General features: G+C 45.0%; 1 protein-coding gene across 1 annotated transcript; it reads left to right on the top strand.

Moving 5' to 3' along the window:
* Nucleotides 1–18628: 18628 nt before the first annotated feature.
* On the top strand, nt 18629–69787 carry LOC144105725 (uncharacterized). Its single transcript, XM_077638829.1, has 10 exons — nt 18629–18783; nt 20658–20704; nt 26231–26269; nt 28843–28875; nt 39091–39190; nt 53220–53326; nt 55334–55372; nt 58134–58169; nt 63358–63502; nt 69614–69787. Exons 1-10 carry the CDS (start codon nt 18633–18635, stop codon nt 69619–69621), a joined length of 705 nt encoding a protein of 234 aa, XP_077494955.1. The 5' UTR covers nt 18629–18632; the 3' UTR covers nt 69622–69787.
* The last annotated feature ends 2302 nt before the right edge of the window (nt 69788–72089 follow it).

Below are 72089 nucleotides of genomic sequence, written 5' to 3'. Positions count from 1 at the left end.
TCCAGTGCAATCAGTGCACATGGTTTTACATGCTTGGGCAGTGTTTGCATCAATTGATTATTGGGAACGGAAGGGAAAAGAGGATGGGGAGAGGGTGAAGAGCCTGCCTCCGCATCGGGTGCAGCTGGCCCTAGTGACGCCATTGTATTGCATCTTAGGCAGAGAACTCTACACTGGCACTAAAAACTAAAAATATCTTTAACTTAGATACACTACAGCTGACAGTTTGTTCCTGGAAATATTTCACATTTCCAGCTACCTATGTTTAAAAATTTTAAATCTTTACGATATGAAATGAATATGAAAATTCTCGCTGAAGCACCCGGTACAAGCTGCCAACTCATTTTGATGGAGTTTAGAACCATACATTTGATAACCACAAATATAAAGCACTGTTCCATGTAAAAGGTTTACTTGCTTCCTCTTTGTCTGAAAACTTCAAAGCACAACGTCATAAAAAAAGATGCTACGGGCACTGCTAAAGTACAGATTCAAGCCTCCTGGTCATTCTGCAAATGTTTTTGTACGAATTAAAAATTTAAAGCTGAGAGTATAAATTACTACAAATTTCTTGTGGCAAAATAGAAATAAGTAACTAAACTGTTTTCCTACCAAAATGCCAGGTTCTCAAATTATGTCCACAACTCAACAGTAGGATACATACCCAGTGTTCAAAGTGCCATTCAGAAAGATAGCCGCACGTGACACCAAGTTGGAGTTTCGCCGCACTGTGTCTTGGACAGTGAACCAGTGTGAAGCCACTCCTTGGAAACGTTGATCCATAGCGATGCTGATGAGCGAGTAGTTGTCTCTGATGCCTACGGCCAAACGCCGAATAAATGAGCAAGGTTGGATGTTCAAATACAGCTTTCGAAAGTGCCCGCTAGAGTTGACCAAATCTGCCAAATGCTCAACATCTTCTGTACACATGCATGGTGTATCGAGGATCAGTTCTTTTATGCTTGTGTTCTTCGACAAAGATTCAACGACGACCCTGCAGAACTTGTTAGTGTCCGAGGCATGGTAGTTGGTACGCAGACTCAATTTGAGTTTTTTGAGTGTGACTGCCATGCAAATGTAGTTGCCTATAGCTGAATACAGTTGATCACCCAAACCGTCATCCCAGATGATGATGCTTGCTGTCGTGATGTGTGCTAATGAAGGTAACCAAGGCAGCATTAGCCAAAATGCAGGTCTAAATGTGTTGGACACCCATACACGGACTGTTGAAAATGCCTTGTACTCAAGCAATGCCTTCTACTCAAGAAAATCGAAGCCACCATCTATGTCGCAAGTTCGAAAACTAACGTTCTCCTCTGCACCACTCTGGCATACCCGTGCACAGGCTTCTGCCATTAGGTCATAATTATTTTCGCACATTCAAATAAACACCTTCTTCGGGCTTCTCTTGGCTGGCAGAGCTGTGAGGAGCACCTCCCACTGGTTCAAATTCCAGATACAAAATGGCACGACGACTTCTTGCAGCGTTTCCTGCTTCAAGAGTGCCACCAGCAAATGCTCCAGGTCTGCTACTTGTGGATATCCTACGCATTCCGCACTTCGTGCACGGTTATGTGCACCTGAAACAATCAAGGTGCGCAAAACTCCATTTACTTCCAAAAGTCTTGTTATTTGCACGATGCTACACTGATCCAGCAAAAATTTTGCGAGATGAATGCAGGAGACAGACTTGTTCTCCAAGAGACCCAAGATAACTAGAGCCAAGGATCCATGGCAAACTGTGTCACTTGCCTCAATCCTCACAAACTTTAGGGGAACATTCTTCAGGTGCACTGCTAATGACAAACGATACTGAACAGAAACTTTGTTCATGACAGACTCGTTCAACCAAAGCTCTTTTAGAGCTGTCTTTTCCAAAAGCACACTCACAAAACTGAAAGTGTGTTTGCTTTCCAGGCATAAAGAAGGAATCTTCAACACAGCCAGCGATGTGCACCTTTTCAGAAGAGCCACTAGGGTCGACTGCACTGTTACCGGACAACTTGAAAAATCCATGCATTCAAGTTCTTCCAAATGGCTCAGAGAAGAAAGGAGTATGCACATGTCACTGGGTGTCCGAAAGGTATCCCAATGAAATTTCAGTGACTTAATGTTTGAGCTTCCTCTGAGGGTACTGCTTAAAAGTTCTCCTGAAAGCCTCATGGCACTAGCACTGAAGTCAAGAGATTCTATACAGCTATGAGTTTTCAATATCTGCATTATGTTTATGAAAAAGCAATTCAAGATCCGCGCCAGATGAAAGTACGGAACAATAATTGGTTTTTTGGGGAAAGGAAATGGCGCAGTATCTGTCTCATATATCTTTGGACACCTGAACCGCGCCGTAAGGGAAGGGATAAAGCAGGGAGTGAAAGAAGAAAGGAAGAATAGGTGCCGTAGTGGAGGGCTCCGGAATAATTTCGACCACCTGGGGATCTTTAACGTGCACTGACATCGCACAGCACACGGGCGCCTTAACGTTTTTCCTCCATAAAACGCAGCCACCGCGGTCGGGTTCGAACCCGGGAACTCCGGATCAGTAGTCGAGCGCCCTAACCACTGAGCCACGGCGACGGAAGGACAATTCCGTTTCAAAACTTTTAGACCCGCCAAGATTATTGACCGATGAAAGAGGCAGCAACAGCCTCCTTCAGCACATCAGTCTGGGGGATTACTTTGGCGGGTTCCTTTCTTTGCTTCTTTTTGCGGAACAGATGACTTCGAGGGTGAGGAAGAATCTGGACGCTTCTGGGAAGGACAGAGCATTTCAACATCCTTGTTACAGATATCTATTTGAGAGACACTGCCAGCAGCTCTGTTGGCAGGCGGGACTTGGGACGTGTCAGGTGGCGACGTGGAGTCACTCTCGCTAGCAGCACGATTTGGGAGCGATGCAGGCGTCGCCGCCGAAACAGATGATTGAGAAGACATTGATTGGCCTGCAACAAGTTGATATAAAGCCTCGATGAAGTTGCACAGCATTCGTTCTACCACCACAGAAAGAGCCTGTTTTACTGAGGATACTATCGAAGTAGTCAAACTTGACTCTATATTTGCAACAGAGTTTCGCGCACGGCTGGCATATGTAGTATTCTACCGATCCAGAAGTGCATATGCATCTGCTCTCGAGCAACGCTTCACTTGAAATATATCTTGCAGGCTTTGTTTGTTAGCTCACTTCGAACAGTTGGCATCGTCAGCTGAGTGGATACACTTGCAGAGGCAACACTTAGGCTGATCGGAAGAGCAGCTGTCATCCGAATGCCCTTCTCCACAAACACGGCCGCCGGCCACCAATTTGCACAATTTACCACTGTGACCGAACCGCCAACAGTTGGTGCATTGAAGTGGAGGGGGTTGCAGTGGATACACACGATACACTATTGGCCAGACCTCGAGCTCGAAGGACAGGAGGAGCAGCAAAAGTACTTATAACTGATTTTGTCGCAACATGCACACCATTTAATTCTCTACCGCACCAGTAGACAGAAAGAACCCCCCCGCATCCTGAAACTCCTCCAGTATTTGCTGTGGGGAAGATGCTAGGTCCACTCCACGAACAATACCTTTGGAGCATGCGAGCTGTTCAGGGATGAATGCTTTCACCGCTAATGACTGAAAAATTTTGCACTGGAGCAGGTGTGTGACGCAAGCAATGCCAGAGGACTTGAAAAGAATGCCTCTACGGCCGAACGGTCGCACCTCAGAGATGAGGAGGTATTGGGTAGTGAGAGACCTTAACTCCTCCTGAAGAACCTTAGAGGTTTTCATCTTGATCATTCCTTCACCGATCGGCACAAGAGCCACAGGGATGACGTCAATTCCATTTTTCCTAAAAAGGTCCAGCGGCAAGCTTTGGGCGGGCCAACTGGAAAAATAGGCTGCCGGCCCTCCGCCCGGCGAGGTCAGTGACATACCTGAGCAAAATGCGCCCTCAAGTGCACATTAACAGCGCCTACAGACCTGGCCAAATCCCCCACGCAGAACGGCCTCACCAGAGATGAGCACGCAGGCACCACCAGGAAACCACAAGTACCACAGGCTCATAACTCGTAGGTAAATCTCACCCCGAAGGCTTACTCGATAAGGATCTCAAAAACCTGGTACCTGGTTTGAATTTTCTTGTTCCTTCTTCATCTTCGCACCCACTTGACACGGCGAATGCGCACAGCGGTGGCAGCTCGGTTTTGCCGGCGCACCGCGCAGTGGGTAGCAGCAGCTACTCCGCACCACGTGGCTGGTGACGTGACCAACCACGTGATCAGCCACGGCGCCGTGTCACCGGAGGCTGCTCCGCACCACGTGACCAGCCACGTGACAGCGTGGTGTCACAGCCACAGGGTGGCGGTGCCGCCGCCGCCACGGCGCAGCCACGCTGAATGCTGGAAATGCTACAGTAATGTAGCTATCGATACAAGAAATAAATACATAAATTGATGTGTGGTAATCGGGATCAAGTGGCGGTCATACAGTGTACCAAAGCTTACACAGCGTGTTTTTTTTTTAACTTTAAGAGATTTTTCATTTCTAATACTCTGAGATACCCATCGGTGCGGTGGGTTAAGCTGGATTGTGTAGCAAGGTGGCATAGAGTAGCTCATATGAATGGCTAATTAGACAATTAACCTAATCTACCATATAAACATTTTTGTTTTTTATTTTAAGGGAAATACTATATTTCGAAATTTATGGCCGTTAACAACTAAGGTGAGCTCTCTTTCCTTATTTTTTTGATCGTCAATATGGTTTGAAATATGAAACGTTGAAAAATGCGCACTCGAATGTTTGTTGAGTTAGATTTACGTATCACATCGTTACAAAAAGCTTTGCTCAGTGTGCTTTCGTCGTTGCAATGAGTTAACTTCTGCTTCGACATCATATACATCAACTGTGCCTGTAGTTATTCATAATCAGTGTGAAAAACTTCATTGGTATATAAACAATGCGGAAAAACTCTCAGCCAACTCTGAAATGGTTATGTTACACGTTCGATCTTTCGAACAAAATTTCTGATTAAGAAAATTTTAAAACACAGCTCACATTTCATGTTGACGCGCCTTCAGGTTCAAAATATAACCGTGCCCCCAAAAATTGCAACTGACAACTTCATAACTCGTAAGTAAATCTCACCCCGAAGGCTTACTCGGTCAGGATCTTGATGTTGATGACTGCTTTTGCATTTTAAACAAGCAGCACATTCACAGCTTCCTTGAACACCTGAATGCCGTAGAGCCATCTATAAATTTCACTTTGGAAGAGGAAGCGAATGGCATGATCCCGTTCTTGGATGTGCTCGTCAAACGTGATGCGCATCGGTTAGCCTTCAGCGTCTTCCGAAAAGCAACGCACACGGGGAGATACCTGGATTTTGATTCCGCTCATCCTACGGCTCACAAGCGTTCAGTGGTTGCGTCACTTTTCAACCGTGCTAAAAACATCTGTTCCGACCCGGTCAGCCTTGGCAACGAGATGAAGCTTATACAGCACGATCTTGAGCGAAACGGCTACCCCAGAAATTTTACCAGCAAAGTCACCAAGAAAGCCTCCTACACACGAGGAGCACAACAGCTGACAAAAAAGATAAAACGTGCTGCGATTCCCTACGTGCGTCAGATCAGCGAGGCCCTTTCTAGGATTTTCCGTAAACATGAAGTGCACATTGCACACGTGCCAACTAGCAAACTGCGAGCCGATGTGGTCAACGTGAAGGACCCGCTGCCACGTGCCAAGTTCCCTGGCGTTGTTTATAGGATCCCTTGCAGCGACTGCCCCTCCGTCTACATTGGGGAAACCGGGAACTTCCAGCGGCACATGAAGGAGCACCAGGGCGACGTCAGAAACAAGCGCGCAGCAAAAAATGCAGTTGCAGAGCATGTGCTGTCCACTGGCCACGAGATTGGCTGGGATGAGGTGGAAATCTTGGCGACGGAAAGAAACCTATCTGCAAGACTTCATCTAGAATCCCTAATCATCCAGACAACGGCCAACACGCTAAACAAGAATCAGGGCACGCTACATCCTATCTACGTGAAAAGATTGCAGAAGATTCTGAAGCGTATATAACCATTCCTTCTTCTGTGACAGCCTCATTGTGAGCAAGGGCCCCGTATGGGACCCGAAACGTCATTTTTCATCTTTCGACTTGGTCAGTGACCCAATTTTCATTCGTGAATAAATCGTTCCTCTCTTACACAAAAGCACTTCAAAAATTGCGTAATAATCTACATACGTAAAAAGATTGCCAGAGTAGGCCGTGTCAAGATGTTCTGGAAGGCGTTTGTCACAATATGATAAAAATATACCACTCAAAAAAGGGGCAATACATGAGCAATATTGGGGCAATATATGTAGCCAGCAACTTGGCACGCAGAAATAACCTGATACTATTAATATAGTATAATTCTAACACACAACTTTATAGCTTTTTATACTGCAGTGTTTGTGCATTCTTCAAAGCTGCCGGCACGCCACTTTATCGCTTTTTTTTGCGATGCAAGACGCGACCGGATTTATCTCGATTGATCGAATCCAGGCAGAGCTCATTCTACGTTGTTCCAGAATGTTCTAGTAACTTTACACGCTTTGTCTCGAAAGTTCGCTATCAGCTTTAAATCGAGCACGGCCGACAGCGGCAGGCATTTGTGTTCGACGACAGCTGAGCACGCTTGTCGCTGCGCCGCCGCCGAGTGATTCAGTCCATTGTGGCCGCAAGTCAGCCCAAATAATGTTTTATTTAGACACCATTTTCGCAACCTTTCTGATCTCCGGACTGCAGTCACCACTTCGTGACAGTATGTTCGCTGATGGCTATAATGAACCGCAGTAACAGACCTCTCACTTCCACCAACTCTCCACAATAGACTTAATTGTGGAGAGGACTGGCGTAACCAACGGCTGATGGAAGTTATCCCTTATAAAAAGTGAAACTATAGTTATTTAACCACTAACGTAATCATCTCAAGTATCCTTACAGAATCTCACATGTTGTGCACGTAACTATGTCCTTTATACACCTGGGTGAAACTTTGTGCAGTGATCTCAACTGGACGAGTGTGTCACTAGAGGCATATAATCCACATTACACATACATACACATATTCTTTATTTCTCTAAAAGAGGAAAAGGCCCCTGGTCAAAAAGCAAAATCAGAGTACCTTGACTAGGCCCGGGGCATATTACAAGGCAGCACAGAGCATACAGAAATTCACGAACATAATAAAGGACTGGGTAAATTCGTATAAGCCATGCACTTTCGAAGCGCAATAGAGAGGAAACGTAATTTTTTTACCAATTAAATAAAGTTGACATGGCACAATATGACAGGCAAGAAGAACAATCCATTAAATTATGATCATACATCGAGAACACAACGCTACTGAGTAGTTTTAAGTAATAGACATCAGTACAAGATAAGATGTTCACTATGAGATAATAGACATAGAGGGGCGACATTTTCTGCTTATAAGGGGACACAGTGAGGATGTACAAGCATGTACATCTAACGATATTTGAGAGAAAAACTGCCATCCTCCATACGACTGAGAAAGTTTCTCATAAAAACATTTCCTTTCTAGGCGGCATTTTCGCATTACAATCCATTTTTAATAAGTGTGTTAGGAACTAAGAATTGCAGCATTTGCTTCCCATAGTTGGTGCGAACCTGAGGTACCGTACATTTCTTGCTTTGATGTGTATTTCTGGGTGGGTCCACTTTTGTAAGGATGCAAGTTTGAGAAGGAATTTACTACAGTGGGAGGCCATAGATTTCATAAGAAGCACGACGTTGTACTTTAGCATTTTGTTTACTGGTAGAATATTGTGTTGGATAAAAAACGTACCACGTAATCGGTGGAGGAAATAATACGGATGACCTTTCTCTGCATGATGCTAACATCATGCAGCTACATGGTGATCATCCTCTAACAAAATCCCTGGATTTTTAAAACGTCACACATGGCATGCGCAACGAAAGCAAAATCTGCCTGCATACAAATCACTTGTCCGATCTAAGGCAGAATATCCCTCTGCTAACCTGAAGTCTAATACGTCTATATAAACAATACCCTGCAGTCACTATAGAATTGAGCCACTGGATTCAGTTGTCATTGCTATTCATAAAATATCTCCTTGGTATTGTTAATAGAAAAGCCTGACCTAAAAAACCTGGCCCGTAATTCATGTTTTTTTTTCTACAGTGAACTTTGTCATCCTGTCTAGGCCAGTCCTCCGGCACGCATTTCAGTCCGGATTGGTCCTCTCATTCAATGTGCTCGGTCAGCTGCGCACATCAAAATGTTTTCCACTTCATTGCTTTCCTGCTGTACATTGTCCTGGAACGAATTTCCACATATCACGGCAATAACTTGCCCTTCCATATTTGTGAACTATATAGAGCTTATGTTTACCAGTAACAAACATTTATATAATGTTTTATTTATCTGCTTAATTTATTTTACTTACGTTACTGGCCCTTTGTTGATTACGCCAAATGCTGGGGGCTTTTAAGGAGATATAGTAAAGTATAGAAAAATGTGTTTACTTCAGGGGCCCATTTGGGTCCTTTGGCGAAGGCGGTTCACTTTTTTGCCTTGTTTTTTTTGCTAAATACATTAATTGGCTATTTGAGAATTTTATACGTTAAATGATATAAAACACTTTAAAAACTACGATGGGATTAGAGAATGAATGAAGGTGAATATCTACTGGATTTTACTTACAGGCTGAAGCTACATTTGTAGCACAGTTCTCCCCATAATGGATGCGCCCGTTGAGGCAACTGTCGCAGCAGCACAACAGCTCTCCAATGCCGTATGCAATAACAGTCGCTGCTTGTGTGTTGTACAATGCCATGACTGCGTTATAAAATTTCTTCTTTGAGGTGAAGAGTCGTCCTACGAACCACATCTTTATCGCAGGAAGCAGCACAAGTAACTTCGTTCCAAAGAGGACTCAGAGGAGGTGCACAAGCTGGTCTTTCCTGAAACAATGACGAGGTTTTGCGTGCCGTAGGAGTATGCGGCCAACTGTGGGCATAAAGTAGAACTGCATACAGCACCCCATTAAGGCATGCATCCTGCTTTTTTTTTCTTAGAAGATTGCCACAGGGGAATCAATCAGCAGATACTGTTCCAAAATTCTAATCAGAGTCAGTGCTTGAAAATATGAATTAAGAATATTTTCGAAGTGTACTTTGCATTCACTGCAATTTTTTACAAAGTTTTGTATTTACCGTCTTCTAAAATGATTTGCTCTCAATGTTTCAGCCCTCCACCCTTCTACGACTTTTCCTTGCTAAAAGAATTCTAAAGATGTAAATAACAAACTTTCTGAACTTATGTGTTCTATTATCTTGCTTTGTGTTGTTTTTATAAATAATTTCCTACCGTGGCCGTGCTAGGAGCTATATTTATTTATTTATTCATTTATTAAAAGAAAAGATTAACGCCTTCGCAGGAGATCATTACATAAAAGTAGGGGGAAATACGTGAAACGCACTGTGCAAAAATATACTTAATACATGAACAGAACTATGAAAACACAAACGAACACGGTAGCAATGGCAAAATATTGTGAAAGGAAGTGAACGCAATGAAGAGGAGAAAAGGTGTTAAGGTCAGAAGTTAAAATGAGAAAAAAAAGAAGGGTAGGTATACACTAGCAAGCATAAATAAAATTTAAAGAGGACCAGCAAGAAATGTAGGCATCACATAAAGGCAGTGAGATAAAATATATGCATCAAGGTGCGATATATACTGCAATACGAAAAGTTCAACACAAAAAATGGAAAGGTAATAAATACCAGTATCTGAGCGGATGAGTTCTTGAATTTAGATACGTTTAATTCGGTGAAAACACTTGACGGCACATAATTGCAATCGGTTATTGTGCCTATAATGGACGATTTTGAGAAAAGCGATGAGCGGTATGCGATCCTCTTTACTTTAAGCGGATAAATAAATAACGTTTTCTGTGTAAATTACATTTTTCACAATATTACGACACATAAGGTTGATGATGGCAGACAGGCCGCGCTCCTGTCTTACTTCTAGCGTCCTCGCCCTCCGAATTAAACGGCCCCGGTATCCAAAAAAAATTGGCAGCGGCTTAACTGGGCTATGCCAGGATATACGTACCGAGAGGTACATTTCTTTGGCTGAGCTTGTTGTGGTCACTGTTTGTTTAGCAATGAGAGGCATTGGGTATATATATCTTTTGTTCATTCTGCTTGACAGAGACGAAGACCGCCCGATGATCTGCGAAGTAGCATGCAGCGTTCTAAGTTTTGTCGATACAGCGTTTCGATTTGGTAGAACCTCTTTAGTATACAATCTGTATAGTGGTTCCCCATTCTGTAGCCTGGACGTGAGGGTCCGAAGCTAAATTAAAGTAAAGCCTTTCTTTCATACATTGACTAAAAGAGTATTGTTTTCTGTTGAAATTACTCAGTCACACACAACTGTGAACCCGTGCCGTAGGCTGGTATACACGTGGCAACCACATCAATCGTCTGCTTGACAGAGATTCCCGATGCCACGTACACCTCTTGGATGATAATGCCCCTCTCCAGAAGCCGAACACAACAGGCTTCACCATTATTCACCATTATTCAAGGGAGCTGTCTGACAGCGGGTATACTTGTTTCACGTACAAACAGACTCCAGCGTTCTTATTTGGTTCAAACCAACTGCCAGGCGACAACCTCAGGATCGGAAGAGTTTATCTTCTCTTGTCTATATCACCGTTTAGCAGCGGTTGGACTCTCCTTCTGTGCATGCATGTCAAACTTTGTGATGCAGACGCCCACTACATCTCCGCCTTTTATACGCAATCCTGCGCATGCGACGCGGGGTTCGGGTGCTAGAGCAGCGTGCGGCGAGGCGGCGACAAAGAACGCGGCGCAGCTGTGGGGCCTCTCTGGTTACCATGGTACCGGCTCATGCGCAAAACTGCTAATCCGCGTGACGTCACGCACGACTCCGACGGTGGAGCGGGCGCGCGGCCGCGGCGACGGCGAAGCGCACGCCGCACTTGGCTCCTCTTCGGTTGCCGTGGTAACAGCGCATGCGCACAACTGTCCTCTCCCATGTACCGCGAAATGCTCGACTGGTAGCCCAGTGTAGCTATCGCTACAAAAGCTCGTTGCGGCCTCAGCCAACACGCTTTCTATTTCCTTCTTTGCGGCCCTGTGATCACCGATGTCGATGGGAGCCACGAGGGGTCCTTTGATGGAGGAGTAGTTAGCGTTCGGTCAGCACAGGCCGGATTCATCACAGAGGTCTTTCTTATGCGGGAGCTTACGACTTTGCAGCAACTCGCTCGACAGGAGACGATCATCTGATCTCTCTAGGGACCAGAGCTCAACTTCCCCAGTACCTACAGCTAGGGTTTTCTTCTCCTCTCGTCTAGTCCCGCCACTCTCTTCTCTCCCACCCGTGCGAACGTCCTCCAAGACTTACCTTCTGTTGCATAGCCATGGCGTGATCGCAGTAACGCCAGACCAAGGAAGCAGCAGCGTAGTCAGTAGAACCGAAAACAAGCCTTTATTCACAGGTGTAGGACGTGTTTATAAGTAGCCTAGTGGCAGGAAGATAGGAAGGACCACGTGTTAGCCGTGATAGTCCGAAGCTCAGAAGGATCGCCAGATAAGGCTATAAAAGCTGCGCGCGCTTCAAAAACACACATGAAGTTGCAACACCTTTTCCCTGCCGAGGCGACTGCACACCTGGGGCGTCGCTATCCCACGCCCTTGAAATGGCTGCTTCGTCAAACGTGTTGTCGCTGCCTGTTTCCTCGAAAGTGGCCCCCTCCCGGGACGCCACTTCCTTTCATCACGGAGCGGAGGCTCCTCGCTGTCGACGTAGTGTTGGCCCCTGCGTGATGCCATGTGGATGACACGCGCTCCTGGAAAACGACGGCGGCCGAGGCCTCAACGAGCCACGTTATCTTCGGACCGTTGAACACGCACGCTGTACGGCAGTTCGAAGGTCGAGATGAACAGATGCGACAAGATGGCCGGAATACAGACGTGCTGCCCATCTGGTATTAACAATCACATGGGTCGTCACAACAGTAATGTTTGCAGTAACTTTCTATTTTACATAATTAGTCATGAGACAGGCCTTAGATTTTTCAGTGATGTGCTGCAACCCCAAATAAAGATTTTTATGACCCTTGCAATGAAGGTTAAAGAACCCGAGTAGACCGAATTTATTCGGAGCCAGCCACCACTGTATCCCTCACAGCCTGAGTCGCATTGGGGCGTTAACCCGATAAAAGCAAGCCTACTTCCTATACCTATTTTCAAAAGCAGCGAAAAAGAAAACAGACCGAATGAACACAGGAAGCACATACAACTGTTGTTCTGCAGACAACAGTCGCACGCCTACTTGTATTTAGTGCGACTGCCGCTGTGTTGCAGACACCAGTTTTGAGTTTTATGTGTGTCCAGTAACCCCGATGCGAGCGCCAGCCAGTGTTGTGTGTGTGTGTGTGTGCGTGTGCATAGACATCACCCGTGAAACTCATTGTATTATGCCATCATCAGCCTTCATTCACACTTTCCTTTTCCTCCTCTTCCCTTTCCCCTGTGTGGAGTAGCAGGCCAGGGCCCTGTTACCACCGGCCGACCTCTCCGCCTTTCTTTCATTAAAATTCTCCTTCCTGCCTGCCGCCAAGGAAATGACCCCATAGACACGATGGTGACTAACAACCCAGTTTTATTGCTGTGTGGAAAGAAATATACAGGCAGAAACGGGGAAGCGGAAGACAATATCATACATGAGGAGTAGATTCCTCAAAGTAAAAAAGGATACATGCTAATACGACTAGAAACTTGGAGGCGTAAAAGTGCCCTTACTGAAAGGAAAACAAGAGACTGCAGTAGAACCTAAAGGGTAAGTGTACAAAGAGAACCAGGGCAAAATGAACACTGATACAGCAAAACAACGTGAAGTCATCATTACAAAAATACAAGTACAATACAGTTACTCTTCTGGGTGAAATGCACGTACTGTTTCACATGTTACAACTGTGCATTTGCTGAGGGCAGTTCTGCAGCCACGTATTGTTTATCATTAGAGTGTCCAAGCACAGGCGCTCAAGATATGTCTCGGATTACCACGTTGTGCCTCGAACAATGGCACGATTGAGGAATCTCGTGCGTGCCCAATATCGGTCTACCTGTCACACGAACCACTTCGTGTATATTTACGTGCGCTTACACGGCACCGCTGTCACCCGCTGACGAAGATTTTTGATGAGCGACCGGACAGGAGTTTTGCACGCGCATTGCGCTTCCATCGCTCCGAATTGCCATCAGACTATGCCCTGCCGCACCATTCCTTGCAGCCCCCATGGGTAATGGCTCAGCCTTCAGTCTGCCTGCATGTCCCTGGCATAATCAAGAAGTCTGTGATGCCGGTTAGCGGACTGAAGCAACTCGCACTTGCCTACATCTGGTCAGAATACCACAAATGTGTGCACGTCTACACGGATGGATCTGCGCCTCCAAATGCACCAACAGCAGCTTTCGCAATCCCTGCACAACAGACGACCCGCAGATTCATTTTGGGACACAAGTCTACTTCAACCGCTGCAGAGCTTGTGGGCCTTCGGGAATCGATTCGCCACATCTGCGGAGAACCACCTCAGGAGTGGTGCATTTTCACCTACTGTAAACCTGCACTACACATTTTAGGATGGTTCCTACGCCACACAGCGTACCAAGCTCTGGTTCTTGATATCATTAGTCTCGTATCATTTGCTCAGGGAAACGGCCACCGTATTGTGTTTCAGTGGATCCCCGGACACTGCGGACTCGATGGAAATGAGACCGCCGACGCTGAAGCAAGGAGCTCCTTCAGCAGTGGCCTGCGTACAGCTGTACCGTTCTCTATAGTGGACACAACTTGTCTCCTTTCGGAATTGATGAGAAGGGCGACGGCTAGGTACTGGGCCCTGCCAGACACCCGCCACATCCGCCTTCAACGGCTAAATCCGACGATGACCTTTTCAGTTCCTCGCGGAAAACCTCGCCCTATTGCATGCGTTATCCGTAGACTACGTTTAAATGTGGCATTCACGCGCATATACTTGCACTTAATAGGACAAGCGGACTCCCCGGAATGTACCAAATGTGGCGTGCTTGAGACTATAGAACATGTTTTAGTGGCGTGTCCAGCGTATGCACGTGAAAGACTCATACTCGCATCTGCTCTGACGCCTATGGACACATCGTTCCTCTCTGAGGATTTGATCCTCGGCGCTTGGCCAGATAGTTTTAGAACTGTAAAGGCAACGCGAGCGCTCTCACGCTTTTTGAGCGACACGGACCTTGTCTCGCGTTTGTGATGTCAGAAAGTGTGCCTTTGTTTTTGTTTCTTAGGTAATTTTTCTGCCTCCTCCCATCATCATCGTCCCCCATCGTGACCTTCTTTTATCTCCACTTCCCGTCCCCAAGAGCAGAGTAGCAGGCCAGATATTTATTTTTCAGGCCAACCTCTCCGCCTTTCTTATCAATAAACCCCCTCTCTCTCTATTGTTTATCACGCCCAGATTCAACATCTTACAAGAGCCCAATGGGATCGCCTTGAAGCCGTGAACCGAGAGGCTATGAGGACCATTACGTGCCTTCCACGCATCACACCGGTCATAGCTTTACAAGATAATGCGCAGCTCAATACCAATGATGAGCTGGTGCAGCAGCGCCGTGAAGCGCGCAGCCTTATGGCGAGTCTATCGCACTCCACGCATGCACTGAGGACTTATGCAATGTCACACTCCATTCTTCAGCCACCAACGCCCGTTCTTCCCCCATGGAAGTTTGTACAGCTCAGCGACAACAAGCGAACAGATAATCACCGGCCAACATCTGCTCATTCGACATCGTTGCTTCGCCAGAAATTTGACGAACAAGATGCTTGCCTGCCTGAAGGATCCATTGTTGGCTACGTGGACACAAACATACTGGACTGCAAAGCAACAACAGCTTTCTACTGTCCGTGCAGACCTGCCCTGAATCAAACCTCTTGGTTTCAGCTTACGGAACCCCCTTCGTCCTTTTGTGCTGAGGTCGTTGCAGTTCAAGAAACACTCTGCTCTGTGGCCGACATAACTATGGTCCCTGCGGCCCGCGTTGTCATCCGCACAGACGTCTTTCAAGTTGTCCGGTTGCTACGACGTTTAGCCGCTACGATATGTCAGGACATCCAACGGCTCGCGGCACGCATCCCGCAGCCAGTACGTATTGAGTGGGTCCCACGTTATCTGCTGACCTATCAAAGCTAGGCAGATTTAGCGACCCGCCTTGCGAATACAAACTCATCACCGCATCGGCTCCTTCATTTGGACACTTTTACCCTCCTTTCATCAAGAAAGGAACTCCTCCGGCGCCGCACACGTGCCCTCATCCCTCCAAGTGCGGTAACCCCCCCCCCCCCCCCCCCCGCGGTCCTACCCGTGCAGAGGAGGTTGCGCTTAGGAGGATCCTTGTCGCAGTTGGCCTCACACCTGCCGTCACTCGGAAGTGACCTCAGTACCGAGATTTGTGTCCTCGGCCAGGGTGTCCGATATGTAAACACGAACAGATTGAAGCCGACATTCATCACTTACTGTGGGACTGTCCAGCTGTCAAGCCTACAAGGATCCGGCACCACAATGTAGCGGGTCTTTCACCAAGCAACCCTGCTTCATACATTGCCTGGACGCAGGGACCGTACCATCGTTCTCTACTGGACTTCATCAAATAAGCTAACCTTTCTCCATTCACTTAATCTCTACATCATTCATCACACATTCACCATCATTGATGCCCTGGGGCAATAAATTTTGCTTTAAATAAACTGTGGGACGTATCTTTCACTTCATTGCTGAGAGCCATATGCTCGGTACACAATCCCGTGTCGCTGTTCTCGCCTGTAGCCACTGCATGCGATGCTTTGCGCCTTAATTAATCGCTTTTTTTGGCTATAAGAACCGTTATTTGAAGCAACGGCATGAAAATACTTCATTATAATACGTTGTGTTAGGCTAAATATTCAACATAGGCGCTTTTAGTGGATATTCTGTGTTCGCCCTCGAATTTGTTGACATATGTGCCGTGTTGACAAAACGCCTGCAGTGGTAATCTATATAATCCATTCTTCACATGGACTACCAAACATAAGCAGAAGTTTCGCTGAAGAATTCGAGTTTCCTGCGGAGGAAAACCTGAGAGAGTCCGCCCTTTGTTTCAGAAACTACGTTTGTTCGAGGGAGGGTAAAGCGAAAGGTAGCGGCATCAAGCATGCGATGAAATTTCTACCATGGAAAAAGGCGGCAGTCTACTGAATTCCTATTCTTGGGTAAAGTTTAGATATCTAGGGCGGATACAAGTATTAATATCCCGCTCTGCTAGCACGAGTAATAAGCAAATTGAAAACGCAGAGGAACATGGCCTTCCAATGATTAGCACCTGCAGTTTCCTCGAAAAAGAGGCAACAATGGCTGTCTTTTGCGTTTAGGCAACAGGACAAGGTTACGAGACTAGTGCCAGCCATTCACATTGCAGCCACAAAAATAAAAACAGCAGTGGTCAATATCCATGCGATGGTCGTTCTGTAAGTATATGAAAGTGTTTGCATAAATATAACTTGTTCGCCTGCATTTAAATGAGGCTTCCTCTGCTGTCCTTTGGCGTGAGCGCATCGCATGCTGTGTTTTCGCTGCACACATGATCATTTTTGTATTGTTCAGATTCAGTTATCTTTTCCTTGGATTTTATGCGTATATGAGATTCAGGTGGTATACCTTTCAATTGAAAGGCATTGTTAATCTGCGTACGCCTTGCTCGGATTCGTCTACGTTTTATCGCGCACTGTTAAAAGAAATGTTTAGCACACTGACTTCTTCCTCTTTTTTGGCATCGATGCAGCCGCTGCTCATACCCAGAACAATGCCACAACTGCGCCTCTACACCTGAAGAACAACTAGAAATGGCAGAATACTTTTATATCTTGCTGTTAACAAAACTGCAGCTTGCGCGCTCCTCGGTGATATGCCTTCATGATGATTCATTGTCCAGGCTGGTCGTTACTAAGATATCATCATGCTCACATCGCTGACGGGAACAAAGCGATTTCGCCGAACCGGCGTAACCAACCTTGCGATGCCGAAGCAGGATGACTTCAATTGCAAATTGTTTTGATGTGGTTTTTTGGGTTTAACGTACTAAAGCGACTGAACATCATATTGATGCCGCGCACTTGGAGTTAGAATGTTGCAAGTACGTAGACTCCGAAGTAAACATTGTTTTATTGTTGTAAAAAAAATTCATTTAGTTTTCCAATGAAACTAACTGGTCTGGTATTTATCGTAAAGCAAACCTCTAGAAAAAAAACCCATTTTACGACAATAGGTGATACTGCCGCATCGCAGGGTTTTGCTACGGTGAACTAGTTTTAGCTGTAGCGCAGTACCAACAGAGGGGAGGAAGGCACGAGGGAAGCAGCGGCTGGGTAGAGGGCCAGTCACGTGCAAGCCTCGTTTCGCCTTCATCTTCGCCACAGCCGGAAACTTGTTGAGTGACTGTTTCAGACGCTTCACAGATACCAGGAACTGCGGAGAAACAAGCTCTACGGAGGGTACAAAGTCAGGGATGAAAGTGTATAGTCCACTAAAGCATAGTTGGTCGTTAACCTCTAAGCCAAGAAGAATAAAGTGCGAGTGTCAGTGCCAGGCGGAACGGACCCAGCCGAGAGGAGGCATTATGTTAAAGACGTTACACGTCATCTGAAGGCCAAAGACCCCAAAAATGAGCAGAGTGCAATACAGGACCAATGCTTTCGGGCAGCTGGCAGGCAACAAATCGCAAAGGTCCAAATGTACACGCTGCTGACGTCGGGGCAAAGCGAACATTGAACACTACGTGCCGCCGTCAATGAAACGAGCAGTACAGATTGCGGCATCTTTCCTGCATTTTTTTATTGCCATTTAAAACAACTTATCGTGCTCAATGACTCTGTATCTTTCGTCACTGCAAAAGCACCCATGTACGACTGATTTAATAGCTGGATTTATGTTGGAAGCGGACACAGTTTGAAGCAAACTTCATTTCAATGCTGGACAACCTAAAGCTCGTTGCAATATTGCTGAAGGCTGATCCGACCATCATTCACAAAGTGCACCTAAATGAAATCTACATTACTGTAACAGATGCGTGGCAGTCGCTTCGATAGTCGACCGAAACTACTGCTGCGTCAACGCGCTTAGCAGCCACACGTGGCAAGGCCAACAGGAAAAGTTGATAGGCGCAAAAACTTTTGCAGCTTCCGCCGAATAGGTTCCAACATCGAGGACGCTTTTAGCACGTGTAATAAAATAAAAATAAAAGAAATGTACGCATGAGTGCTGAATCTCAACAATTGGTCTATCGGGCTGGAATATACCATGACAGTTGAGATTGCAGGTTTTATCTCATAAAATAGCGGAAAAACTGTAGTGACAAAGTGACTCAAAACAAAGGAGAACCCCATTATATCAAATGCAGAGAACAACCAAAAAACAAAAAGGAAAAGGTCTCCTAAACACAGCGGGGATTGGTGCTGCTCTCAAAAACTGCAGATGAGACACCAAAAAGCAAAAGCTTCAAATGCGAAATGGTTCAAGTACATAAGTCGCCCTCCTCATGCACCTCGGCTCACAGCAACAGGAGCGGATCACGAAGCATGGCGTCTTCCGCGGTTGTAATCTGCTTTGTTTTGCTGACCACATTCACGACGGTCCGCTCCGCTGACCCCGGGGACAGTGGTGAGAGCAGTCATTACCTGATTTTGCTTAAAATCTTTTCCTCCTCGCGCTTACTCTTTCTTCCTAAATTATCGCGATTCTCAGAGCTTCCATTTTGTTGCACCGCCGCCTGAAATTGCTGTTTCTAATGTCCTAGCGAGCCCTACGGGGGTTTACATTGTGCTTCCATCTAACGCAGCCTTGACTTGTGTAGCTATCTCACCAATTGGAGAGCTTCGGTGGCTAAGTGGTTGTGCTGCTCGGCTCGATATACGCGGGGTGAATCCTGGCTGTGTCGGCCACATACGTAATACTAAAGGCACGTGAACTGTGCAATGTCAGTGCGGTTTAAAGAGCTTCAAGTGGTCGACATTACCCCAAGCCTTTAGCAACGGTGTACCTCGCAGCCTGTAACTCGCTTTCTTACGGCAGACCGTGTAAGACCAAACCAAAGTAATTGCCGGTTTATATGTATTTGCATTCAGGTAAGATAACTTTAACGCTACAAACGCGATTGTTCGTTTTGAAGGTTTATTTCGTCAAATGCTTCGGGAAGGGGATTCTCTGCGTCAGTAGCGCTATAGAAAAGTATCCTGAAAAGACTACGATGCTCTGAAGCTGTACACTGACGTTTCTGTCGTTGGACCGGCCTTCGCTTGAACAAATGAATCGCAGTCGCGGGCATAACTTATGTAGGCATGTGCACAGCATCGTAAACCAAACTATAACGTGCAAAGTAAGAACGTGTCCGGCAGGTGGCTTCAAGGCGATATGACAGCCACGCTAGCGGTCTGAATAGCTACGTTGTGAAATTTCCTGTGTTGTGCGTTGTAGTTACACAATGCGGCAGTATCAGAAAAAAAATCAGTGGTACAGCCAATTATCATTCATGTAGCGTCGTCTTACATCATTGCCATTAAAAGAGGAGAGTGATGGACATGTAACACTTGCACCTCCCAGATCATGACAAAGGCTGCATTCGTATTTACTCATTATTATTATTTTCGCTCAAATGTCCCGGGTACGGGAGCTTAAACTGCTTTGATATCGAATAGTACCCGGGCCTCTAGCATTTCTACTCCATCTAAATGGTACTGGCGCTACTAGGATCGAACTTGCGTCTTTCAGGCCGAGCGCAATGACAACTTAGCCACCGCGGCGGCGGAATTTAAATGAATTAGCTCGTCAAGGGAGCGGGAGCGCAGTATAGACTTCCGCAAAGCACGAAGTTGTCTGCGAAAGTGCAAAAAGTAGGAAAATTATAGGTTGGAGCAGTGACATTAACTTTATTGTTATTGCAACAGGCAAAAAAAGTGCTCAAAAGTGTGGTGAGTGTGCGGCGTTTCTTCACTTTTCCTGCACTAGTGCGCGGGTATAGCCCAAGAATGGCCAAGGAAATCTTCATATGTGGCCACGCAGCGACAGAAAGCAATTGGGACTCGGGTGGCGTGGCGGCCCGGCTGAAAGGATCGACCAGTCCGAATATCTAGGAGACAATATGCGGGATACATAGTAACCTTCCATTCGAGTGTTTCCGCTTGGAATAAGAAGCTAGAACGGAAGAGACGCTTTTCTGTTTGTAATTAGCAGGAGAAATTGAGACCTTATTTTTCCTCACTGCTGAAAACTGGAAATTTTGTGACGCTTGCTCTCAAATGTTATTTAACTCTGCTGGAATTGCCTTTCTTGTTCGAGTGGCGGGAGCCATTAATTTAAGCTAATACTCCTCACGGGCTTCTGAGTTGAAGTGTTAAACTCATCACGGCAAATTTGTTATGCTTACGAGTTGCGAAAAAAACCAGGAATCATATGCGACGTCTCTGAGAAAGCGTACTGTAGCAATGCTAAACTGAAGATTGCCGTTAAAAAATATATATTTACTTTCGTTTCCTTAGGTTTCTGCGTGAATCTGACACTGCCAGATGTCGGTGGATTGGGAGCGGTAATGAAATTTCTCCTTTTTACTTTTTTGAGTGTCGCACGTGATAAAGCAGAGGAGGTGCACTCATGCTGAATTCTTCAATGCCGACAGTACACAATAATTAGTTCATGATAGCTTTCTTAACTTCTCGGCATTAATTCGTTTTCAACAAAATGGAAAATAGGGACATGTGGAAATATTAGCGGCTTATTAAAAATTCACTAAACCCGCTTGTATATAAGTGATAAAAAGTTAACTGCGTAATCTACAGTCCAGCAACCAACACTACTGATTACTGCAGATTAACAACATCGAACAGTGGTGTAGCAATTGGCGAGTGATAGCTAACCCAAGAAAATTAATTTTTCTCCTTTACTCGTCACCACGAACTCATCCCATTCAGTACCAATCGCGTGCACATGCATAAATGCATATGAAACTTAAAATAATTAGGCATCCTGAATGAGGAGGACATGTTAATAACGTAATATCATCTGCTAACAATAGCCTGGCATTTCTTGAACGTCAATTTCATCTCACTCCAGATACCGCGAAATTGTAAATTCCACTTAAGACCTAAATTAGAATACGCAACGGCCATACGGGCCCGCACGATGTTATCCTCCTAAACCGTCTCAAAGCAGTTAATATCCTGCTGCAAAATTCGTTCATTCTTCATAATATATATTGCCACGCTTGAGGAATGGATGGATGGGTGGATGAATAAGGCTGAACACTTTAAATCATGCAGTGATTCAAGCCACCTAACCATGGCTTGTGAAATTTTATTCTTGTCTTGATTTTAGTCACCAGTCAGATAACCTTCCCTGGGTTACTTCTACTCGCTTAAAATATACTTTTCCTTCACTGTCCTTAAACCGCAATGCTTTGAATAAATCAACCCCGCTGCCTTCCACTGCAGGGTGAAGCCCTTTACAGAAAAGTATCAAGTGTTCAGCCGTTTCCTCCTCCTCTCCGCACGCAATGCACAAAGTGCCTATCTCCTGGTACCTGACTCTTTATGTCTTAGTCCGAAAAATTCCCGTCCTGGCCTCAAACAAAAAAGAGATTCCCCTACAATTATCATAGATGTTTTCTTTGGCAATTTCCAGCTTAAAGATCCTGTATGTTCCTAGTGCCTATTTCTTCGGAATCCCTGTTTTCTGAAAAGCTCGTCGCGCCAGTCAGTATGAGGTCGGCACGATGAAGGAAGTGATTGATTTACTGGCTGAAGTGCTAGAACGTCTGATGGCAGGGAGCCGAGCAGCGCTTGACGCGGGCATGAGGAGCGATATGAAATCGACTGCACTTCAGCGGCGTCATCTTCGTCGGCTGGTGCTGCTCCTGCTGCGTAAGGGTGCTGCTGCTGCTACAGTAGGCCCCCGCATGTAAATGAGTCCGGTGAAGCTGGAAGCCGGAACGATACTTTCCGCTTCTGAGGAGTGGCAGGGAAAGATGGTGGAGGAGGGCAGCCGGCCGGTTGGGGCAGAGAAAGCACACATTTAGGCCCAGTGGGCGGGGTGTCCTCAGTGAAGGCTGGCTTCAAGCGGTCAGATGAAATGGTGTCAGTGCGCCATGAATGTCGACGACGCAGAACTTCAATGTTCTTCCGAGTACACGGAAGGAGCCGTCATAGTGGCGCGGAAGCGGCTTGCGGACAGAGTCTCGGCGAACAAGGACGTGCGTGCAAGTCGTTAGCTCGTATGGAACATGCGAAGATGGTGGAGACTGGCGTCGGAGATGTGGCGCTCTGAGATGGCGGCAAAAATAGCGGAGCTGCGTCACGTAATCGGTAGTGTCGGGACCATGGGAACAGGGACCGGATATTGTCTTACATCACGTTCGCGTACAACACTGCGCTGCACGAAACGACGCTCCTCAGTTCCTTTGCATGTGGTGCACGGTCGCGATGCCTTGACCGTGCTGGACGCCATTCTTCTGCCGGATCCTGCTCCCTCTACTGTCATGGGCGCTGACCAATTTGTTCGTGACGCCGAAGCCGCTCTCCAAGTTGCTCAGCAGCGAATCCGGCGACAACAAAAACGCGACGACGAGCATTATAACCTCCGTCGCAAGGAGGCGATTTACACGCGCGGTGACCAAGTCTGGGTATGGAGTCCGATACGCTTGCGAGGGCGCTCTGAGAAGCTTCTTCGCCGTTACTTTGGCCCGTACCAGGTTTAACGCCGCCTCAGCGCGGTAAACTACGAGGTGCTCCTTCAAGGAACTGTCCGATTCTCTCGACAGTCGACGCCCAAAGTAGTCCGTGAGGCGGGAATGAAGCCCCCCCCCTCCCCCGTATTAGTCCCGTTAACCCCTTACCACGAATACACTCGTGCCATTAACTTGCCGCCTCAGCTATGTATTTTTCCCCCGCCCATGCGGCATCGAGTTGATGCCTCTTGGATGAGAGGGAGGCAATGGCACACTGCTGACACTCTGCCGGCGCGAGCTGGTGGCGAACCTTGTCTCCCAGCGCGTGGTCGATCGTCTTCTTTGTCTGAAATGAGCGCGGCTGTTCGGTGAGCCTCGCCCCAGTAAACAGCTGCGCTTTTTACTTTCTGCTACGCTTGTCGATGACAATCAGTCTAGCAGGCTTAAAAAATAAATATTCTTTTTCGGCTCTTCTCATTAGTCGCGACCGAGTCATCGTTTCATTTTACCAGTTTTCATTACCCGTGAACTTATCATTTTGCTTATTCATTCATGCAAGCAGCGCACATATCGCACCACATCAGCCACTCACTCCACACACCCAAACTGTTAACTTTTACGTCTCCTTCTTTCCACGTGCTGTTTAAGGTTGGAACGGCGTTCAACATCATACCCTACATATTAGCTGCTCATCATCGTTCACTCAAAATATAAATTATCGCTTATGTATATAAACAAATATTGCATCATTAATTTTTCTATTTATTGCTGATGGCATCTTTTATGTAATACCCTTACCCACGGTAATTAGGGAATAAAAATAAATTAAGCATCATTCTTGGTGTCATCATTTTGTTGGATGCAGCACTGTCATAAACATTTCTCTAACTAAAGAGACAAATTCTTTGCTTAGACATATGTGCGAAACGATTGTGCGAAGAACACTTTTCCAGCAACGAAAGATTGCATTTTAAGGCCTTCAATCAATTGGCGAACGCAGTATGGACACTAAAAAACCTAACTTCCTCTTCATTGTTAAACAACGCAGATATATATTTTTTCGGGTAACCTAGAAGCACAGCCGAAAATCTCCGCCCTGCGGGCAGACGGGTAGAGCGAGTCATGTAGCCGACAGCTATCCGATTCACGAAGATGTGCAAAATAAAACATACCACCAGAGCAAAGTCTTTGGCGTGTTCAAGGGGATAACCTCGGGCTGAACGAAGCCGATCGAAGTGCACCTTGAATTAAAGTGTTAGCGTTAGAAGACGGCAGACAAATACACGAGCTATAAGCTTGTTGCTTGGTTTCCTTGTCCTCAGTGTTCATTTTTATTGATGGAAAAGGGGTCATCGCACCAAAATATATTCATTGGTCATGTTCACTGTCACTGGCAATAATAACCTTCAAAACGCCTTAGTGTGCATTTGGGCTGTCGATTCAAGGATATTTGCTAATTGTTAAAAACCGATGTTCGGGCGCATAACGAAGCTGAAAGCCGAAAAGAAAAACAAAATAGTAACAAATAAAAGAGCTCCGAGAAAGTAGCCTAAAACTAGAACGTTATGAGTGCACAAAACACAGGCGGCACAAGCGCAATTTAAATCCCTGGGTGGCAGTTGAAAGTTGCTGGATTTTCGCAAGAACCTAGTGGTCACTTCCAAGCGACTATAGCAGGCAGTGAAGTCTGGAAGGCAGCGGCAAATACCCCAAAAAGGAGGCTCTCAAGCCAATGGTAGTCACCGATTGCATGACGTCGCGGTTAGTCGCTTTTCACAAAGGCGCTTCCCATGCACCTGAGATTTCAGGCTGCACTCTCGACCAACATTTACAGCAATGCAGGGGAAGACTGGCAGCAAAGAGATGAAGATAGGCTGTAATCTCCGTGCCGTTGGGAGAGGGGCCTCAGCATTAGCGAACCTGCACCCTCTCTGCATCTTCCCTCTTTACCCGTTAGCACCCTTACCCTGAACAACGAAGAAGCCACTCACACTGAAAAAAGTGAACCGCGAAAAAAGAAGCCCTAAGGCTAAACGCAGAAGCGACAGGAAATAGATGCTCTTTCCTGTCCCTTCTTCGTTTCGCCTTCGAAATTCTTCATTCGGGCTGCTTCACTTTTGCCTGAATAGAGCAACTAGCCCAGCAAAAAGTTCTAAGCCACTTAGCGTGGCGCGAGGACAAAGGGCCCTCTTCCTTGCTTTCCAGCCTGACTTCCGCTTCATTGCAACTGCGACAATATGAAAGCCTCTCCACAGCACTCACTGTAAGGCCTGCATTAGGGGGCGTTCTTCGCTGCCTTCTTGAGTTGTATCGATCAATCTCGCTGCCTTGGCTTCACGAGCTTGCAACTCTGGACCTTTAGGACTAACGCAATTGAGGTTGTCGTGGAGTTGTTTTTACCGAAGCATTCGAACGATCGGCGGTGAGTTCAAACGGAACGGAAAGACGGGCTGCTGTATTTCCCGCTGGCTGAATGATGTTCTGCTCTGTCACTCTGGACATGGTGCCGCGCTGCCAGCAGTTCATGCATTCCTCCATTGTGAGAACGTAATCGCCGCGGCTCGCACGCACGGATGACGGTTTCTTTGAATCTAGCCAATGCGCTCGTATCAGCTAGCGCTGTAAAACTCCAACATTCACTTGCTGATGAATGCCGATGAAAGTTTTTCTCAGGCTGGTAACGACGGTGAAAGTACTAAAAATTGCACAGAAAGATTCAAAGAAAACTATTCGCTATGCTCAAAATAATATTTATTCATGACTGCTTATCCTCTTCACTTGTGAAGTGCGCGTGCCTTGACTGTAGTGACACTCATGACGTCAGCGCTCAGACTAATCAGTGCACCGCATTCAAACCACGTTTTGCAGTTACGTCATACATGACGTTATGCACGCTGAGCAATCACCGTGACATGGTGCTGTCCCAATGCGAACGCCGCGTGGGGTGTTGCCAAGGCAAATGGCAGTGAGAGTGACGTCACAGCATGCATACCAATCAGCGTGGTTCAGTGCAACACGAACGCCGAAGCCGTAGCACAGCGACAACTGCCCTTAAGACGAGGTTCCTTTAGCGCGCCGCTAAACGTTCCATTTAAACGTCGAGTGTACGCTTACGTGTAAGAACACGCGGAGTCAAATATGTATATTAGACCATATCATCCGAAAATACCTAACCACATAGCTTTCCTTGCTCTCAGCATGCACTACAGATATTCTTCCTAACCCTGAGTGAGTTCATTGCCTAGGTATTCCACTATTTAATGTCAAGAAAAACGCCCTCAGTGCATGCTTATTCATTTTTATTGCCAAAGTCGATTTCCACAAACGTATGGCTGTGCCTGGTATAGCAGCAGATGCATGCACTAACATGAAACTAATGATTATTCCTCACAGTGCTTAGGAGACACGCTTGTGACCTGCAAAACCTCCCAGGTAAGTTTCTTTCAGTGCGCTAGCACCTATAATGTCCATTCCCCGCATTTAGTGGCATTTAGTGTGTGCGCGTGTGTGTGTGTGTGTGTGTGTGTGTGTGTGTGTGTGTGTGTGTGTGTGTGTGTGTGTGTGTGTGTGTGTGTGTGTGTGTGTGTGTGTGTGTGTGTGTGTGTGTGTGTGTGTGTGTGTGTGTGTGTGTGTGTGTGTGTGTGTGTGTGTGTGTGTGTGTGTGTGTGTGTGTGTGTGTGTGTGTGTGTGTGTGTGTGTGTGTGTGTGTGTGTGTGTGTGTGTGTGTGTGTGTGTGTGTGTGTGTGTGTGTGTGTGTGTGTGTGTGTGTGTGTGTGTGTGTGTGTGTGTGTGTGTGTGTGTGTGTGTGTGTGTGTGTGTGTGTGTGTGTGTGTGTGTGTGTGTGTGTGTGTGTGTGTGTGTGTGTGTGTGTGTGTGTGTGTGTGTGTGTGTGTGTGTGTGTGTGTGTGTGTGTGTGTGTGTGTGTGTGTGTGTGTGTGTGTGTGTGTGTGTGTGTGTGTGTGTGTGTGTGTGTGTGTGTGTGTGTGTGTGTGTGTGTGTGTGTGTGTGTGTGTGTGTGTGTGTGTGTGTGTGTGTGTGTGTGTGTGTGTGTGTGTGTGTGTGTGTGTGTGTGTGTGTGTGTGTGTGTGTGTGTGTGTGTGTGTGTGTGTGTGTGTGTGTGTGTGTGTGTGTGTGTGTGTGTGTGTGTGTGTGTGTGTGTGTGTGTGTGTGTGTGTGTGTGTGTGTGTGTGTGTGTGTGTGTGTGTGTGTGTGTGTGTGTGTGTGTGTGTGTGTGTGTGTGTGTGTGTGTGTGTGTGTGTGTGTGTGTGTGTGTGTGTGTGTGTGTGTGTGTGTGTGTGTGTGTGTGTGTGTGTGTGTGTGTGTGTGTGTGTGTGTGTGTGTGTGTGTGTGTGTGTGTGTGTGTGTGTGTGTGTGTGTGTGTGTGTGTGTGTGTGTGTGTGTGTGTGTGTGTGTGTGTGTGTGTGTGTGTGTGTGTGTGTGTGTGTGTGTGTGTGTGTGTGTGTGTGTGTGTGTGTGTGTGTGTGTGTGTGTGTGTGTGTGTGTGTGTGTGTGTGTGTGTGTGTGTGTGTGTGTGTGTGTGTGTGTGTGTGTGTGTGTGTGTGTGTGTGTGTGTGTGTGTGTGTGTGTGTGTGTGTGTGTGTGTGTGTGTGTGTGTGTGTGTGTGTGTGTGTGTGTGTGTGTGTGTGTGTGTGTGTGTGTGTGTGTGTGTGTGTGTGTGTGTGTGTGTGTGTGTGTGTGTGTGTGTGTGTGTGTGTGTGTGTGTGTGTGTGTGTGTGTGTGTGTGTGTGTGTGTGTGTGTGTGTGTGTGTGTGTGTGTGTGTGTGTGTGTGTGTGTGTGTGTGTGTGTGTGTGTGTGTGTGTGTGTGTGTGTGTGTGTGTGTGTGTGTGTGTGTGTGTGTGTGTGTGTGTGTGTGTGTGTGTGTGTGTGTGTGTGTGTGTGTGTGTGTGTGTGTGTGTGTGTGTGTGTGTGTGTGTGTGTGTGTGTGTGTGTGTGTGTGTGTGTGTGTGTGTGTGTGTGTGTGTGTGTGTGTGTGTGTGTGTGTGTGTGTGTGTGTGTGGCAACTTGGGTCGAAGCACAACACAAGCATCAAAGTCCTACCGATGGCAGCACCTGCCATAGAATGGCAGTGGCGCATCGGTTGACCGCTGCACCATAGCGCAAAGAATGGCAGGAATACTGGCACGGATCCACGAATGGAAAGAATGACCAATGCCGCATATCAATCAATCATTCAATAAAAACGTTTTATTATCACCAAAGCTGGGATACATGGTGAAAAAAGCGGCCGGGATAAAAAGCTGCACATAGCTGTGTACAGTAACTCATTATCGCTATCCGAGCAGCTGCCGTCCGGAAACACTGGATCTTAATAACGAAACCAAAGGAAAAACCGAACTGCTAGCACCTAATTTGCATTTGGCCTAACTATGCAAAGCGAACATCTTTTTTTATTTTAGGTTTTATGAGATGTTAGAGCTTATAATGACCGCCAGAAGCTGTGATTAACAGAGCTGTGACGAAAAGGTCGCTTAACGCTTAGAAATGTTTTAAAAATTAAATAACCATGTGGACAGAATAATTTAACTCAGCGGAATTCATAAATTTTCTTCCGTGTGCCTTCCACGTGGCAGATGTCTTTCATTTTGTGACATGGCTATATAGCAAAACTAAGTAACCAAGTGCCTAATTACAACTTATAAAGGCCAGGATCTTTAGCACAAAATTAACATTGCATTTTTGAATTTCTTGAGAAAAGGAATGACATACTTTAAGAGAGCAGACGAAACGCAGTCGTAGACGTGAAGGGGACGGTAGAGCGGCTGGGGCCTTAATCGCTTAGAGAGCCAGCTCGAGCTCTCCTCTCGCAACAGCGACCGCTTCGTCCTCGTCACGGCGAAGCGCGCAGGTAGCTCGAGCCAGGTCCGTGGCGTCAGTGGCATCACATAGTTGAATACTTGCACGGCTTTTTGGATGTATATTCAGAGTGGGCATGCTTATGGCTATTTTGTACTGAAATATTTCCCACCCTCCATTTCGTTCGCAGACACCGATCGATGTACTGCAACCTCTCTTGGAGGTGAGTCTGTATTTTTGAAATTCAGAAAAATTTACAATGATAATTAAAGTCCGGGATGAAAACTGTCCTACTCTACGATACCTTCATTGCACATAGCACGGAAATTACTAACGTGCCGGAAAATATGTTTCTTATTGAAAACATGGCTGTTATAAGTATAGGTCTTTGCAGAAAAAAAAAACATGATTCCGGTAAGGCAAGGTCATCATGTTCCAGGACCACATTGGCCATGCTTGAACAGACGACGTTTTACCAGACACCTTGAGTACCCTACGAACAGAAATGTTCAGACTTTCTAAGTGTTGCCGTCCATTTCATGCTAAATTATTCTAGTGCTTTTTAAAAAAATGAGCTTTTAGGTGAAGATTTGCTCCTTGCTCCATGCAATAAAATAAACAAGTGGCTCACTATCGCTATCGTGTGGGTAATATTAATCAATGGTAAGGGCGCTTTTACAAAAATCGTATTAAGCAAACTCCTCGACCTTCTCAACATTCGTAAAACTAGCAGCATGGTATAACTAAAGTCCGTGCCCGCAAAGGGTGAGACAACAATGATCTGTGTTTACATATATGTTGCGCTTTAAAAGCGATTACATAAGCGTGGCATATAAAATTAAGAAAAAAAATAATTTCGTCGAGCTAAGCTAATAATGTTAATAATAATTGGTTTTTGGGGAAAGGAAATGGCGCAGTATCTGTCTCGTATATATCGTTGGACCTGAACCGCTCCGTAAGGGTAGGGATAAAGAGGGAGTGAAAGAAGAAACGAAGAAAGAGGTGCTGTAGTGGAAGGCTCCGGAGTAATTTCGACCACCTCGGGATCGTTACGTGCACTGACATCGCAGAGCACACGCGCGCATTAGCGTTTTTACTCCATAAAAACGTTGTCGCCGAGGTCGGGTTCGAACCCGCGAACTCCGGATCAGTAGTCGAGCGCCCTAATCACTGAGCCACCGCAGCGGGTCTCAGCTAATCCAAGATAAAAAATCGAAAGCTGTCGGCGTTCATTGGGTTCATTGGCTTTGACGTTGACAACGTTCTAGGCGCCGATGATTAAGAGGAAAGTAAAGGCGCAAAACTTGCTGCCTGTGTCAGTGACGCCTCAAGCGCACTGAGGTACGTGGTGGTGTTGAGAGAGAGACGTTGCCAGCGCATTAGTGCTGACAACGTAGTGGCAGACACGCGTCTCTGCAGCAATAGGCCGCAGCGTTCATTGGGTGACTAACCTCTCGCGATCAAATATTAATTGCCGCCTACCATGGTGACAGCGTGTGCGCGCTGCCTATCATTGTGCGGAACGCATTCAAAGCATGTTCTTGCAGTCGGACACAAACGCCAACCCGCCGCGTTGGCTCAGTGGTTAAGCGCTCGGCTACTGACCCGGAATACCCGGGTTATAACCCGACCGCGGCGGCCGTGTTTCGGTGGAGGCGAAACGCAACGACGCCCGTGTGCTGTCTGATGTCAGTGCACATCGAAGATCCCCGTGTGGTCGAAATTATTCCCGAGTCCTCAACTACGGTCACCCGCTGCGGTGGCTCTGTGGTTAGGGGGCTCGACTTCTGATCCGGAGTTCCCGGGTTCGAACCCGACCGCGCGGCTGTATTTTTATGGAGGAAAAACGCTAAGGCGCCGTGTGCTGTGCGATGTAAGGGCACGTTAACGATCCCCAGGTGGTCGAAATTATTCCGGAGCCCTCCACTAGGCAGCTCTTCCTTCCTTTCTTCTCTTGTCTATCTTTATCTCTCCCTTTATGGCGCGGTTCAGGTGTCCGCCGATATCCGGCAGATATTGTGCCATTTCCCTTCCCCAAAAACCAAATTTCAATTCAATTTTCCTCCACTACAGAACCTCTTTCTTCCTTTCTTCTTTAAGTCCATTCCTTACCCCTTCCCTTACTGCGCGGTTCAGCTGTCCGCTGATATTTGAGGCAGATACACAGATACTGCGCCATTTCCTTTCCACAAAAACAATTTTTGAAGCGAAAAGCATCACTACGCCAGGTAAAGCAGTCGTCGCGTAGGCCTTGATCTTGAGCCCCAACCACATTAGCCGTCTACGACCATATATGGTACTGTTATGGTGTCGAACCCTTGGCCGCTGACCTCGACCCATGACCTTTAGTTGACATTTTTTACCTCTGACCTTTGACATTAGGTGACCTTTGACCTTAATAACATCCGATTGAGTGATGTTAAGCAAAGTGATGACACCCGATGGGGTTGTCCTAAGACCATGTTATACCACCGCATATGCACGTTATCATGTGGGTATTTATAGAACGGCTGCCGCGAGCGTGTTCCGGAGCTTCCATGGACGAGCCTAACACGCTAAGCAAGCGTCCTTGCTTTTCGTTGAATTCCAGGGTTCTCTAAGTTAAACCACTGGCAATTATGAAGCGAAAGGCTTCACTAAACCAGCTATTCGAGCCGCCAGCGGGACCGAAATTTTGACCTTGAATGTAGCTAGAGTTCAAACAAGGAAATGACGCCTGCCTCACATATCTCGGTGGACACTCGAACCGCGCCCGTAAAGGAAGTAAAATGAAATGAGAATTGGTTTTAAGGAAAGGAAATGACGCCTGTCTCGTATATCTCAGTGGACACGCGAACCGCGCCATAAGCGAAGGAAAATGAAAGACGGGTTCAAGAAATAACCGCCGCGATGGCTCAGTGATTAGGGTGCTCGACTACTGACCCGGAGTTCCCGGTTTCGAACCCGACCGCGGCGGCTGCGTTTTTATGGCGGAATAGCGCTAAGGCGCCCGTGTGCTGTGCAATGTGAGGGCACATTAACGATCCCCAGGAGGTCTTAATTATTCCGGAGCCCTCCACTACGGCTTTCTTCCTTTCTTTTTTCACTGCCTCCTTTATCCCTTCCCTTACGGCGCGGTTCAGGTGTTCAAATATATATGAGACAGATACTGCGCCGTTTTCTTTCCCCAGAAACCAATTATTATTATTCTGTCCAAGTAAAGGAAATTACGCCTGTCTCACATTGCGCCATTTGCTTTCCCCAAAAGCTCAATTTTTTTCAGTTTTTAATAATAATTGGTTTTTGTGGAAAGGAAATGGCACAGTATATGTCTCATATATCGTTGGACACCTGCGCCGCGCCGTAAGGGAAGGGATAAAGGAGGGAGTGAAAGAAGAAAGGAAGAGAAAGGTGCCGTAGTGGAGGGTTCCGGAATAATTTCGACCAACTCGGGATCTTTAAAGTGCACTGACAACGCACAGCACTCGGGCGTCTTGTGCTGTGCGATGTCAGTGCACGTTAAAGATCCCCAGGTGGTCGAGTTTGGCTTTCTGAAATTATGTGCAGGGTTTGCACGTCGTTTGGAACAGGATTTGGTTCCATATCTCCGCATACAACGAGCAATAATACAGTTGTATATATCACGGAAACTATATAAATAAATAGTCTTCTTTGAGCGCCTTTTATGTCATTTCGAAGAAAGCGAGATGTTTAAGAAATAAAATAATGCCTACTGCTGTGTGTGTCAGTATGGCTATCTATGAAAACAGCCAGTGGCTTGACAGAAATGTAGCCAGGGAGATGCGGCTTTTTTTTTCGACCAGGCTTAGCCAGAGCTAAACCACCACAATTTTTTTTCACCAACGCCGCCAACACAAAACGAGATTGAGGTGTTCACTGACCCAAGGAGCCAGTTGTGCACCTTTCCTTTCCGGGGAGATGAACAGCCTCTACAACATTTTCGCAAAGTAGCCCCTCGCATAGAGGCCATTAAAAAACCACTTCAAATCAGCGCCAAGCACCCACTCATAGTGCTAGGCCACTGTAACACCAGGCACGTTAGTTGGGGATATGAATCCAACTGCAGCAAAGGCGCGAAACAAAGGACACTTTTCCAAAACAAGCGGCTCACCCTCGTAAACCATCTGCAACAATAGACACGGATTGGAAAGAGCGCTCAAAATAAAACCACTCCCGAACTCACCCTCAGAAAGAACATCACGCACTGCCACTGGTCGAACATGCACACCTCTCTAGGTAGCGATCACTACATCGCTCAGAGTTCCCTCTCACTACCGTCCGTTGCCCACCGCATCAGAAAACATCTGAAGATCACAAACTGGAACCGGTTCCGCAACCTCCGTACCACTGCCCCCACCAACATCGAACATCTAGCACACTGAATGGCAGACCTCCCTGAGGATGTGAACATGGCCACGTCTGATATACTGAGCACTCGAGAGTCGGAGATGACCGATATCAGACTACTACACATGTGGAAGGCCCACTCCAGCCAGCAAAACCGCTCTCTGAAGCTTAGAATCTCAGACCTGATAAAAGACATCTAAGCACACGCAGCACAACTAAGGCGCCAGGAGTGGGGACAGGTGTGCGACCGCCTACTTGGAAACCTTGAGTTAAAGGACACGTGGAAATTCCTACGCTGCCTACTAGAACCTGATCACACCAAGAACACCCAACATCGTAGTGTACCCATATCATCCATAGCCTAGACATGGACTACGACACCCTGATTCATAACCCCAAAGCAATCTATCTCACAACACCCAAGACTTCTCTTCCACACTATTTAGGAGCGGAAAACCCCGAACTAGACGAGGAAATAACTAAGTGGGAAGTTCGAGCAGCCATGCTCCAATTTCGGACCACGTCTGCACCCAGCGCCGATCAAATGGCAAAGCCCAAAGGCGCTTAGATGAGAGCTCTATCCAGGCTAAAACGAAATTCTTCAACAAGCACTGGAATGAAGGCACTCTCCCTGAAGAGTGGACCCACGCTCAAGTTACCTTCATTCCTAAGTCCGGCAAACCACTAAAACCTATCAAATTCGCCCAATCCCGCTCATCTGTTGTCTCGGAAAGCCTTTAGATCACGTAATCCTCAGCAGGTCAAATATTCACATGGAAACCAACAACCTATTTCCCCAAACGTTGCTGGGTTTTCGAAGGCACCTCTCTACACAGTACATAATTCTTCAGATATTGAAAGAAATCCTCCACCCCGGCACTGCAGACGAACGCGAGCGCTGCTGGCCTTAGACCTTTAAAAGGCCTTCAACACCATATACCACACCGCCATAATGGACGCTCTGTCCAATCTAGGTGTTGGGCGCCGAGCGCACTCCTACATGGCCGCTCTTCTTCGGGATCGCACAGCAGCAATCCGGCTCGGCCCCGTGAAACCCACCACTTTCCCTCTGGCTAATCGAGGAACGCCTCAAGGGTCTGTACTATCTCCATTTCTTTTTAACATCACACTCTTCACGATTGCCCACGAACTTTCACAAATTCCGAGACTCCCCCATTCTTTCTGAGCAGACGACATCGTTCTGTGGGCCACCAAAGGCAAAATGTGGAAAGCATTGAAGAAACTCTTCAGGCAGGAGCGAACGTGGCGGCGGTGTGCGCGGCCTCCATAGGCCTCGCTTGCTCCCCAGCCAAGTCCGAACTCCTGTTACTCCACCCAACCCCAGACAAAAAATAACCCCTCCATGTGCATCACTACAGATGGGCAGCCAGTGCCAGAAGTGCACTAGCTTCGCGTACTGGGCATGTTATGCAAGCCAACGGCCTTAATACGAAGAATATCTCCAAACTCACTGCCAACACGCACCAGATCAGTCGACTGATCAAACGCATAGCCAATAAACACCGTGGCATGCGCGAACACGACCTCCGAAGACTGGTAGAGACATTCGGGATAAGCGGGATGCTGTACTCCCTGCCCTACCTCTACCTTACTTAAACGGAGACAGAAAAATAGATGCACTAATCAGACATGCCTACAAGGTGGCCTTAAGTCTGCCCAAACGCACCCCCACCTTCAGTTTCTTACGCATGGAAATCCACAACACGCTCAATGAGCTGACGGAAGCACACCGCAGAGCCCAGATAGACAGACAGTCTTCCACTACCACCGGACGCAACATGCTAGCACATGACAATGAATGGGACATAGTCTATGTAGACGCCGCAGAGTACTCCCAACACTCAGTTTACGCCCTCTGCGTACTCTCCAACAACCTGAAACACACGACATCAGACTCGATCAGGGCAAACACCTCGATAGAAGCTGAAGAAGCAGCCATCGCACTAGCGATATCTTCTTCCACTGGCACTCTTATCCTGAGCGATTCCAAACCGCCATTCAAAATTTTTTCCGCGGACAGATACATGCTGCCGCCTATAAAATTCTCATCTCAAACCCCAACCACCTCCCCCATCCAAATAATTCTGGGTACCGGCACGTTCGGGCAATCCAGGTAACGGAGCGGCCCATTCCGCTGCTCGAGCGTACGTCAAACGAGCTGCGTGTACCCAAGACCCAGGCAGCGCGAAAGACAGGCTGATCGCATATCCCGACATAACGCTACACTACCGCTAAGGCCGTCTACTTTACCCCCTGCCACACACATCGCTGACAAAACAACAACAGACAACCTGGCGAATACTATAGGCTCGAGCCTTTCCCTAAGCAGCGCTACTTGCGCTTTTCTTCTCTTCTGCTCACACCCCCGAATGTTCCCCCTGTGGGGCCCCGAGAGCAACATTCGACCACATTATGTTCATCTGCCGACAACTGCAACCACCGGCCTAATGTGCCCTCTTGGACTCGGAGGGGTGGAAGGTCGTGATCTGTAGCTCCTATCCGGCCTCGCAACTGAGGCTCGTCCAGTGTGCAGAGAAGGTAGCCGTCAAACACGGGCTGCCGGCCACCACCAACGACCAGGAGCCCGCCCACTTACTAAATTGTGAATTATAAGGGCTCCGCCCATAATAGTTTTTCACCACCACCACAAAGTTGTCAACGCCAAAGAACCCAATGAATGCTGGCAGCTAAATTGTTTTTTTTTTTTGGGGGGGGGGGGGTGTTTGAAGAAATGAAATAGAACAGTAACTGTGTCACATATCTCTGAGGACACCCGAGCCGCGTCTTAAGGGAAGAGATAAAGGAGGGAGGGGAAAAAGAAAGTAAGAAAGAGGAAAAGCAAATTTAAAAATTGTATTTTGAGGAAAGGCGCTACGCGGTACAGCGGCGGAACACATGCGACTCGGTGCAACTTGTGCCCCATGAGCAGTAGTGACTAGACAAGCTAACCTGAAATGCGCCGCTGACTAGCCAAGTGCGACTTTTGCTGTAAAATGCTTTTAACTAGCTGTGATGAAAAGAGTGTTGGTGGAATGCTTCCAGCTGTTTGATAGAGCGTGACATTAGGGGTAGAAAAAATTGGCAGTGGATTAGCACGGCTATGCAAGGATATATGTAGCGAGAGGTACGTTTCCATGGCTGAGGTTATTGTGGTCACGGTATGTCTAGCAATGAGAATCATTGGACTCCACCTCGGCGGCTATGCGCCATCTGTTACGCTCGGCAGTCTGGCCTATCTTTTTGGAAAGCCGTTCTCATCTCAGTTCAGGTGTCTCCGCTGCTCTCTTCGCCTTCTTACCCTCATTCTCTGTTTGTTGAGTAGCCACGTGCCAGGCGACAACCTGAGAATCGGAACAGTTACTCTTCCTTGTATATACCGCCATTTAGCAGCGGCTGTGCATCCATATCAAACGTTATGATACAGCCGCCCAATATACGTCCGTTTTATACACAAAGCTGCGCATGCGACGCGCGGCTCGGGTGATAGAGCGGCGTGCGGTGAGGCGGCGACGAAGTGCGCTGCTCACCAGTGGGGTCTCTTTGGTTACAACTGTATCGGCGCATGCGCACAACTGCTCATCCGCGTGATGTCACGCACCGCTCCGACAGTGGAGCGGGCGCGCGGCGACAGCGAAGCGGACACCGCATTTGCTGCTCCTCTCCGGTTGTTATGGTCACGGCGCATGGGCACAACTGGCCTTTACAGAGCACAGCGAAATGCTCGGCAGGTAGCCAAGTGTAGCTCTCGCTGAAAAAGTTGTCTGAATGAACGCTTCGAACCCGCCGCGGTGCCTCAGTGGTTAGGGGGCTCGGCTACTAAGCCGGAGTACCCGGGTTCGATCCCGTCCACGGCGGCCGCACTTCCACGGAGGCGAAACCGAAAGGCACCCGTGTGCTGTGCGATAACAGTGAACGTTAAAGATCCCCAGGTGGTCTAAATTATTCCGGAGCCCGCCACTATGGCACCTCTTTCTCTGTTTATTCTTCCTCTCCAACCTTCCTCCCTTCCCTTACAGCGCGGTTCGGCTGTCAATCGAGATATGTATGACAATTGCTGCGCCAATTTTTTCTTAAAAACCAATTGTCAACGTACGATTAGGTTATGAAATGCCTTAGAACGAAAAGAGGCAGCCTAAAAAAACGTGTTAGTAGTTCTTTAATGGAATTCAGTTAATTGAATTCAGCAACTACGAACATACAACCTTTTCCCGTAAAGTTCAGAGACTGAGTGTATTTAAAAAGATGTGTTTAACATTGAAATCATTTGTGCAGCACCCCTTCGAAACAGTCTCCCTTGCCGTCTATACACAGCTTCCAACGCTTGTCGAGGTCTTGTAAAGAGTTCGAAAGCACTTCTTTTGGCAGGGATTTTAGCTCCTTTGTTGTGGCGTCTTGAATGGCCTCCACGCTCCCCATGCAGCGACCTTTAAGGGCTCTCTTCACGCGAGGAAAAATGAAAAAAAGTCGCATGGGGTGAAGTAAGGCGAGTATGGCGAATGGGGAACTACAGTAATGCTGTACTTGGCGAGAAATTTTGTCACGCTGAGAGCTGTGTGCGGCCTTGCGTTATCGTGGAAAAGTCTCGATTGTCCACATGCCCATAAGTCAGGGCGACGGCGTCGCAGTGCATCACGTATGTGTTGGAGCACGCGAATTTAAATCTCCTGATTCACCGTCTGTCCTTGTGGGACGAACTCGTGGTGTATCACACCTCCAGAATCGAAATAAACTATCAGCATCGTCTTTGTGTTGGTCTTCCGTCGCCGCGCCTTTCTCGGCGCCGGAGAGCTTTTAAACCGCCATTCGGCGCTCTGCCACTTTGTTTTAGTATCGTATTGAAAACACCATTTTTCTTCTTCAGCAATGATGCTGTCGGCTAATGAAGCATCCTTCTCTGCCTCGGACAGCAAATCAGCGCTCACTGATGCCGGCGTTTCCTTCTGGTCCTGTGTGAGAAAGTGCGGCACAAGCCTGGCATTCAACGTTCTTTTTTCCTAGTTTTCTTGCACAATTTGGTGGCTTATTGCCTTACTAATGTCGAGAGCATCTGATAGCATGCGGACTGTGATAGTGCGCTCATGCTGTTCGATTTCCCTTATCCGAGCCACATTTTTTCATTCCGTGAGGCTGAAGGGCACCCCTGCCCTGTGTCGTCTTCCACCCACGTTCTCCCCGAAACGAGCCTCTTGTGCCACTCGAAAACTCAAGCCCGCGATAATGTCTCGTTCCCGTAAGCGTCACGAAGTAGCTCACACGTCTGCGTGGCTGTCTTGCCAAGCTTGACAAAGAATTTTATGTTTACACGCTGTTCGAGGTGGACGTCCATCTCTCCAGATTCACTCACAGTGGAATGCGCAGAGGACTAGTGACAACGTATTTTTCTACATGTAATGGCATCTAGCGGCTACCACAGCAATTAACATAAATAGCTCAGGTTAGCCCAAAAAGATGGCCCTACACATACGGGCCAACATTTGTTTTGGGGAGTTATTTCTAGAGAAGAAAATGACTCAGTCTCGAAACTTTACCGAGAAAAGTGTTAGCTCGGCATCTATTTTAAGCGTTTATTATGCAAACTTATTTCAAGGCCCTTTAGTTCAACTATACATCGCCAGCTCCATGCGAAGACACCGCGCGAAATAGAAAAATTCTGTGCAAAATTTTCATCAAGCGAATCACACCCGTTAGGTAAAGGAGGTCAGGTTAACGTTACGCTTCAGGAGGAAGAATTTGGAAGGTTTGCTTGTACGTGCCTAGAGAGAAAGGAAGCGAAACATCCCGGTTTGTTTAACTGGATTCCTTACTACGTGACGGCCTAAGTCCAGCGTTTATTTTACCTGAAAGCCTTCTGATAGCTTGTTGCTCTTGGGGAAGTTCGAACTCGTTAAATGACAGCTTGCTTTTACGCCACCATATTTATTTTTCTTCAGTTTTAATCTAAGCAGTTACGCTTCTGACCTACTTTATAATGAATGTCATCACAATCGGTTCACCTTGCACCAGATGGCTTGAAAAATGACATTATCACAGCTAGCATTAAATTCGAAATGCTGTATTCGTTTTCTTTCAGTGTACACTGAAGGTACTAAGACAAGCCGGATCCCCAGCACAAGTTTTGAAGTCTGTCGCCAATATATTTTATCTACTTCTCAACGCCGTGAACCAAAATGGTGAGTAAAAAAAAACCGTACTTGAATATTGTACTCTTGTGCCTTTTTTTGGAGTCAACTTTACATTTTGGAATATATTGCACCCACTTGAGGTACGTGCATCTCCTATTCATCTCAAATTTGGCCTTTCTTGCTTTATTTTAATTGTTTCTAGTTTTAAATGAATCGTTTCCAAGTAAGAATAAAAATACGCACCTGGGTAAACCTGTGACCGATTACTTGCCTTATTGCCGTTCTTTTTTGACAGATAAATTCAATGACTTCATTATAGGCTCTAGAACGAGTGTTTCCTCCGTTGAATTAAGCTCTTCGTTTTTCTTCGAAATGCAGGTTTTGAGACTTTTTCTTTCCATTTATCGACCAGCGAAGAAGTCTTCAGCGCCGTAATGAACTTAAAATCGACAAGCTGCACTGATTTGAATGGTTTTCAAATAAAGCCAATTAAATTTTTGAGGATCTGTAAGCACCATGCTTAAGCTATTCCTTTAGATTTTAACTCACATTAGGTATATTTCCTGCCCGAATGAAAACTGCAAAAGAAACTGTTAATTTCAAAGGAGGTGACGAAAATAGGTTGACAAACTTTAGGCCAATTTCTATCCTCCCTGTGTTTTCGAAGCCTCTTAAAAGAGTAAGGTCAAGAGAATCGATGGCTTATTTTCGCAACATGCCTTAATAAATTCCAGTCTGTTTGGATTTACAAGGGGCAAATCCTCGGATTATGCTTTACTCTTGCAGACGGGAATTATGTTCAGCAGAATTGAAGCTAAAACTTTACTCTTTCTATTTACGTCGATTTTAAAAATCCTTCCGACTTTCTGAATCATCAAATACGAACCTGTAAATCTGAAAGCTATGGTGTTCATGGTCTTCTTTTTCGTCCTCTTAAGACATGTCCATGGTCTCTCCCTTCAAATTCTTCATTCTTACCTAAATTGGCGACAACAGGTTATTTCAGTCGATAACAGGTTCTTTCAGCCTCGTTCCTTTTTGATTCAATGTGGTGTCCCGGTAGGTAGCCTTCTCAGTGCGTTCGTCCTAATGTCTATGCGAACGATGTCACATTCCTAGCCCATAACATAAGTTGTATTCAGTACGCCGAATACACAAGTCTTTTCTTAGTGGCTCCTCTACAGATTAAGTTTAAGTAATTAATAGAGGAAACCTGGTTCTTTCTGCTTTCCACAAATGGACCAAAGCTAATGGTTTAGCAGTTAGCTTTAGCAAGACAAAAGCTTGTCTTTTTCGGCCCCTCACTGGATTCTTTTGAAAAAATACCCTGTAGCCAGGAAATAACATCATTGAGTTGTGGGCAAGTCTAAATCTCTCGGCGTTCTTTTCGACTCGCGCACGACATGGTCTGCCCGTATGATACACATCGAAAGTTCGAAAGCAAGCTTATTGGACCTGTAGGCTTCCTCTCGAGACTTCGGAACGAATCTTTCCCAAAGCACATGCTTCTCTTTTCCACGCTATATTTCAGTCGTACATAAACTACTGTAACTTGGTTTGGGCAACATTTGAGCAGCATTATTTGTCTCCAAAAGGAGGCAATTAGACTGATCGCTGGTGCGGGTTACACTGCACACACGGAAACTTTATTTACACAATATAAGATTCAGCGTGTGCACGCCACATTTTCGTATCACTCGTTGCGCTGCCTTTGATTCTCACCACAATCCTAATCCGACTTTCTGAAGATTCTTGCTGGACATCGGCCATATGAGAAACGCTTTCACATCAAAAGCAAACAAATATTGGACGTTCCTCGAGCGAGAATGTTATATAGAAACCAGAGCCTTCGTTTCGTCTTGCCATACATACAAAGTCATCTTAGCACAAATACCCAAACATCTTTATCGCCCCTATGAAGGACTTTAAGTTATATTTCATCAATGGCGCATAGACTTTCTGATCTTTGCCTAGGTGAAGAATGTCATAAGTACTCCTGTTTTAGGTTCAGCGACGTTGCCTGCATCCTGCTTGACGATCGTTCATCATTCATTACTGTCTTCATTCTAATTTGCTTGTTTCATGAGCGCAAGTATTTCTTCTGTTTTTGCTGCTTTCCATACTACATAATTTTATTCTCTATATGAATGTTCGCCTTGAATGTGCATGTACTCTGTTGTTCTGCATGTACCGAGCCTGAAGCACCACTAAACCGAACCAGCTAGCTTTTCGCCCGAGGCCCATTTCCTGCATATCCGGAAATAACCTTTCTTCAAATCCATTTCATTTAATTTGAGAGTCGCATTTCTGCTTCCGTGATGTGCTCTCTGCTGTCACAAAACACCAGCGCTTCCGTCTTCTTGGCCATATCACTCGCCGCTAAGTCCTTTTGGTTTATGCTTTATGGGGATTTAACGTACCAAATCGACTCAGGCTATGAGGGACGCTGTAGTAAACGGCTACAGAAATTTGAAACACCTGGGGTTCTTTAACGTGCATTGGCATCGCACAGTGCACGTGCCGGTAGAATTTCGCCTTCACATACCTTCGACAGCCACGGACGGTATCGAACCCGCGTCTTTTGGGTCAGCAGCCGAGCGCCATAACCACTGAGCTACGACCGTGGCCGGTCCTTTTCATTCACCCCTTTTAACCTAAGACATTGACACATTGCAAAGACTGTAATCGGGCAAGGACACATGTGAAAGCTATGTAAAAGGTTGCTACTTACCTGGACGAATCTGAGCGTTTAACAAAGGTTCGGCGGACGACACAGTTACACATGAGCTGGGCATACGTCAGGATAGCAATGCTCATTGCTCTCGGAAGAGATGTTTAAATTACTCTGACATTCCAAATATCCAGTCTGTTACACCGTAAGCAATTACAGGTATATCAGAAGATCGTAATAGATTTGTCGCGATCTTTTCAGACTAATTTGATGATGTGGTGGAAAGAAAATAAAGTTATCAAGCTGCGTGTCGGCCCCACAGTTCAAGAAAACAGAAATATCTCCTTAAAATAAATGTCCTTTGCAGATCCTTGAACTCAGGTTTCTTCTGTAATAACTGCTGATTGCATTTTGTTCTAAAACAAAAACTATCTTTACAGTTTATGGCCTGCCTCTATTTTTCTAAGGTGCGGCGAATATGCAACGCAACAAAATCTTCACTTTGTCTTGCAGGGACGGCAGCATGTCGGTATTTAATTAAGGAAAACTTAGTTGTTGCGCTTACAAACTGTAAAACAATGACTCATCTTCCCAGCGCGCATAAAACACGCGGGAAGAAAGACAGTAGGCACCACGGACGCTGGTGAGTGGTGTGTACTCCGCCTATGTCCGTGTGTTTTTGTGCGCTGGAATTATGAGTCGTAGTGTTACGAACCGTCAACTAGCCCAGCTCTCTGCTCTTAATGAAAATTTTGTCCACGTTAGGAACTTCAGTCTCAATAAAGACAGGCCGTCTCGAACCTCGCGCACTTCAAGAAAAGAACAATACGTATCACACGCGCTCGTAGAAGAGTATGAAAAGGAGACTATCTGCAAAAAAATTAAATTGTAGCATTATAGTTATCGAGCGAAAAATTCACGTCGACGAGTAAAGAAGACTGAGAGCATGTGTTGAGTGTTAGTCTTCCTCTTCCTGCATCGTCGTGTTTTTGAACGCTATATAGTTAGCGATGGATATATACCAACTAGCTCAACGTTTCACGTTAATGTTGGATGCACCATCCGTTATTTTATCTCCTCGTTTGGTTTTGTAAGCAGCGCTCCCCGGTGTCCCAGCGAATGGGGTACGTTAGATTTTAACACTGAAACTGTTTTCCGTCGTTGCAGCAAGTAAATGATGGTACGCAATTCTAAAAGCGACACTAGTGCGCAGCCGCACATTACACGGCTGCGATGTGCAGGCAACTCATTAAAACTGCGCACGGATTCTGTTTTTGTACTGCGCCGCAGACTGCATGGACGTTGTTCAGATGACGCTTTGTTTTGTCCAAAATTGTCGGCAGAGTGAAATATGCTTCTGCGCCGGCTGCAGCTGGAAATGCAGGCGTTCGTTCAAAAAGGATAACGAGCTCTGCGGCTGTTTTCGTCCTACTTTGCAACTATTTCCGGCAGACATCCGAGTGAGCGTCCTTTTCACGTGCCACAGATGGTGTGCTCAATTCAGGGTCGATTCCTTTTGAAATGTTCTGCATGTGGCGCCCATATGAGGGGCTTTTATAGAAGTGCTGGAATGCGAAGTGCGTATGATATAAAAATATATAAAACTATGTATACTTTTAATATGTTTACCGGGGGATTTCCATCCCTTTTGGAATAATTTTTTAAGGTTTTCATGTCATGTGCACAATGCCATGGCGTGAGCACACCGCAGGCTCCATATGGGCTCTTTATGAGCCGCACGAAAAATATACTAAGCGACTGGATTTCACTTATGGAACATTTTTCTTGGCATGGAAAACAGCAAACGGCGTGTCACTGCCAAGCGTCTGCCATTGCCACTGCAACAGCATGCGGCTCACACCGAACAATGCGTCCACGAATGGCGGATTGTTTTAGATGCGACAGTGCATGTGTATGGCATCACAAGTGTCCGAACGAACGTGGTCGCAGCCATTCAGTTCCGCAGCGAACGGAAATATATCGAGATGTGCATGTTCGCAGTACATTTTTGTGCCCCATTTCAACAGAACGTGGCCGGAACTAGCGTGATTTCGCACCCTTGTTTGACAGCCTTATGTGCCGTAGACGTCACACCCCTGAAAAAAAAAAGAAATTTTACGGTTGGAGATTCGCTAAAACAACGCTTCATATTGAATTAGTATCGTGTCTGTCGCCACCGCCAGGTGACTGCTCACTTTCAAAAGCCCCTCAATATTTATAGCAGTGTCCGAAAGAAATGGAGGCACGCAGCAGTGCCTGCTCAAACGTCGCACAAATACTTTCACCGCCTGCTGGAGCAGGAGGCGAGAGGTTGCGCGCCTGTTCTGCTGCTTGAGAGCGTGCTTCGGGCATTTGTGCGCCATGCCATAAAGCGTTTGCCTCTCTCGACAGCCGCATTCCTAAGCTAGTTAAGCATTGAAAATACGTGGTTTCAGGAATTGTGTTAAAGAGGAAAATTCCTACTGATAATTCTCATTCACATTCCTACTGAAACAACCGGAAAAAACAATGTTGTCAGCCTTACCGTGTCAGCCTTACCGTGATGTTTTTTGCAAGCTCCATTTTGGAACATTGGCACTCCCATATAAAGAGTGATAATATTCTAATGCAACAGCTTTCATGGTCTCTGCTGCGCTCATTTCTTCTTGTTGCGATCAAAAGAGAGCGCTATAGCTGCCGTAATGTATTCGAAAACTATAGAGAAACCCACTGTACCTGAGTGATGTTTTCTTTCACCGTGTGCGCTTTATCGCATTAAGAGCTTCAGAAGCCGCGGTAGGCCTGGAACGCATATCTGGAGGAGTGCTTTTTACAGTATAGCTTTGATAAACGCGTGCCGCGACGACCCACTGTTCGCTCTGTTCTGTGATCACGTGACCATCTTTTCAACAAGCCTCTTGCTGCTCTCTTCGTCTTCGGGCGGCTTTTGCGGTAAGGGCGGGGGCATGGGGGGGAGGGGAGGGGATGTGACAGCATCCTCACCCTGCATAAACCCCGTTTCTCGTTTCTAGCAACATTCGTAAACAGGTACTTGTGCGGTGCGATTTCAGTGCATAGAGAAGATACCAAAGTGGTCGAAAATCTTCCATAGGCCGCCACCACGGCAACTCTTTCTATCTTCATTATTTCACTTACAACTTCCTCGCTTTACTCACGGCATGGTTAAGTTCCAGACTTATATCGGCTTTCATTTCCCTACAACCATTTTGTATATAATCTTTGCCGTGATCGAGTGGAATGCCTGATCATGATACACGCCAAACGCTTCAAAACCTCTGTAAAACTTCGAATGTAGCCGGAAAGGGAGAACCCAGAGGCAAACAGCCGGTTCGATTCACGCTACCATCATCATCATCATCAGCCTGAGTGTGTCTACTGTAAGACAGAAGCCTCTCCCACATGGCACCCTCCAGTTAATCCAGTATGTGCGAACTGCGGTCACTATATTCCAAAAGACTTCTTTGTCAAGTTCAATTCTTTGTCTCATCCGACCACCTAACTTTCTGCCGCCCCGTGCTACGCTTGCCATCTCTTGGCATATAGTCCGCAACCATGGCGGCTGTACAGGACTGTGGCTGCTATGCAGCCGTTTTTGCTATCTTGGAGTATTTTAAGGAGCGCTCTTCTACACCGCGATTTTTTAATACCTGCATGACCGCTTAGGCTTCGATTGAGTCAAATGCTTTATCTTAATCTATGATGGCTATATATCGGAATTGCTAATATTCTCAGCATTTGTCTGTGACTTTAAAATAGTATGCGCTTGGAAAGCTGCCGAGAAACACGCTCTTCATTAATATTCAAAGATTTCTTCCCATATATTTATTAGACATAATAGGAAGGTTTTTACGCCAGCTGGCATATTGCGCGAGTTTAAGACAGGAGTATCACCTATATATACTGCTGACAAAGACAAACGTTCCAAAAATGGAACATTTGCGTATAACGTTGTGGCAGTAAAAGACACACGCGAGGTAGGTCTTTACTTTTCATTCGCGAAATCGCCAATTGCTCGCTACTACTTTTCTTCTCATTTGAAAGTTTATTGAAAAAGATGCATAGGTAAGGTGTACATGAATTGATTATTACAGAAGGAGGTCCCAAAGTGGAAACTGTCAGGGGGACCTCCTGTAATTAATTGCATATTTGAAGTAGGATAAATATATGGCAGATAGCAATTACATAGCGGAACACAGCTGCAATGAAAAGTAAGATCTGAAATAACAGTTTAGTCATGCTAAATTTTAAAAACACATTTTGCAAACACAAAAGGAGAACATAGAACAAGTACTCAGGCAATAGAAGTCGTACGCAATACTAACAGGTTTCACTGGCGTGGCAATTGAAGGCAATTATGCAGTACATAGTTTTTCAAGTTTTTATGGAATTGTGCTTCGGTGAGGAATGATTTGATGGTTGCGGGTAGCGAGTTCCAGACCGTGATTGGTGAAAATAAAGCGGACTGTTTGCCATAATTAGTTTTGACATTCGGAAGCAAAAGATTATGTTGTTCAGCGAATCTAGTATTATTAACGTTACACAAACAGGAACCTGTAAATATAGGGAGAGTAGTGCTATTGTGACGGGCGCGATAAATTAATAAACCTAGTTTCAGTTGGAGTGAACAAAGGAGAGGTAAGATATTGAGCCGGCGGTAAAGGGGAGCACTGGATGCGGTGTATGAGCTGAATGTCATTATTCTTACAGATTGGTTTTGAAGATGACACAAAGAAGAAAGATGGGTATAGTACGTGTTACCCCACGATGATAAACAGTAATTGAGGTGGCTATGAATGAATGCATAATAAAGTGAGCGAAGAATATGCTGTTGGAAATAATAACGCGTTCTAATTAGTATACGTATACCGAGTGCCACTTTTTTGCTAATAGATTTAGTGTGAAGGTTAAATTTTAAATGTGAATCAAGCGTCACACCGAGAAATGTTACAGAACATGATGGGAGAATAATGTGATTATTTAGGTAACATCTGGAACGCTGACAAGTCGTTTGTGTTCTGAGTGAAATATCATTAGCTTTGTTTTAATTGGGTTTATTTGTAAAAGATTACTGTGGCACCATTCCATTACATTTATAAGGTCGGCATTAATTTTTGATGTCAGGTCACTTCAGTTATCGCTAGAAGAAAATATGGTAGTGTCATCTGCATACAGAATGCAGTCAGTGTTATTGAGGCATTTTTGCAGATCATTAATGTAAACTAAGAATAGAAGGGGGCCTAAAACAGATCCTTGCGGAACTCCTTGATTAATTGCAATTGGTTGGGATAAAGTATTCGATATTTGTACAAACTGAGTTCTGTTAGCGAGGTAATTACGTAGTAAACTAAGAGTGGGCCCACAAATTCCCAGCGCTTCTAGTTTTAAAAGGAGTATGGGATGATTGATTGTATCAAATGCCTTCGTAAAATCAATGAATACAGCTGCCGCCCAAAGTCCGTTATCAATGAAGTGTTTAATTTTGTCAGTAAATTGTATCAGTGCGATCTCAGTGGAATAGTTAGGGCGAAAACCAAATTGATGAGGTATCAGAAGGCTGAATTTTAGAAGGCAGTTCATTAGACGGTTAACAACGAGCTTTTCGATTACTTTACTGAAAAATGGAAGAATAGTTATCGGACGATAATTAGCCAAACTGTATTTATCGCCTCTCTTATGTACAGGAATAACTTTGCCGTTTTTAAATTGATCTGGAAAGTCACCAGACTTAAACATCTTATTGATAACATTAGTGAGAACGGGCGACAGTTCGTGTGCAACAAGTTTAATTTTAGATTGAAGGATAGAATCTAAGCCACACCCGGTATTTTTTAAGCTGGTTATTATGTTTATAACTTCATCTGGGGATGTTGGACGCAAATAGAAAGAGAAAAGACAACGAGTGGGTCGCGTGATTTCAGCGGTAGGCGTTTTGACAAGCTGTGAAAAGAATGAGTTAAACGCATTTGCTATGTCCGTAGGGTTAGTTAAACTTCGCGTACCATCATTAATTTCTGTAATGTTGCCGTTTTGGTCCGAGAGATTTAAAAACTCCTTAATCAATTGCCAGTTCTTATGAGTGTTGTGTCCATTTTTAAGTATTTCGTTTTCATAGTAACTCCTTTTACGATGTTTAATTAGAGAAGATAGCATTTTTGAGTAGATTTTGAATCTTTGTTTTAAAGCGAGGTTGAACGGTTGCGCTTTCACTTTGCTGTGAAGGTTACTTTTTTTTATAATAGGGCGTAGTATTCCGTTAGTCATCCATGGATTTCGCGGTGCAGAATACCATTTTACCAGTGACGTTACTGTTGTGCATGCGACCACTGTATCGATTAATTTCTTCGAAAAAATGTTATACGAAGCGTTAGCGCAGTTTTCTTGCAACACATCTGTCCAGTCAACATTGGCTATCAAATCAATAAATTTGTTTTTGTCGAAGGAGTATCTATTTGATTTTTTCGGTGCGCTTTCATTTGAGCTGTCTATAAGCAAGAATACCGGGTAGTGATCAGTTATATTGAATCTAATGACTCCGGAGGTTTGAGGTAAAAGGACGTTAGACAACACATGGTCGATGAGCGTACCGTGTGAATCAGATGCACAACGAGTTGGAACCTCTAATAATGATTCAATGCCATGACCGAGAAGAATGTTCATATATTCAGAGCAAGCATGATCAGCGGTATCAATAATGTTTATGTTCATATCCCCTACAATAATTATTTCTTTGTTTTCTTTGTTTAAAGAAGTTAGAATGCTGTCCAGTTCTCTGCAAGATAAATGGAAGCAATGATAGTGTTCTTGGAACGGGAAAGAAAACTTCGGTCTAATTCAATCCAAACTGACTCGCACTTATCTGTGCTAAAATTGATGTCAGAGCGACGTTTGTACGAGATGGCGTTTGATATGAACATTGCCGAACCACCATGACGGTCTGATGAACGGTGGTAGTATTCAGCTTGATAATTTGGTATCGAAAATATTTTGTCATCTGAAGCTGACAACCATGTTTCTGATAAACAAATAAGGGAGAAGGTATGGTTGGCGAGGGTTAGAAAGTTTATCATATCGTCATAGTGCTTCGGCAGGCTGCGAGTGTTGAAATGGATGATAGATTTTTGCGATGATACTGAGTTTGCAAGAAAGTACTTTAACTGGTCAAGATCGTAATACATAGCAATGAGGAGCGGGACACGCGTGCAGTGAAGATTAGATTATGTGAACATAGCGAGGTCATCGACTCCGGAGATTCGGTACACGTGGCTGTCTTCGGTCTTGCGAGCTTTGATACGGCAGTTATCAACCCAAAGGAATTTCCAGCCTTTTTCCTTTTTTAGAGCCAGTGCTTTTGCGAACAGGCGCTTGTTTTCCGGAGTCAGGTGGTCATTAACGTAAACGGACTTGTCAAGAATGGGTGCTGTGAAACCTATGGAACTTGTTGTAATGCGTGCTTTTTTCGCCTTCTTAACAAACTCGGTTTTCTTTTCGCGGGAGTAAAAGCGAACGATAATGTTCTCATCTTCCTTAGCTGGAACACGGTGGGCAACATCAATGTCTTCAGTGGTGACAGGGCACTCAATTTTTTTTCCAATTTCCCCAATGATGGCGACACAGTTCTCGCCCTGAGTGGTAGGGACCCCTTTGACTTCTACATTGTTGATTCGGGAGTATTGCTCCAATTCGGACATTCTTTGAGCTAGTTGCTTGTTTGTTCGGATTAGGTCTTTATTCTCTTTTACGAGGTGGGCTTGCTCGTCCTTCATCTTTTCATGCAATTCATTAAAAAGCTCAAGGCTGCTGCGCAGCTCCCCTACTTCCTTTCGCAACGCGTCGACATCCTTCGAGAGCTCAACATCTGTAGGCATCATAAAACAGCAAGTGGCAGCAGTGGTGCGGCAAAAAAAAAAAACAAATAATACTTTATAAATAGATTCCACACGAACCTGCGTGGGCGTAGAGCAGTGTAAGACGCTGTTTCACCGCCGCAACCGCTGCTGCCAAATGGCTGTCAGTACGATGGGGCGCTGCTTTTGTAGACGGGTCCAGAGGGGGTGGGACCGGAGGGATGCTGTTGCGGGGGCGCTGGTGGGCAGTCAGTTTCCTTTGTTTCATCGTACATTTCCTGCGAAAATGCTCCACAGATACTGGGTTGTAACAAAATCCAAAATACGCCGGTTTCCAGGAAACGTTCAGAAGCTTTAAACATCTCGAAGAGAAATATATTTTTTGCGATGTCTTTGCCACATTCACCATACAATATGCAACAACAAAAATTTCGAAGATGTATTTTGAAGGCAAAAAAAAACTGAAGTTCATAAAGAGAGAAAAGCGGTAGAGGAAAGGCAGGGAGGTTAATCAGAAGAATGTTCCGGTTGGTTACCGTGCACTGGGGGAGAGTGATAAGAGGGGCGTAAAAGAATAAGAATTAGAGCAATGTGGCCCGCATCTACACGACAAACATCGACAAACGCCCTCAAAGTCGCAGGCCACCGAAGCTGTAGCCTGTACACCTTGAGGGCTGCCGAGCGCTGCGACCTGAATAGAATAGATCGACAGTCCCCCATCACTAATACAACGCAGACAGGCAGCGTAGACGTTCCAATGTGTGGAAAGGCTGCTTTTCGTTGTGGCTGATAATGTGGATGACAGAGTAAGACATCCCGACTTCATCTAAGAACGACGAGGCTGGAGGAGGCACTCTGCCAGCTACTGCAGAGCTGCAAGGATCGGATTGAACAATTCAAGCACCTGCAGTGGATTCTGTGCCGCTGATGTGTGCAAGCTGGGAAGCAGCCCGCGCATGGTGTTCACGATTGTCTTCAGCATGTCAATAACTTGCTCGTCTTCGACTTGGGCCGGTTCCTGTCCTACTACCCGACGAGCTGTAGGCTCACCACATTGCGTGCGTAGTGACTGTTCCTATCATTGAGGGTGTGCAGTGCTTCAGGAGCTATGGCCAACTCATTTGCCGGTCCCGGTCTTGGACCGGAGTTGTTACTTGTGCTTGATTAGCAATGGGCTCAGGACTTCGGGTGCGCAATACCTGCTTGGTCACTGCGGGTGTGTATAGCTCAGGTAGGAATGACCGAGGCCCATCTGCGACAACTGTCTTTGCCTCCCGAGTCATATGGCTTCCGCACCTTAATGCAATATTCGGAGGGAGAGGACAAGTCGCGGAAATTATGGACCAATCCTTTCCAATGCTCACTACACTTTTGAAGGCCTGTGACGAGGGTGACGACGTCATCGCACTTTTACGGCTGCTTCTCTGTGTGTAGAATTATCTCTTGTCATTTGTTTGAGTATCGCCCGTTCCCTTTTCATGCAAGGACAAACTTTTGAGGCAGCGTCATAAAGGCCGCGGCAATTGGCACAATTAAGGACTGTTTCCCGGCAGTCATCGCTGCTGTGTGGCTGAGTACACCGTAGGCACACGATGGCGAAAATGCACACACTTCTTACGGGTCCTTTTTTCACGCATTTCCTGCACTGGAGAGGCTACGGGACGAAAGGCCTAACTGCATGCCGAAAATGCCCAACCTTCAAGTACGTTCGAATGCAGTCCCTTTGGAAGGTCACCCTAAGGCACTTTGTCCTCCAAAGGCGCTGAACTGGCAGTATGGCTACACCATCGGTAGCTCGTTGGATTAAAATGGGCAGATCAGAGTCGCGCATGGCCACGTCGGCGTCGTAAATGACGCCTGCCGTAATGCCGCTGCCCAGAAGGACATGAAAACGAACGCTGATGCTGTCGAGCTTTTTGATGTTGCCCAAACTGTCAAGCGCGTTCCGGTCTATGACACGAATGGTGGCGATATTCCTAAACGGTTCCCCCTGACATCTTTAATACTTCCCGGGGCGCAAGCCTCTAAGAACATAGCCATGGCTTCCCTGTTGATGTGGTTGAGGTTATCGGTGGGAGTCTCTGGCACAAACAGGACAGTGCGCGCCGATGATCCTCGCTCTATGATGATCGTTGACGTGCTCGACGTCGACGAGTCGTCACCTTTGTGCAGTCTTTGTTTGGCCTTCTTGCTTAGGACTCTGATGAAGCCGTCGTCAGCCGAAGAGCCATCACTGGTGCAACGGGGCAGAAAGTTGAGCTAGTTGCTACACGTTCATTATGAAAAAACCTGGCGCTTGATAGCGCCGTTTGATGGCACCGTCGTTTGATAGCGCCAGGTTTTTTCATAATGACCATCACTGGTGGCTGTGCACACCATTGTGGCCTGGCTGCTTGCGTCATTCAGGAAACCAAGACGTTTCCCGTGGGCGGCAGCGGCTGACCTACCGGACTGAGGTCCAACAGCGTCCACTTCCATCACCATCATCAAAAAAGGAGCAGTGGTTTCATTATAGTCTCGTAAATTTGGAAGAAACTAAAGAGGCGAAGGGACGGCGTTCTGGTTTAGAACCGGTTCATTGTCTTCAGTCCCTGAATTTCATATGTTACAAGTTTGAAATATAGGAAACTGAAAGGTCAAAATAGAGCGGAGGATGTCTGCCGAAGAAATCCGTCTGAAGCTGTTCAACATATGTCTAACGTTATCTACAATGCGTTTTTGCATACGTGTCACACTGAAGTTTAAGAGAACTTTATTTTATTAGTTACAAATAACTCGCCATAAAGGGACAGCCGTTGGCAACAGGAGTCAATTGTGCGCAATGGTTTTGTATTGTTTAGTTAATAATTGAATGTTTAAGGAAATTAATTTTTTTGTTCCACTGCATTCAACGGGTGAGGTGCACGAAATGTCTGGAGCACACAATGTCGTTTTTTCGCCATGTTTTAGTTTACGGCGCAAGAAAAGTGCTAACAGCGATCTATTACCTTCCATGGACGAAAAGCACGTGCCGATCTTAGCAGCGCATTTTTTCCAACCGCAATGACAATTATGTAAGCGCTATAGCAAAAACAACCCGTCGGATACCACCCGGTTTTTCCATGTCAGCATGATCGTGGGTGTCGCGTCACCCAGAAGCGAAAGGATCACAAAATCGACTGTAGCTTGACTTCAATAACAGAAGGCTCCACCATTAGAAAAAGCGAGTGAAGATGTCATTCATTGCTTGCTACCTAAGTATGGCGAGACGGTTGTAAGAATTTTACGCGCCTTTATTTGCCAGCGAGCTGAGAACGAAACACGGGGAACATTCTTTGCGGTAGGACAAACTGGCTTCGAAGGCGCACAATGTTGAGAATGAAGTCAGCTTCGCCTACGTAAGAGACATAAATAAACACGTTCGGCAGCTAGACATACCCAATGGATCTGGATCGAGCTGCCTCCCCTCCTGCGTAGTGCTGATCGTTAAGCCTTTCCTTTTTTTATCACAAGCAGTGGACTTTAGTACGCCTGCTGACACTGTACTGAAACTCTCCTTTCACTGCTGCGCTGCACCGCACAGTGGCCCGTTTTTTTCAGACTGCCGTTAATTTACTCCCTGGATCGGTGAAGTTAAGTGGCTGCAATGGAACAATCGTCGTCTCCGTGCCGAATACCTTAGCTGGAGAGGTAAGCCAAAAGCTTGTATCTATAGGAACGAGAACGCTCATTTAAAATCTGACTTCAACACGCCGATAAATTGAAACACATAGACGATACATACTGCGGTGCCTTTAATTCATGTTTTGAACAAGTGTTCGTGCTGTGTACTGATGAAAGCCTGCACAAAAAGAGCGGAACAGCTCAAAAGGTTATAGGCAGCTCCACCAGATTCATTTGAACGCACCCAGCGTCACCGGAGAAGCGGATAGCTTCTTTTCGAGACGACATAGCCTTTTTAATTCGTGTGAATCGCACGTGACGATAGAAGATATTTGTAATATTGAGAAGGCGCAGAGTAGGCCCAACACGTACTTGTCAGGCATTGTAAGGCGTATTTACGACCAATTTTCTCAGTAACTGGAGCGCAAAGCTTCTTCAAAGGTGTGGTGTTTGGTTTTTCGCTCCGTCTTATTTTGACTTGTACATAATTATATCCCTGAAAGAAAGTATTAGCTTGATTAGCTTTTATAGCTTTATTAGCTTCATAGCTTTATTCTGCCTTTGCTATACAACAACATTTACCGCAAACAAGACACATAGTAGATATGTGTACCATTTCGGGCGAATAAATGATATCTCTCTGCCGAGGAACCGAGGAATACAAAGCAGCGATCTAGCGTTTTCTCTTTGCCTTCCTAATGTAAGGTTAAAAGTAAAAAAAAAACTGTAGACTTGTTGCAATACAAGTGTAATAATTACGCATATTTGCTTGCCAGTATCCTTCGCAGCCCTCGCGGCACCCTGGCGTCGTCCAATGTGTCGTGAGATATTACTGGGGATATTACAGGACCTTAGCTCAGGTAGTGACGCTGGTACTAAAACTAAAAATGACCAGTATGTCTGCAATACTAACTGAGAAATTTACGTTCAAAGGGAGAGCATCTTTTGTTGCACGCTTCAAGAGAAAATGACAAGTGGCTCATTATTAATTAAGTATTGCCAGTGAAGACTTGTTTTGAGGAACTCTGTCTGAGCTAGCTCCTGCACAATAGATTTTAATGATAAAAGAAATAATTTGCAGTGGAACCTCAGCCTTAGGTTTTTTTCGCCATGAGGCTCAATCAGAGAGACCAAGTGAAAGCATGTTTCCAATACAACTCGTTGCCCGGGTCGGTGCCGGTTTGGTTAACATGTGAAAATACGTAGCGGAGAGAGCCTTACGCATGTTTCCTTTTAAATGTGTAGCCAAAAGCAAAACAAAACTTCGTAAATTGCCACAAAGAAATGAATAAACTGTGTGCCTAATGAGAGACAAGGTGATTGCAGAATACATGTGTCAGATTTCAAGAACAAGTACCTCGTACGACTTTCACTGCCTGACGGAAGTTAAACAATGAGGTCACCTGAGCAAGTTTTCCCTTAACACCATTTTGTATAGCATGAATGTGCGCGAGGGCAGCTGCGCTCCAGATAAATTATGTGAGTGTTCTCGGCCCACAGTTTTGAAAACCTGGCTGTTCTGGTCCTAGTAAAAGTGCAATAGCGTTCGGCATTCCAGGTTGCCCGGAAACTAAAAATCGATTTTTTTTTCTAACGTAGCCAGCTTTGTGCGCTCAACATTGCTTACAAATAAATATGGGCGAGCCATCGTTTCTTTTCTCATCTTCTTAAGAAAGAAGCCTTCTCAGTGTAAAAGAGAGCGACAGAGCTACTACCTAATAATGCCAGCGAACTTTGGGCTATACGCTGGCATGTCATCTCTGCCTTACGGTGATGCTCATGCCAGAAAACACATTATGTCTCAGACAAAACAAAGAAAGTTGTCGTGTTGTTCACTCCAGTGTTATGGGTGCGCGTACCTGTGTTGGAAAGTTAGGGGTGCCTCCTATATCGGTGAAAAAAGTTATTTTCTCTCTCTCTTAATGTTATGGACGAGAACCAGGGAAAAATAGCGCACAATCAGTCCTGAAAGTCATGTATTTCCTTTGTTTCTATGAACTCAATTATTTTCTTTTATTTTTTATGTGTTCACAGTGCACCACGAACCTCGGTAACCTGTGCACGACGACAGTGGTATGTATATCGTAACTTCAAGGAATCCTTTGCATTTGAATACATGTTTGCAACGAAAAAATTCCAGAAACGCACGTGTAACTGTCTACTGCAACGGTTGTTAAGTGCTCGAATTGCATATACATTCTTTTAAGATACATTTTAGTGTGAAAGCACTCATACGCTCACAAACACCAAGCAAAGATATAGGTATGGCAGAAAAATAATATTAACTATAATAAATATTCACGACCTGGAGACCTACCCGTTGCGGCGAGAAATGATAAGCTTCGCAGACCGCTGCACGAGGGCACAAAGGTATCGCTGCAGCCGGTCACGCCTCATGTTAAGCTGCAACGCCCTCTCGCACTCTGAAGTTGAACATCGTCATCTTCTATCTGCGGTGCGAACAGGTCAGATCAGCTTAACCTCGATCAGAGCTTAACCTGAAGGTAATGTCGTCCCCAGACGGGCCCACGACACAGCGAAGCAGCACCATAAGCCAACCCGGCTACACATGATTTAGCACGTCTGCTCGCTTTAGTTACAACACTATAGTAATTTTTAAAACACAGGAAATATACACCTCAGCCTTAAATTTCAACAGCGCAGGTCCCAAAATACGCCAAAGTTTTTATCTTCTTTTCCTTACCACAGATACATGTGTAGTATTGAGATCTCCGCTGTAGCGACAGAAGTGGCTCGGTTGCTAGGGCAGCGGACAGAGCAGTACTACAGGAAGTCCTGCTGTTAGAACAACAATTGTTTTTGTCATGTCCCAAAACACTGCAGGAAAATATCTCGTGAGAACATAAAGTTTTCCGTTGCGTTTTTTTTTTGGCAGGAATGCACTTGGAATTTACACCTTTTCCTTTGAACGATGCTTTCATTATAAGTTGAATTATCCAAAGCAGCCAGAATGCCAAAAATAAAAAAGTGCGCTTAGAGCTTCGAATGTCGAATCTTTGATCCGATTCCAAGTTCATTACTTTGTAGCGAAAGCAAAGCTCACCATGAGGGCACAGCGAACTACAACCAACGTGCTCGCGCTGAACGGACCGTTCAACATATGCGAAGATGTGACGTTGTTGACATCACTACCTTCTTTGTTCAACCAAGGTTCACGACGGACAAGGTGCAGAAACGTGCAGGAAATTTGCATGAGTTCACCTCAGCGTTTTCTCTCCGTCTTAAGCATAGGCGTCTTTCACCAGCGTCATGTCGATAAAATCATTGCGGTTAAATGTTGCCCAACACTTTCACAGTGACAGCTCACGAGGCGGCCTCGTTGGAGAACAACGCCAGGTGCATAGCCCTCATTTCTCATTACTAGATGACGTCGGAAATGGCACCATGAAAGTCCACAACAATGAATGGGCAGAATTCGAGTCACTGTTAGGGAAGAACACAGTTATATTATTCGTGACTTAACAAAGCATTCACTAGAGCACACCCGTATCGCTATTAACTGTTCAGCGGCATAAACGCGGCATATACCACATCCAGAGTTTCTAAATGCTCCCAGATAGTATTCGCACTTTTCATCACCCCTGCAGTGGTTAAAATGCCCTTTCGCGGAAAGCTACACTACCGGTTATTATTTTTTGCGAACGGTTCGGCCTAACAACTGATCACTATTCACTCTCCCTCTTCGCTAGAGCTATCGTGATGTGGCATTCACATTCTGAGGAAATGTGGACACTATGCGGACACTGAATTAAATTTATCGTTGCGAATACTATAGCATTACCTTCCGTTAAACCAGCTTTCTATTATTTTTCATTTTTTTAGGTTCTTTTTCCTGGCAACTGCCGCCGAGCCTCTTTCGGCATCCCTTTTACAGAGAGGCTCCCGCGCACTCCGGTTTCCTGCCAAGATCCGGTTTTAGCCCGATTTTACCACTTATTTCTCTGGCCGAGCAATGGCAGCAACCTGATTTTCCGGCCGTTTTATTTTCGCGCAATATTATTACCACTTTGAAATTTCACGTTGTCTCGCACCGCACGCGACCCATTGAAGAGGTAATCGATCTTCATACAGGGTGATGAACTGGCTCCGAAAAGAGGGTACAGGAAACTCGGTGTAGTCACGCGGTAGGATGATATTGATAAATTAAGGGAGATATGGAGGGTCCAGTGATGGCGGTGGGACAGAAAAATGGAAATAGATAATAGATACCTTTGTCTTGCAGCTGGCATGGTTAGGTGGCGATAATAATGAAGAGAAGTTTTCATAACGATGATTATGATTATGATGGCTTTCGCGATGCTCCATTAACGAGAAGCTTTATCAGTGCTTGCTTTATGCCGATTATAATTCGCTATTTTAGCTACTGATAAGTTCATAGATACTACGACCTTATACAACAACTTGAAGAAACGCGTGCATTAAAAATACACGCACAAGCACTGTGGAGCGGAATTCCTCATGTACAGACCAGTTGCTGGAATTCATCGGAGATGAGTAAACAAGCTCTCTCAAAAAGTTTTTACTGGAAACAAATATTTTATTATTTATTTTTTATTGATTCTGTCAGCCCTTGTGAGGCTTTTAAAGTAGTGAAAAGAGCGAGAAACGTGTAAGGATAAGTAATGCATCTTTTTGCATATAACGCATTTGCATTTCTCCATATAATGCGTGTATAATTTGCTGCGTATAGTGAAGTTTAAAAAACAAACATTCTCGTAGAATAGTTTTAAATAATTAAAAATTTGTGGTATGTCGTGTTATATTGAGGTTGCCTTATCATGTTGTCACGCTAATGGTTTTCCTTCGATTTCAGAGCAACCTTGTTCCTGGACTAGTAAACGCTCTTTCGGTAAGCTTCCATTGCAAGAAGAACCATATTCCACTTTTACATTGCGCTTTGGGATAGATGGTAGAGAAATGTGCAGAATATAACCAACTTCGATATATAGCCTTCATTTTACGAGAAAGCATTTGACTTAGTGGACACCTCAGCAGTCATACAGGCATTGCGGAACCAGGGTGTAGATGAGCCTTATGTCAAAATACTGGAAGATATATATAGGAACTGTACAGCTATCATAGTCGTTCATAAAGACAGCAATAAAATTCCAATAAGTAAAGGCCTCAGGCAAGGTGGCACAATCTCGCCAATGCTATTCACCGCCTATTTACAGGAGGCATTCCGAGGCCTGAATTGGAAACAGGTGGGGATAAGAGTTAATGAAGAATACCTAAACAATCTGGAATTCGCTGATGACATTGTCTTGCTGAGTAACTCAGGGGATGAACTGCAAATCATGACCAATGAGTTAGACATACAGAGCAGTACGCTGGGTCTAAAAATTAATATACAGACAACCGAAGTAATGTTCAACAGTCTAGGAAGAGAACAGCAGTTCACAATTGTCAATGAGGTGCTGGAAGTGGTAAAGCAATTCGTCTACATAGGGCAGGTAGTGACAGCTGATCCGGATCGCGAGCCATGGAAAGGAAAATGATAGGTGTAACGTTAAGAGACCGGAAGCGGGCAGAGTGGGTGAGGGAACAAACGCGCGTTGATGACATCCTAGTCGAAATCAAGGGAAAGAAATGGGCTTGGGCAGGGCATGCACTGGAAGGCAAGATAATCGCTGGTCCTTAAGGGTAACGGAGTGGATTCCAAGAGAAGGCAAGCGTAGCAGGAAGCGGCAGATGGTTAGGTCGGCGGATGAGATTAGGAAGTTTGCAGGCATAGGGTGGGCGCAGCTAGCAAAGAACAGGAATAATTGGAGAGACATGAGAGAGGCCTTGGCCGTGCAGTGGGTGTAATGAGGCTGATGATGATGATTATTATGATGGGCTAAAAATTTATATGTCCACGAAGTCATTTGTTAATTATACTTATTAGAATAGATCGAATTCCAGATATTATTATCCATTAAACTGCGGAGCTGTACTTTTCAGACACAGCTTCTCACATTCAAAAGAAGTATTGCCTAGTATAATTTCTGTGAAAGAATTCGTCGTCTTATTCAATATTTGTGTTTTAATATGAAAGATGCTGCCAATATCTCAAACACACAAAAAAAGCTTAAATACCAGAATTCTGATCTGCATGTGATGTTTCATTATTTTCCGTAGGTGCCATTTTCCCGAAAGAGAAGCAACATTTCCCGTCTAACCGAGAAAATTTTCTCAGAGTACACTCTGCAAAAGTTAGAAAAAGGTTCGATTGGAAACAGGCTTTCTTGCATTTTGCAGCCTTTGCATTTCGGTATTCTTACCATGCAAGTTCAAAACACACCTTTTTATTGGCGTTTTTTTAGGGAACCTATGTTTTATCCCAAGTTATTAAGTAAGGTTGCATAGAAGGCGAGAACATGTACGGCATATTGGCGGTGGTTTGTACAAAGTTCAGTGAGGCAGGTCTCTTTGAAAGAATATTATAGATATAAAATAAAGAACGCAAAAGATGACAGAGTCAGGATCGCATTACTATTCGATATAAAACCTATTTGGTTGAACGATCAGCATATTTTTAAAAGCTTTAGTAACCAACTGGGAATCCTTCTGGGCCTACTCTTTGCTGTTCCTTTACCAGCCGGACACATGAATCGGCTTGTTGCTAGTCAACATGCACAACATCCTTTCTTCAAAAATATCCTGTTTATTCCATGACGTTTTCCTGTAGATACGTTATTGCAGCTAATTTAAGACGCTATTGCGCTCGCAAGACTAGCCGCTATCGTCAGAACCAGAATGAATTCAGCCGTTGTCGTTCTTGTCTTCAGCATCTTAATTTTATTTATTTTCACGACCTTGCTCTGTTTCTTTTTTCATTATTCTTATATCCGTAAATTTGCAGTCAGTCAAACAGTTTACTATAGTCCTCACAAGTGAAGCCAGACAGCTGCAAAGGAAAGCTATTTGTCATGACTCAAGAGACCGAACACGCAACCACGCCTATCCAGGCCAGTCATTATACTTATTGAGCTAATTAGACTGGCTAGTAGATCGTAAGGTAGCGACTGCACCAAGTAGGTTGTGTGGTCTCATCCCCGGACGTGGATAAATTTCTTTAATGCGACGTTTTGCGTGAGATACAAAGCTTTTCTTGGCCGACGGATGGCAAGCTTGTTTAATTGCTAATGGGTATTTACTCCCTTATTTCAAACACACTCCTCGTTGGCGCACTCCTGTGCATTGGGATAAGATTACTTATGTGTTCTCTTGTTAAATTAAAAACTGCACCTAAAAAATTCTTCTTTGATACCAAATCTACCATCGAATAATGAATCGAAGATTTTTAAAATTTCAGTTTTCTGCACACTTCTCCTAGTAAAAGGAGCGCTCAGAGATATGTTTTGTACAGAGAGGTACTTAAATATTTGCATCGCAAAACTTAGAAAGAAGGCCTCTACTCAATAGAATGATGGCAGTTATTTGTCTCTAATGCATGACCTTGTTTTTAAGCCCTTTGAATTTTGTTAAAGCCGTGGACATTGCTTAAGAATTGAGCGTAACGCTTATGTTAGGAAAGGCAATAAAATTGGTTGAAACGCAGACTGTGTTAACAAAAAACACAATGGCAATCCTATCACAATCACCACGGCCCTTATGGAGTACGCAAAAAAAATAATTTGTAGCTAAAGCAATATAGTAATTTAATCAATTAAACCACTTTACATAGAGCCAAACGCTTATTGGAGCTAAGATTTTAATGTCATTTTGCTCATAGCCGCTGGCATGCCGCATGATCACTTTGTGATGTCAGGTGACACGAGGTGTATTTCGGTTTATCACAGCCAGGCGCAACTGCTTCTTGTTTGCTGAAGATTATTGTAGATGCTTTTTCGCGTGTTATCTTGAAAGTTGTTTGCCGGATTTAAACTGAACACGCCCGAGAAAAGCGGTGATTTAATTCTTAAGCAACAACAAAGCACGTTATTTGCTATCTCGGGCGCCAAGTCGTCTTGTGCTTTGTGGACAAAATTGTTCCCAATAATGAGTTTCGGTCAGAACAGTTTCGCTGATATCCTGGCAGTTGGACTGCTATCACCACCAGGGGTCCGTATAAAACCCTGCTTGGGCTAATGTAAAAAAAAGAAAATCGTGTATTGGCTGATAACAAGGTCATCTTTTCTGAAACGGACGAACAAATCTTTGTGAACACACAGCTTTATGTTACCAAAAGAAGTTGAATATAAATTTTTGCCTTTCATAAAAAGAAATACAGAGCTTAAGGACAAAATAAAATTCAGTCTGCAGAGTGAAATACCCGTCCTTCCTGGAAACTGGTCGGCATATAGAGGACAAAAACCGATCAATAACGCAAATACTAAAATTATTAGACGTAAAATTCAAACACAAACCGGTCAGATGCAAAATAGTGATCCATACGGAGTGATCGAAGATATAGTACGCTTAGTTTAATATGAGAGTTTTAACATCCCAACGCTACCCTCTCTGAGTTGTACGCCCAGCGCTCATCGCTAACGGGGAGGTGATGGTGAGAATAGCTGGTGACGCAGTCGACGTGGCGGGAAGACCGGGGTTCTTAAAAAACCAAGGTTGTGGTGGTACTTAAACACAGAGGCTATCTAGTTGTCGAACTCATCGTTGTGGATTCTCTCGAAGAAGCAATCATCCAATGCCATGAAATTCAGGTGCGTCTCGAAGGGTAGGTAAAGGTACATTTAGACGGAAACTGTGGGTGTGGTGAAAATTTCCAAGATTGCTTGTAATTAATACACAAGCTTCGTAAGGAGGCCACGCAGGGACTTCCGGTGATATCTGAGATGGTCGATAAGTGTAAGCGAATGGGGCCAGAGGCTGAGCTTCAATGAATTTCGGGTTGAGAAAGCATTGCAGGACAAGAAGGAAGACGGAATGTGCTATCCGGCTGTTGCAAATCCTGGGAGGTAAATCTTCAATTTTTAAAGATAGCCATCAGGCATCACTTTCTCTTTAAATTGTGCAGTTTGTCCGGCTGCTAAAAGAGAATTTATCGTTGAGAAAAATAAATATAAATATTTGTGCCATTTCATAATCTTCTTCACCGAAAAGTACAAATATGGAGAATGGAGTTGTAAATAAACTCTGGAATCCGCCCCCAAACCTCGGTGTTGACGCAGGAACTTAACCTTCGAAGTCTGCCAGTTATGGCGGCACCTGTGTTTTGTTTGAGAATCAGTTTTGGCATACAAAAGGGGCTCATTCGATGCCAGTGGTCCCTTCGTTGATAAAACCAATTACCCTATCGAGGCAGGCTTACATCTACTTAACCATCCGCGCCGTTTTATATTCCGAAGACCGACGTTAAGCACAAACTTTATCATGGCTTTTGGCACCTATTGGTAGTCACATTCTGTACTGAACGTTGAGACTTTACTAAGAAGAGGGATGCAAGAATCTGAGGTTGTCCGAGTTATTCCAAACAATATATATTTTAAGGAAGAATAAATGGTGTCGTGTTTTTCCTCACATTCTGCAGGGTGTCTGCGACGGCTGGGATCGCCAATGTTACGTCGGAAACGTTTCCGCGGTTTCCGAAAGGTTGCAGGCCATTTGTCAGAAATGAGAGAATTAGGGCTATTCCTTCTAACGGATAGCGAAATTAAGTGCCTCGTTCGCTTTTGTTATTTTTCCTTGTGTAAGTATCGTTAAAATCTCCGCTGCAGCACTGGCTTATTGACGTTCGTAATTCTTTCGGATACCGAGGTTGCCGAATCGAGTACAGGCCAGAATGTGGCCAAAAGGAATGTGGAATATTAGTACACACAACAAAATCTCTGGTGATGAAATCAAGCTGTAGTAATGAAATATGGCGCCTATCACTGCCCACAAAAAGAGTCGCACGTTGAACATCAAATATCGAACTACACCATATGATTCGGCGCCTTACCACACCCTAACCGTACAAAGCCAGGTAATGCCACACAATACTATACCGTACCTTTCCTGCCTTACCATTCCATGAGGGAATGAATCGTACGATTTAAATATCTTGCTCCTATCAGTGCCCTTCTTTTTACTTTCTTGTTTTAATTACCCTCTAGTGCCTGGTGAAGAATGCGCTTAATGACAGTCCTGCGAGCACCGTTTCAAAACTCCTCTGTGACCTCACCAACCTCCTCGACGTTGGTGCCGGCGTGCCCAACACAGCTCTCGACACCATCGTTGACGGCATTAAGAAAGCCTTGTGTGAGTATTGCATGGTTCCACCTCTGATCCCATAGTCATTACAAGTGGTACAGCTAATTATATCTGAGAGCTTACAGAAGACAGTGTGAACGGGTTCGTTTGTGACAGATGCATACGACGGTGTGCAAAACATATTGCGTTCTTCAGGACCTTGATGCGCCGTCGTTGAGGCTTGTTGGCCGGTTGCTCTTTAAAAAAAAAACGCTTGAAGAAGCGTGCGATTCGAGCTTTTCGTGACCGCCGGGGAAAACGCGAAAACGGTACGGGCATCGTACACGCGAAAGTGCTGGCAGCCCATGCCCAACTGGACCTGGAATGGCCTTATTTATTTATTCAAATGCCTTAGAGGCCCTACGGGGAGGGTATCACATAGGAGAGACACACGAAGGACTTTGATAACACTTTGCTCGAAATCAAAGATGCAGAAAAGAGAGAAACAAAAAATACAGACACCACTTTTAGAAGTACAGTGAAAAAAAGCAATAAAAAACACTAGATGGCAAATACAAAACCACGCAGAAAGGAAAAAAAAAGAATGGAGAACAAAATCTGAAAGAAGGTAGTGGTATTCGAGGGAGCACAAAAGCAGGATTATTAACTCCATAAAAGTACAGCTATGCACAGGGACGTCACATTCTGATGTGAGTATGCAGCATTTTGTGAAATTCGGGTGAACCTCGGTACCAATATTGGATGGTAGGTTATTCCAGTCAGTTATGGTTCTAGGTATGAACGATTGCGCGTAAAGAGATTACTGAGACACTGGGCGATTCACTGTATAAGGGTGGTCACAGCGAGGAAAAATGAGGCAAGGTGGCTGAAAGAACTTGTCATGCAAAATGTCGTGGTGATAAAGCTTGTGAAACAGAGGTAGGCGAGCGTGTTTTCGTCGAAGTGATAGGGGATCTAATTCGGCACGATTTCATAAACATGTAACACTGGTGTACGAGGAATAGTCCAAATGAATGAAGCGAACAGCGATTTGCAGCGAGTCAACGTTACGTATGATGTAATCCTGGCTCAGGTCCCAGATTGCATATCCGTATTAAATTCTAGGTCTGATTAAGGTGGTGTATGCGAGCTTTTTTAAGTGTGAGGGTGCTTGCCTTAGTCTCTGTTAAAGGATTCCTAGTGAGCGATTAGCAGCTGCAAGAGTAACGTTGATGTGATCATGCTGTGTTGGATCCGCTTGAAAAGTTACTCCTAGGTATTTGTATGTAAGCTCGACAATATTCTTATTTATCAGGTATGAGGGTGGAATGTGGGAAGAGAAACGTGTAAATGACATGCATCTAATTTTGATAGGATCTAGGGTCATTTGCCAGCCAGAACACCACATATTAGTCGCGTTTAGGTGTGACTGCAATGCTTGTTGGTCAGTTTAAGTAGTAATTTTACGCTAAATAAATTTCATAAACTGCTGATAAGCTGATGAAAATTTGTTGCAGTAATAGGTTTATGAGTGCCGTTGTTTATTATTCGTTCACATACAGTATCTACCCTACAGCTTGTACCTAGATTTGCCGCAAGCAATATAACGAGTCTTCCAGCTATGTTGTGTTCTAGTTGTTCTAGTTGTGTGCTATAAACATAGTATGTTTTAGGTGAAAATCTCGATTAGAAAACGCCCTTGTTCCTGTTTTAGTAGCCTAGTAAAATTAATTTTATGCGTGGAGTGAAGCCTTTAAATCCGGCTACTTTGCTATTGTGCTTGTAGGAGTTGGGCACAAAACGCGCGGGCCAAGTATGAACAGCTAGCAGTTTATGGAAGAGACAAACGGAATTAGGCACCCATAGATATTAACATCCATATAGGAGTCATGTTATAGTGGCAGCCATGCATCGATCATCATTCGGGTGCTGATCAGTGGTTGAGGATAACTGGCTACGACGTGCTGCAGTAAGAAAGGTTTTGAGTACGGCTATGACTGAAAAGAAAAACTTTGCAGAGATAGTGCAACAAGCCAGTAATACGGCCCATGCCACCGCGGTGGCTCCGTAGTTATGGCGCTCTGCTGCTGACCCGAAAGACGCAGGTTCGATTCCAGCTGCTGTAGTGGAATTTCGATGGAGGCGAAATTCTGGAGGCCCGTGTACTGTACGATGTCAGTGCACGTTAAAGAACCCCAGGTGGTCGAATTTTCCGGAAACCCTCACTACGGCGTCCCTCATAGCCTGAGTCGCTTTGGGACGTTAAACCCCCACAAACCAACCAAACCAAGAGCAGTAGAACGGCGCAACATCACAAAGGAACATCATCCCGTTTCCTGGGGCTAGGAAGTGGCAGCAGCTCGGCAGCACCCTCCTGCATAGCAGGAAAATTCGCAGCACACTCGATGGTTGTGCACACGTATGCATCGAAGCTTAACAAGGGAAAGAGAGGCAAAAACAAGAGAGGGCTTCGTGTGCTCGCCATTAAACAGCTATCCCAGAACACTAATGTGATCGATTGGATGACGGATGCGCATACTGTCGAACGCGCCAGCTCCTCAGAACACACAATGTAGGAACGTTTGGATGTCGAGTGAGGGCCCACAGACAGCTATCGCTGAAACAAGAACGTAGCACAAACGCAAGTTAAAAAAAAGCACGCAACAGGAATTTGAAGAAAGCTAAACGACAACGCAAGACTTATTTAAATGTACTTCGCTCGCTCTGGGTGACGCGCAGCCCTTCGGTAAAAACATCACGGATCCTTAATTAGTATTTTGATGCTTTAGCTTTCTCTGTGTAATTTCCTTTGATCTAATTTGTAGTATAATCTGGAACGACCTGCAGCAAATCTCCACGCATTCTCAAAACAGGTTTCATATACTCTTTTTCCTGCGTGTCCTGCCTTGACCACTACGAATTTCAGCGTTAACACACATTTTTGCGTCACGAGTACCGAACACCGCCTATCGCTACATTTCTTGGAAGCCTAAGAGTCAATCACAAAAAAAAACAATGCGGGACTGGGCCTGATGTGGTCTGATAGATAGAAGACTCGGGGTTCACAATCAAGGAGAATAACCAGAAAAGATAAGTCTTCAAGCCAGGTCAATCAGCTATCATTAAGCGTTCACCAACATTTCGTTGGTTTAGTTCAGTGAAAACAGAACAAAGTTTACATTTATCTCTCTCCCGTGAGAAGTTTTGGAAGTTAAACTGTTCTACCGCCTTTCACGAAACAGTTCTCGATGAGGCGCTTGGAAAGCCTGTATGTATACCAGCAGCGTCAACGAAGAACGCTAAATAACATGGCTACTGGGAACGTAAACCCGCTCAGCTAAAAGTCTCTAATAAGCCCTCGCACCTTGAGGTCTTCGCGTAATCAAAATGAAAAAAAAAATTGCTTTGCTACTCTTAATTTCGCTGTCGTGTTCCCGTACATCATCAGTACATCGTCAGGAAACGCTACTTGGCCTACAAAGATACTCTAGTACGATTTGAGAGCTTCTTTATTACACCTGAATATCTGTGTTCAACTGAAGCCAAGTGTCCGTGCTACTTAATACCTATGTTACATGAAGATTTTCCAATTATTATTCTGAGAAAGCGCCCTCTGGTTGTCACAAATTCCGCACGATGTTAACTGATTTCCGCCTTCCACAGATCTAACTCCGCCTTTTGCGCAAGAGTAAATGTTCGGGCGCGTCGGTTTATAACAAATTTCCTATTACTGTGTAAAACAGAGATGTACGAAAAATATTGTTGCATCACGTCTAAAACAAGCTCTTTCATTGAGCTCGCAGCATTTAGTTCCAAGAATTCTTACCCGCAAAAGAGGAACGCATCAAATAAAAGCTGCAGGTGTGGAGCTTTGAGAGCACATGTCATTGCGTATTTGAAAAGATGAATGCAGAGTGCTCTTAATCGCAGATTACGAAGCAGATTTCGCATTTGGTGAAAAGCGAGACGGTTATCTCTTCTGTACAGAACAACCTGCTTGACAGAGATAAAAAACGGACGTTGTAGGACGTTTTCTTAAAGTTGCGTTGGTCAGTTTTGGATGTGCACAGGTTCATTTGTTTGCATATCTCTGATGAAATGTACTAAGTACCAGCTGCCAATGCCAGCAGTGGTAGAAGATGACGCATACAAGATCAAAACGATAAACTCGCTAGGATGTACGCATAAACACAACAAATACGCGGGACATTTCCGTTTCTTGCCACTTTCATTTGAAAAGCATAAGCTAAAAAACGGAATGTGCTCTTTCAAATCATTCGATGCGCATGTGGCTTCCCTGTCTGGGCTTAATTTTTGTATCCTACGTGCGTACTTTGTTCAAGACGGTGACGCAGCAGATGAGTGCAGCGCATCAAAGCAATCAGAGGAATTAAGACGGGTACAAGGGATGCTGAGCAACGCGCCTTTCTTGACGTTGTCAGTAAAATAAAATGCCACCAGTGCTATTAGGATGATTAGAGCTCGAGCTACGGCGGTTAAAACTTGTACGTATTTACTCTCAAGCAAAACTGCGCAACTCGAGCAGCTGAGGAGCGAAGGTACTGGCATTGTGGATATTCTGAACCACTCTCCCCAAAAAAGTGATTCGGAAGCACAGCTAAACGAACGGGTTTTCATAGACTGCAGAAGCTCGTTGGAAAAGAACGTTCCCCAAAGTAGTTCTCTAAGCTGCCCGGAAGGTAAAGCCGTAAGCTGCAGGAACTTGAGATGGCTCTGTTTAGTAGGGTGAGCAGATTAATTGACGTTGGAAGTCTTCTTTGGGCTCTCACGATTAATCTTACGGAGTATTACGGTTCCAGGCACCAACAAGTCCTCCAAAAATCCTTCTTGAATTGCCGTGTACCGTCTTTGCTCTGTAGAAGGACAACAGGTAGTGCTCATGAGATTCGAGATAGTCGAATAAACTGGGTATCCCAGGCTGCAGCTCAGATAGAGGTGTGTTTATCAGAAGGAACTCAATACATATGACTGACGATCGCGTCGGTGAGTGCAGTCTGTAATCATGCATTGTATACCAAAGTGCACGCGTCCAACGCGTGCCCATAAATCAAATGAGCTACGGTAGCAGTTGAGAAAGATATGGAGTTCCTGACCCATCTGACATAAAGCCAGATTCGCGTCGTACTTACAGTCAGCAAAGGTTTTTCTTGCACCGTGACTCGCGACGTGCACCTTACCATGGGTTGAATCAAATGTTCTTCAGTGATATGCATTTGTGAACGTCCCCAAGGAACATAACCTTTAAGAGCACAGCAGCATGCCCACCAAGCCATGATTATAACTCGGCGAAACCCACTAGAAGGGTGGTTACGTCAGTGCAGTCGACTTAGATCTGTAGGTCGGCAGTGGGTGGCATCGGGCTGCGACTATGTCAAGGTGTTCGATCTTGGGTTTGGCGCGTCGAAGCAGGATTATGGCGGTGATTGGCGGTGAGATGACGGCGGAGTTCTTCGTGCTGTCATCTTGGCGCTAAGTCCAATACTTGCTAGTAATCTGGATCTCTATGTGGCGTGGAGGTGGTGGAGAAGATTGTAGCGGGTGGGAGGTTCATCTCCCTTTCGTCGTAGAACAGCCGCACATCCAGAGGTTGCTACGTCTTAGCATACTTTACTGGAGTATGCTCCTGCAAACATTGCTGAAATCATAGCACATCAGACATCAAAATAAACCTTTATCATAGCTCATACAAGAAGCGTCCTGTGTAAGGTTTTCTTTCTGGTGCCAGTTTTCGTAGTGAAATGTTCCTCAGGCAGGACAAGAACATGTTCTAAATCTAATATGTATGTATCGCACTAGAAATTAACAATATTATAACGTTCGTAACATGAAAATTAGTCAGCCGCCAATAAAGCTGTCAGAACGTAGCTGGGAGACGCAAAACAGAACAGCATCGACAAACGATTCCTTCTTCTCCTTGGTTCCCTTCCTTGATTATGCATCATTATCGTCACATCCATAGGAATGTGAATATGGAGCCACCTTAACGGACATATAATTTTGCCCGTGTTACTTTGAGTAGTAACTAGCAGTATGTTTCCCATTTGTATCATTATCATGCATCATGTGCGATATGAAAGCAAGATACGAGGTTTAAGCTTGCATGCTTGGGTTTAAGAGACCAAGGGAGCTGTACTAATTCTTGAAATTTCTTCCTTTCAGCGTGCTGAAAAGAACCTTCAATCTTCCTCCTTCAAAAATTCAGAGCGGGAGGTTTATCTCTGCATTTCAAGGGAACATCTTCTGCGCAGGAAATTGTAAATGGTGGTTTTTCAAGTATATTGATCAATGTCGATAAATAAAACTGCATCTTTGAAGTTAACAATTAAGCGTTAAGTAAGTTCTTACCATCGTGCAACAAGTAAATAACCACAAGATTTGAAATATGCTTTCTCGTAGAGAAAGGCTTTGTGAAGGCAATGGTTCAGTTTGCATTTCGAAACGACTACTTGACAACTGAGTTTTCAGAACTAAACATCCATTTGCACTATGACGGCTCAAACACTGAGTTTGAGATGAATATTTTAGCAGGTCTAGAACTTCCCTATCGAAGCCTTCCTGTAACTACATTCGTTTGCACGATAATTGCTGGAAAACTGACTGCTCGTGCTGAAGAGTGCTCTGGGATATAACATCGTATCACTGCAAGCATCGTGTAATTCACGCGAAGAAAGTACAACTCGCCACACAAAAAGCCTAAAACTGGGTTCTAAAAAAAACGAAAAATATTGTGTTGAATAATAAAAAAAACAGAAAAACAGTTGCTTCTCAACGCGTTTGTTGTAAACCTAAAAATATTTCTTCTCGGCATAACAGGAATATATTTATTTCTGTAGATGTAAACAAATTTTGTTTCGGTGGCCGAAATATTAAAGGTAGCGTGAATGGGGCGCCCAGTGAGGTCAATCTTAAGAACAAACTTGTCAGAGGCGCATAAATGGTTGTGGCAATACGTTTTTCACCTTCGAAACATTTCACAGTTGACAAACTGAGAGATGTTGAAACAGAGATGTTGAAATTGCAACCTTCACACAAAAAACCAGGACACCTGTGCTTGCACTATCAGAACTTGGTCTCCTCTGAGTTTGAAAAATGTGAAGATCTCGTGAAGACAAGCAGTCGGTGGAAACAAAAAGTTATAGAATTTGTTAAATACTGTAAGGTTGGGAGACAATCTCAGTGTTCTTCATTGCTAGAGAAGAAATGACTCTGCCGATCTTCGGTTGAGCTCCTTTCCTCAAAAAACATCCTTTCCCATTCCTCCAAGTCAGCAGATAAGTGTCCGCACGTTTAAATAGTAAGAGTAATTACTTAAATAGTAATTAATTAACCCGTAATTTGTGATTGGGTAAATAAAAATTAATGAAAGTCACAAGAAACGTTTATTTTTGATTTTATTTGGACATAAAGGGATATATTGGTGCCTGATTATGGCGCCGGCTGCTACTTTCCACATGACTGAAGTAAAACAGTGGAATGGGCGACATAACGATCAACAAAGCAATTAAAGCTACAGCATATACGTTCCACACAGAAAATAACACGATGAACAAGTCAGAAAGGCTAAAATAAAAGAGAAAAATAAACTATATGTAATGATATTAATCCCTGACATCACATAAGGATATACTATAAGACATAGTATACACTAATCACAATCAATGGTATAAAAGCCACAAATTTAGAAATTAAAAAGAAACAATGCCTTGCATCAGTAACGATGACATACATCAGACACATAATAGCAACACAAAAATACACGAAGATATATATATATATATATGGGCTCGTTTGGCAAACATCGGAAGGAAGACAACAGCCACCGAAACCAAGGTGCATAGAACTTTTCTATCTTTTTTTTAATTTGGCGTGCTGATAAATGAGAGAAAAAATCTCTTGCTAAAAACCAATCATGCCGCCGGTGGGATCCGAACCCGCGGCCAATATACCAGGTGTCCCAGCTAAAAATAACCAAGCTTTGAAAAAACACGGAATGTCGTAGCCGCGTGAGATCAACTGATGGTGGTTTAGAGTAGTGTGACCTAGTCTGCACTATTTTTTGCTCTTGAAAGTTAATTAGTTAAGTCTAATCAGCTAAATTTTTATTTATAGATTTGAGGAACAAAGTGTCAATGTAAAAGTTGTAGATGGTCTCTGAGGACAAGTCTGTTCATTTTAATGAATATCGATTTTATAGGTTTTTGCGGAAATGGGGGGGGGGGGGGGGAGTTTGCACGGAAAGAAAACTAGGAATTTTAACGGAGCCTGCAGACGCGCTGGATGGTTTCAAGTTTAAACAACTGAGGCGCTTCCAATACAGAAACACGAAACTAGCGCTTGTGCCGTTTCACTCTCATTTAAAGCAATTTTTATAGACTCAGGAGATAAATAGTACATGTAATAGTGGCTGAAAAAACAGGTTAAAGATAATGATAGCAGGAGGAGAAACGGGAGCATAGCCAGGTTGGTTGACCTATTGAATGATGTATAATTAACTGAAAAATATTTTGGCCGATCTTAGTAAGTCGATGAGTGAGTAATTTTGTAGGCCCTACACCCAAGTGCTTTATGACTGACTGTTCGGCGAGAGACCCGCTCCCCGCTGGTGCCAGACTCACCAGGGCTTCAGCGCAGGGGA

Source organism: Amblyomma americanum, chromosome 9 (assembly GCF_052857255.1).
Source record: "Amblyomma americanum isolate KBUSLIRL-KWMA chromosome 9, ASM5285725v1, whole genome shotgun sequence".
In the NCBI taxonomy this organism is placed as follows: domain Eukaryota; kingdom Metazoa; phylum Arthropoda; class Arachnida; order Ixodida; family Ixodidae; genus Amblyomma; species Amblyomma americanum.
Note: the sequence above shows the minus strand (reverse complement) of the source record. Positions and strands in the feature narration are given on the sequence as shown.

Bases quoted from the DNA above. Each gene is read 5' to 3' on its own strand.
- LOC144105725 (XM_077638829.1), top strand. From the start codon at position 18,633: ATGGTTCAAGTACATAAGTCGCCCTCCTCATGCACCTCGGCTCACAGC. The intron at 20,705-26,230 runs GTAATGAAATTT...TATTCCTCACAG, and splicing joins ATGTCGGTGGATTGGGAGCG to TGCTTAGGAGACACGCTTGT. The intron at 55,373-58,133 runs GTATGTATATCG...CTTCGATTTCAG, and splicing joins ACCTGTGCACGACGACAGTG to AGCAACCTTGTTCCTGGACT.